The 71,300-nt window shown below is 43.4% G+C and overlaps 5 protein-coding genes across 5 annotated transcripts; 2 read left to right on the top strand and 3 right to left on the bottom strand.

Annotated features, from left to right (window-relative positions):
• Positions 1-2,118: 2,118 nt before the first annotated feature.
• On the top strand, positions 2,119-13,742 carry LOC311099962 (cysteine protease ATG4A-like). Its single transcript, XM_084140683.1, has 13 exons — positions 2,119-2,160; positions 3,043-3,153; positions 3,248-3,319; positions 4,895-4,993; positions 6,758-6,859; positions 8,310-8,382; positions 8,586-8,665; positions 11,492-11,727; positions 11,875-11,953; positions 12,067-12,212; positions 12,411-12,467; positions 12,549-12,660; positions 12,923-13,742. Exons 1-13 carry the CDS (start codon positions 2,151-2,153, stop codon positions 12,985-12,987), a joined length of 1,242 nt encoding a protein of 413 aa, XP_083996809.1. The 5' UTR covers positions 2,119-2,150; the 3' UTR covers positions 12,988-13,742.
• A 7,077-nt stretch (positions 13,743-20,819) lies between these two features.
• On the bottom strand, positions 20,820-32,677 carry LOC311099865 (retinal guanylyl cyclase 2-like; the record flags this gene model as incomplete). The annotated part of the gene is made up of 18 exons (XM_084140591.1): positions 20,820-20,910; positions 22,439-22,524; positions 22,661-22,755; positions 22,884-22,982; positions 23,221-23,395; positions 23,483-23,675; positions 23,796-23,959; positions 24,130-24,278; positions 24,738-24,887; positions 25,150-25,306; positions 25,515-25,691; positions 25,826-25,906; positions 26,252-26,392; positions 27,351-27,447; positions 28,168-28,255; positions 28,578-28,932; positions 29,104-29,405; positions 31,927-32,677. The coding sequence occupies 18 exons, from the start codon at positions 32,675-32,677 to the stop codon at positions 20,820-20,822; spliced, it is 3,351 nt and encodes a 1,116-aa protein (XP_083996717.1).
• Positions 32,678-33,824: 1,147 nt separating this feature from the next.
• On the bottom strand, positions 33,825-44,965 carry LOC311099954 (NHS-like protein 2). Its single transcript, XM_084140674.1, has 5 exons — positions 44,846-44,965; positions 39,516-39,664; positions 35,223-37,523; positions 34,881-35,010; positions 33,825-34,613 (listed from the first exon to the last, which is right to left on the bottom strand). The coding sequence occupies exons 3-5, from the start codon at positions 37,411-37,413 to the stop codon at positions 34,382-34,384; spliced, it is 2,553 nt and encodes an 850-aa protein (XP_083996800.1). The 5' UTR covers positions 37,414-37,523; positions 39,516-39,664; positions 44,846-44,965; the 3' UTR covers positions 33,825-34,381.
• A 1,915-nt stretch (positions 44,966-46,880) lies between these two features.
• On the top strand, positions 46,881-47,882 carry gpr185a (G protein-coupled receptor 185 a; the record flags this gene model as incomplete). Its single annotated transcript, XM_084140705.1, has 1 exon — positions 46,881-47,882. The coding sequence occupies exon 1, from the start codon at positions 46,899-46,901 to the stop codon at positions 47,880-47,882; it is 984 nt and encodes a 327-aa protein (XP_083996831.1). The 5' UTR covers positions 46,881-46,898.
• A 5,482-nt stretch (positions 47,883-53,364) lies between these two features.
• LOC311099960 (actin-binding protein WASF3-like) lies at positions 53,365-63,524 on the bottom strand (the record flags this gene model as incomplete). Its single annotated transcript, XM_084140681.1, has 8 exons — positions 53,365-53,522; positions 53,701-54,080; positions 54,721-54,987; positions 56,623-56,795; positions 59,731-59,860; positions 60,231-60,384; positions 62,454-62,588; positions 63,392-63,524. The coding sequence occupies 8 exons, from the start codon at positions 63,522-63,524 to the stop codon at positions 53,365-53,367; spliced, it is 1,530 nt and encodes a 509-aa protein (XP_083996807.1).
• Between the last annotated feature and the right edge of the window lie 7,776 nt (positions 63,525-71,300).

Raw genomic sequence — 71,300 nt, 5'->3', positions numbered from 1 at the left:
TATACTGTAGCTTCATGAGCCAGACAGCCTGCTAGTTGCCGTGTTCGAGACACTGAGGTATAATAAGAACGAAAGCATCAAAACTGTGATGTATCATGGGTAAATTGTGACTGACTGATCTACAAATAATAATGAGTTGTTATTTATGATGCAAGGTGATTTGTAGATCATGCAGTCTCTTCTTCTTCTTCTTCTTCTTCTTCTGTGGATTTTATATGGCGGTTGGCATATACAAATCCATGGGGAAGATATATCTCTGGCAAGTTATCCTATAATTATTATTTAGCAATGGGTGAAAAAACAGAAACCAGAGTGCCATGTAATGTTTTGATTTCTGGAAACACCAACTTGGTTTCGTAAATGTTTTGGTTGATGTAGTTTATAATGGTTTCAAACGTTATTTGTCATGGATGACAAACACATTTGAACTACATTACCCAAGAGGTAATCCTGTTTGTTTGCATTCTGCCTTTTCACCACCTATGTGACGCTAGCCACTATAAGGATTAGCCACAGTGGAATTAACGGTTCAGTTTAAAAATAAAAATCCCTCATTGTCCCTCATCAATAGTAGAATCATGCCATATTTTGACTAGGTAATGCTAAACAAAGTTGGAATGTTGTTATATAAATTCAACAAAAGACAATAATTCGTTAATTTAACAAAACATTTACAAATCAGTTGAAATCACACTGTGTATTAGACTTCAGAATTGCATTGGGGGCATACTTACAGAGAGCTCCAAAAGTATTGGGACAGTGACAATGTTGTTGTTGTTTTGACTCTGTGCTCCAGCACTTTGGATTTGAAATGATACAATGACTATGAGGTTAAAGTGCAGACTGTCAGCTTTAATTTGAGGTCTGGTGAACTGTTTAGAAATTACAGCACTTTTTGTACATAGTCCCCCCATTTTAGGGGATCAAAAGTATTGGGACAAATTCACTTATACGTGTATTAAAGTAGTCAAAAAAAATGTTTTTGGTCCCATATTCCTAGCACGCAATAATTACATAAAGCGTGTGACTCTACAAACTTGTTCGATGCATTTGCTGTTTGTTTTTGTTGTGTTTCAGATTATTTTGTGCCCAATATAAATAAATGGTAAAAACATGTATTGTGTCATTTTGGAGTCACTTTTATTGTAAATAAGAATATAACATGTTTCTAAACACTTCTACATTAATGTGGATGCTACCATGATTACTGAATGAATTGTGAATAATGATGAGTGACAAAGTTACAGACACACAAATATCATACCGCCAAGCACAGGAGGTTGGTGGGACCTTAATTGGGGAGGACGGGCTTGTGGTAATGGCTGGAGTGGAATTGGTGGAATGGTATCCAATACATCAAACATATGGTTTCCAGGTGTTTGATGCCATTCCATTTGCGCCGTTCCAGCCATTATTATGAGCCGTCCTCCCCTCAGCAGCCTCCTGTGCCCCCAAGACCTGCTAACCTCTCACCATTACAATAACAGGGTATGTTACAATTTTTTGGGTGGTATGATATTTAAGCCTCTGTAACTTTCTCACTCATCATTGTTCACGATTCATTCAGGATTAACTGTAATCATTGTTGACAACTGTCTTCATCTTGATCGTGACTATTGGAGAGAGGCCTCATTGCTTTATCAGGTATGCAACATGGTCTCAATACAGTGCTTTTGTTAAAATATGAATGTCCAATACACATAGTCGGTTAACTGGTAAGCTTAATGTGGCTCATTTCACAGTGGTTTCAGAGTCCCGCAATATGAGCTACGACGCTAATATTTGTGTAATCTCTTCACAGTTGTGTTCTGTGGGTGTCACTGAGTAGACTGATACCACATTTCATTGATCCACTGTACAGTGAAATATATGTATGTCCCCAATGCAATTCTGAGTGCAATTTGGGCTGATTTTGAGTTTTGTTTGTCAAATTAACTAATTATTGTATTTTGTTGATTTTATATAACAACATTCCAACCTTGTTTAGCATGATCTAGTCCAAATATGGCATGATTCTAGTATTTGTATCCATTTGCATCACTTTCAATTATGGACTTTTATTTTGAAGGCAAACCGCAAATTCCACTATTGGGGCTAATCCTTATTGTGGCTAGCTTCACATAGGTATTTTCACCGATGACAACCAGAGGATGGAGGCAGGTAATAGCCACTCAAAAATAATACTTTATTCACTTATTATGTGCCTTTCACTTAGTCCCTTACATGCATTGACAAATCGTGCTGCCATTGGGCCCAAAACATATTGTCTAAAGATGTTGGTCGTTATAAACTTGGCCCTGTAAAAAGCCATGGCTGATGTGCAAGTTTAGCCATTGTTTCTTTGGTGGCCTGTTTCGCTTACTTGTTTACCCGGCGGCTTTCATCACATTTTGAAAGCAGGGCATTATCAGTGGAAAGTACTTCATGCTTTTCTGAAGTGGGATGAGATGTATTTTCCCAGAGTGAGTAAGGATGTTAAAGGTAATTTTGTCACATACGGTATTGTACTGTAGTAGTACAACCTAGCCACCAGATCCTACCCGCTTGCTTACAAATGCACTAGGGTCAGACAGGCTTCTTGTGTAGATTAAGACACCTGCACGAGATATGTCTCGGAAAATGTACCTCAATCCAGGAATGAGAAATGCGTTGTACTTCGAATATTCGGAATACAACTCATTTCTCATCCATGGATTGAGGTACGTTTTCTGAGACATTTTTCGCGCCGCCTCCGCAGTGTCTTAATCTACACAGGAAGCCTGTCGGACCCTAGTGCAGCTGTAAGCAAGCGGGTCGGATCTTCTGGCTATGTACAACGTACACTATTGTGTGTGTGATCAGGCATTTACAAATAGTTTTGGAAACAACAAACCCATTTCTAATAATTTCAGCAAACCGAAATTATAATGTCAAATTGCAGCTAACTATCAACGCATATTAAAAAATAATTGTGTAAAACTTTATTAACTGGTGTATCTCACATCATGTGTGTTTATTGACAAGTCTTTTTTCATGTCTTCCCGTTTCCATGTCTCGTTTCAGTATTAGCCAAGTATGAAAACCAAATAAACGTGTTTTCGGAGTTCCTTGAAGACTTGCCTGACACCGATGAACCAGTATGGGTTTTAGGAGAGTGTTACAATGCTAAAACAGGTAGGCTGGCATCTTCTAGCAGTCATATTGTGATTTATATGTGGAGGAAAAACTGAATGAAGGCATGACAGTCTTTCTTGTTGTGTGTTCACAGAAAAGACTGAGCTACTATCAGACGTCCACTCGCGGTTATGGTTTACCTACAGGAAAAAATTCTCTCCCATTGGTGAGTGAAACAGGCAGAGGTTATGTAAAATCTGATTGTTGGCTACCCAGCTAACAATTCTAGGGAGAGAGAACGTTTTTGTAATGTTATCTGTAATGTTCCCGTAATGTTTTAGTGTCCAGTTTTCCGTTAGTTAGGGGAACATTTATTTATATGTTGGGAAAAACCTTCTGAGAACCTTTTTATAATGTTTTGGTGTTAAAGTTAGGAGAACTTTCCCTTAATGTCAAGCAGAACTTATCTAGAACGTGGTTACAATGTTCTCAGAATATGCAACATTACTGTTCTAGATGTGTTTTATGGGACGTTGGAAGAATATTCCTGTGTCCAGTTTTCTAACGGTTAGGAGAATATTCCATTACCGTCCCACAGAACATGGTTGCATCTTCTCAGAATGTAAGATATTAATGTTCTAGACGTTTCATACACATCATGCCTTGTTACTGTTGCCAAGCCCATCAAGGCCCTGATTGGTGAACCACTGATCTATTCACAGCTCTTTTTGTCTGTTGGCAAGGTTAGGGATACTCACACACACACAGTGCTTTTAACATAGTGTTTTTAACTTGCATATTTGACACCCGTTGCCATACGTGATTACTTTGTGTATGTTCATTTATACAGTAATTATTAAAATATTTTATTGATCATAGTGATTCAGGAGTATCATTAAAACAGGTTAATATGCCCCACCAACATTAGACCTCTATACAGATTGTCATTCAATTGCTGAAATAAGTCAATAAAATCAATGATGAGAATAGTCAGATTAACTGATACCTGACATGGACATATGGTGGCGTAGCAGAAAGATCGGAGTACCGTGAACCAAGAGGTTGTGAGTTCAAATCCCAGGTGAGGACATGTTGAATAATAATAATTGAATAAATGAACATGCACAATGTAATGATGTATGTCAAATATGGAAGTTGAAAACACTGTTAAAAGCACTGTGTGTGTGACTATCCCTAACCTTGCCAACAGCATTAGCGCAATTACTGAAAGTCTATGGGTATCTGCTAGCATGCTTTTTAATACTAGCAGATATCCATAGACTTCCAGTCATTGTGATAACGCTAGTTAGCATTGGCTCACGAAACTATCTCTAACTTCCTTTATACTGGACACAGAGACATAAAAACCGGTATTCATGAGTTCATCTGATTCTGGAGAAGTAGATAAAGGGCCTCATTGCCAAAATCCCAAAGTATCCCTTTAAGGGTGGCAGGTAGCCTAGCGGTTAGAGGCAAGCCGGCAACCGGAGGGTTGCCAGTTCAAATCCCGGAACTAGGGGAAAAATCTGGCGGGAAGTGAGCTAGCATCCGGAGGGTTGCTGGTATCAAATCCTAGATGCCATTACCTGCCGTTGTGCCCTTGAGTAAGGCACTTAACCCCCCACAACAGCTTCCCGGGCGCCAAGCGTGGCCACCAACACCTTTCCTAAACCTCTATATGTACGTGTCTCTTTTTCGGGGGGGTTGGGTTAATAGCGGAAGTCAAATTTCGGTTGGACCTTGTGTGCAATTGACAAATAAAGTAATCTTAATCTTAAGTGTCTATCTTGGTTTGATCCAGGGGGAACAGGCCCCTCTTCGGATGCAGGCTGGGGATGCATGCTACGGTGTGGGCAGATGATCCTGGCACAGGCCCTGGTATGCTCACAGCTGGGACGAGGTGAGGAGGGGACGGGTCATGAACATGTATGGGGTGGGGATGTATGGAACTGCATTAGCAAACGGGGTGTTTATACAGTGCATTTGGAAAGTATTCAGACCCCTTGACTTTTTCCACATTTTGTTAGGTTACAGCCTTATTCTAAAATGGATGAAATTATTTTTTTCCCTCATCAATCTACACACAATACCGCATAATGACAAGCGAAAAACAGGTTGTTTGAAATGTTTGCAAATGTATTAAAAATAAAAGAAGAACCTTTGCTATGAGACTCGAATTTGAGCTCAGGTACATCCTGTTTCCATTGATCATCCTTGAGATGTTTCTACAACTTGATTGGAGTCCACCTGTGGTAAATTCAATTAATTAGACATGATTTGGAAAGGCACACACCTGTCTATATAAGGTCCCACAGTTGACACTGCATGTCAGAGCAAAAACCAAGCCATGAGGTCGAAGGAATTGTCCGTAGAGCGCCGAGACAGGATTGTGTCGAGGCACAGATCTGGGGAAGGGCACCAAAACATTTCTGCAGCATTGAATGTCCCCAAGAACAAAGTGTCCTCCATCATTCTTAAACGGAAGAAGTCTGGAACCACCAAGACTCTTCCCAGAGCTGGCCACCTGGCCAAACTGAGCAATTGGGGGAGAAGGGCCTTGGTCAGGGAGGTGACCAAGAACCCAATGGTCACTCTGACAGAGCTCCAGAGTTCCTCTGTGGAAATGGGAGAACCTCCCAGAAGGACAACCATCTCTGCAGCACTCCACTAATCAGGCCTTTATGGTAGAGTGGCCAGACGGAAGTCACTCCTCAGTAAAAGGCACATGACAGCCCGCTTGGAGTTTGCCAAAAGGCACCTAAAGGACTCTCAGACCATGAGAAACAAGATTCTCTGGTCTGATGAAACCAAGATTGAACTCTTTGGCCTGAAGGCCAAGCGTCACATCTGGAAGAAACCTGGCACCATCGCTACGGTGAAGCATGGTGGTGGCAGCATCATGCTGTGGGGATGTTTTTCAGCGGCAGGGACTGGGAGACCAGTCAGGATCGAGGGAAAGATGAATGGAGCAAAGTACAGAGAGATCCTTGATGAAAACCTGCTCCAGAGCGCTCAGGACCTCAGACTGGGGCGAAGGTTCACATTCCAACAGGACAACAACCCTAAGCACACAGCCAAGACAATGCAGGGGTGGCTTCGGGACAAGTCTCTGAATGTCCTTGAGTGGCCAGCCAGAGCCCGGACTTGAACCCGATCTAACATCTCTGGAGAGACCTGAAAAGAGCTGTGCAGCGACGCTCCCCATCCAACCTGACAGAGCTTGAGAGGATCTGCAGAGAAGAATGGGAGAAACTCCCCAAATACAGGTGTGCCAAGCTTGTAGCGTCATACCCAAGAAGACTCGATGCTGTAATCGCTGCCAAAGGTGCTTCAACAAAGTACTGAGTAAAGGGTCTGAATACTTATGTAAATGTGATATTTCCGTTTTTTATTTTATTTATAAATGTCATTATGGGGTATTGTGTGTAGATTGGTGAGGGAAAAAACAATGTAATCTATTTTAGAATAAGGCTGTAACGTAACAAAATGTGGGAAAAAGTCAAGGGGTCTTAATACTTTCCAAATGCACTGTATGTGAAGGATTCATCTGGTCATGATATGTATTCTACGACATAGTCAATTAAACAGTGAGAAAGAGAAAGGGTTTTTAATCAGACAGGGTATGAGAATGACACAGTGATTGTGGCCTGTTTTCCTGCTGTAGCCTGGCGTTGGAGGGCAGAGGGAGAACAGCCGGAGGAGTACCAGCGTATCCTCCACTGTTTCCTGGATAGGAAAGACAGCTGCTACTCCATACACCAAATGGGTAAGAGAGTGTCCTAGCCTAACCCTGCCTTTACCTTGGCCTGACCATACTTACAGTACCCTGAATTAGCAGATCGAATGGGGTTTTCTATCACATTCCTATATATTTCTGGATGACTGTCCTCAAAGTAAAAATGTGTAACTTGAAGGAACATCAAATAGCCTGATGAATCAATGACCGGCTAGACAGGCTAGAAAGAAGCTAAGACTTAGACCAGAGATGACCGGCTAGACAGGCTAGACAGAAGCTAAGACTTAGACCAGAGATGACCGGCTAGACAGGCTAGACAGAAGCTAAGACTTAGACCAGAGATGACCGGCTAGACAGGTTAGAAAGAAGCTAAGACTTAGACCAGAGATGACCGGCTAGACAGGCTAGAAAGAAGCTAAGACTTAGACCAGAGATGACCGGCTAGACAGGCTAGAAAGAAGCTAAGACTTAGACCAGAGATGACCGGCTAGACAGGTTAGAAAGAAGCTAAGACTTAGACCAGAGATGACCGGCTAGACAGGCTAGACAGAAGCTAAGACTTAGACCAGAGATGACCGGCTAGACAGGCTAGACAGAAGCTAAGACTTAGACCAGAGATGACCGGCTAGACAGGCTAGAAAGAAGCTAAGACTTAGACCAGAGATGACCGGCTAGACAGGCTAGAAAGAAGCTAAGACTTAGACCAGAGATGACCGGCTAGACAGGCTAGAAAGAAGCTAAGACTTAGACCAGAGATGACCGGCTAGACAGGCTAGAAAGAAGCTAAGACTTAGACCAGAGATGACCGGCTAGACAGGCTAGAAAGAAGCTAAGACTTAGACCAGAGATGTAGGCCCGCGGATCAATTTCCCAACAAACAAAAAAATACACAAATATTGTTTGAATAGTAGAATACACAAGGTGCAATATCAACATTTTTGTTGTGCATCATCAGTTTTTCTTTTGTTATGTCAGTCACTAACAGTCACTCAATTAGCCCACCATGTCAGCTAACATTTGTTAGATTGGTAAATTAGTCCAGGGGCCAGCTATCTAAACTTGTAGTAATCATGGTCGAATTACTAGCCTGGGAGCCCCCATTGATTTTGTTAGTCACTCTCATTCAGATATCATTATAAAAACTGCAAACGTTTCTCCCCAACCAATGGTGAAATGTGTAGAATTGCAGGAAATAAGGTGTAAAACTGCAACATTTTCTCTACGGCCCATGGCAAAATGTGTAGAATTGCAGGAAATTAACTCAAAAACGTTTTCTCTCCGCTGTCAAGAGGAGGGCCGCTACAATGTTTTGCTCGCAAGGTGAGGGTATGGATGTGGGTACGCAGACCCGCGAGCCACTGCGGCCCCCCCATGATGAGTTCAGATTTCTTGTGGCCCCCACCCCCATCAAAGTTGCACATCCCTGACTTAGACCATTGGAGTGAACTTGGTTTTCCTTTATTGGTTTTTCTACTTGCAGCTCAGATGGGAGTTGGTGAAGGGAAGTCTGTAGGAGAGTGGTATGGCCCAAACACAGTTGCACAAGTGCTCAAGTAAGTATTTTATATGCGTGTTTTAAGACTGATCTATTCAGATTCACGTGTAAACGGGAAGTAACAACTTTCGAGAATTGTACTTCTGGGTAACCGAGATTAATACATTTCAGAATATTTGATTGTCAGATTGAAAATGTCAGTAGAGTGACCTCTAGCAAAAATATGTTTGTGGCATAAATAAACCTATTATCTCTCGTCAGGAAACTTGCGCTATTTGATGACTGGAATTCTCTTGCTGTGTATGTGTCAATGGACAACACCGTTGTGATCGAGGACATCAGTACGTTTTTTCCCTCACTTGCTAAATATACAGTGCCTTCGGAAAGTATTCAGACCCCTTGACTTTTTCCACATTTTGTAACGTTACAGCCTTATTCTAAAATTGATTTTTAAAAATCCTCAACAATCTACACACACTACCCCATAATGAAAAAGCGAAACAGGTTTTTAGAAATGTTTGCAAATTTATAAAAATAAAAAATAAATTATTTACATAGGTATTCAGCCCCTTTGCTATGAGACCTGAAATTGAGCTCAGGTGCATCCTGTTTCCATGGATCATCCTTGAGATGTTTCTACAACTTGATTGGAGTCCACCTGTGGTAAATTCAATTGATTGGACATGATTTGGAAAATTACACACCTGTCTATATAAGGTCCCACAGTTGACAGTGCATGTCAGAGCAAAAACCAAGCCATGAGGTCAACAGAATTTTCCGTAGAGCTCCGAGAGGATTATGACGAGGCACAGATCTGGGGAAGGGTACCAAAACATGTCTGCAGCATTGAAGGTCCCCAAGAACACAGTGGCCTCCATCATTCTTAAATGGAAGAAGTTTGTAACCACCAAGACTCTTCCAAGAGCTGGCCACCTGGCCAAACTGAGCAATCGGGGGAGAAGGGCCTTGGTCAGGGATGTGACCAAGAACATGATGGTCACTCTGACAGAGCTCTGGAGTTCCTCTGTGGAGATGGGAGAACCTTCCAGAAGGACAACCATCTCTGCAGCACTCCACCAATCAGGCCTTTACGGTAGAGTGGCCATACGGAAGCCACTCCTCAGTAAAAGGCACATGACAGCCCGCTTGGAGTTTGCCAAAAGGCACCTAAAGACTCTCAGACCATGAGAAACAAGATTCTCTGGTCTGATGAAACCAAGATTGAACTCTTTGGCCTGAATGCCAAGCGTCACGTCTGGAGGAAACCTGGCACCATCCCTAAGGTGAAGCATGGTGGTGGCAGCATCAAGCTGTGGGGATGTTTTTCAGCGGCAGGGACTGGGAGACCAGTCAGGATCGAGGGAAAGATGAATGGAGCAAAGTACAGAGAGATCCTTGATGAAAACCTGCTCCAGAGCGCTCAGGACCTCAGACTGGGGTGAAGGTTCACCTTCCAACAGGACAACGACCCTAAGCACACAGCCAAGATGACGCAAGAGTGGCTTCGGGACAAGTCTCTGAATGTCCTTGAGTGGCTCAGCCAGAGCCCGGACTTGAACCCGATTTGAACATCTCTGGTGAGACCTGAAAATAGCTGTGCGGCAACGCTCCCAATCCAACCTGACAGAGCTTGAGAGGATCTGCAGAGAAGAATGTGAGTAACTCCCCAAATACAGGTGTGCCAAGCTTGTAGCGTCATACCCAAGAAGACTCAATGCTGTAATCGCTGCCAAAGGTGCTTCAACAAAGTACTGAGTAAAGGGTCTGAATACTTATGTAAATGTAATATTTCAGTTTTTAATATTTTATAAATTAGCAAACATTTCTAAAAAACTGTTTTTGCTTTGTCATTATGGGGTATTGTGTGTAGCTTGATGAGGGGAATAAAAAAAAATCATTTTTAGAATAAGGCTGTAACGTAACAAAATGTGGAGAGAGTCAAAGGGTCTGAATACTTTCCAATGGCACTGTATATACAGTACCAGTCAAAAGTTTGGACACACCTACTTATTCAAGGGCTTTTCTTTATTTTTACTGTTTTCTACATTGTAGAATAATAGTGAAGACATCAACACTATGAAAAAAGACATATGGAATCATGTAGTAACCACAAAAGTGTTACTCAAATCAAAATATATTTTATATTTGAGATTCTTCAAAGTAACCACCCTTTGCCTTGATGACAGCTTTGCACACTCTTGGCATTCTCTCAACCAGCTTCATGAGGTAGTCACCTGGAATACATTTCAATTAACAGGTGTGCCTTGTTAAAGGTTAATTTGTGGAATTTATTTCCTTCTTAATGCGTTTGAGCCAATCAGTTGTCTTGTGACAAGGTAGGGGTGATGAGTCCAAATGAGAGATTTTTGGTTCCAACTGCTGTGTCTTTGTGAGATGCAGAGTAGGTAAACGGATGATCTCCGCATGTGTGGTTCCCACCGTGAAGCATGGAGGAGGAGGTGTGATGGTGCTTTGCTGGTGACACTGTCAGTGATTTATTTAAAATTAATGGCACACTTAACCAGCATGGCTACCACAGCATTCTGCAGCGATACGCCATCCCATCTGGTTTGCGCTTAGTGGGACTATCATTTGTTTTTCAATAGAACAATGACCCAAAACACACCTCCAGGCTGTGTAAGGGCTATTTGACCAAGAAGGAGAGTGATGGAGTGCTGCATCATATGACCTGGCCTCCACAATCACCCGACCTCAACCCAGTTGAGATGGTTTGGGATGAGTTGGACCGCAGAGTGAAGGAAAATCAGCCAACAAGTGCTCAGCATATGTGGGAACACCTTCAAGACTGTTGGAAAAGCATTCCTCGTTAAGCTGGTTGAGAGAATGCCAAGAGTGTGCAAAGCTGTCATCAAGGCAAAGGGTGACTACTTTGAAGAATCTAAAATGTATTTTTATATTTTTAACACTTTTTTGGTTACTACATGATTCCATATGTGTTATTTCATAGTTTTGATGTCTTCACTATTATTCTACAATGTAGGAAACAGTAAAAATAAAGAAAAACCCTTGAATGAGTAGGTGTGTCCAAACTTGTTACTGGTACTGTATATTTTTTAACTCTTACCTTCTGAGCCTTCTGTATAGGAGGATAGTGGTGATGCTGTGATGCCGAAGACACCAAGGTTTTCTTTCCATGTCCTCTCCAGAGAAGCAGTGTCGCCAGGCAAGCAGAGAGAGCAGATTGCGGCCGAGACCCTGTGGCCGGGAGGAACCCTTCACCTCTGGAGAAACACCAGAACAAGCCTGTTCTCACACGCACGGGAACAGAGTCACGACGTGTCCACATTCCCCGTCCCTTTCTGACTGGAGGCCCCTGCTGCTGGTCATACCGCTCCGCATGGGAATCAACCACATCAACCCTGTCTACATCCAGGCCCTCAAGGTACTGGGCCATCAATGCTTTCTGTGATGGGATTGGGAATGTCTCTGTTCTTATTCAATTGATACTAAACTACTATGTAATAGTCCTGTATTTACTGTTGCCTTTAAATAGTTATACTGTACTGACTCCACGTGCTGTCCCATTCAGGAGTGTTTTAAAATGCCACAATCCTGTGGTGTGCTGGGAGGAAAGCCCAATCTGGCCTATTACTTCATCGGATTTGTAGGTGAGTTTAAGAGGAAACTGGAACTGTAGGTTCTCAAATAGGGAGTAGAAAAATAAGCTAAACCTGTGAGTTGTCTAGCCACTGTGTTCAGCAGGCCTTCCTGTGTCCTCCAGGAGAGGAGCTGATCTACCTGGATCCCCACACCACCCAGTCAGCCGTGGAGGCAGAGGCTGGCAGTGGATTGGACGACCAGAGCTACCACTGTCTGAGGAGTCCACGCCGCATGAAGATCACCAACCTGGACCCCTCTGTGGCCCTGGTGAGAGCTGAACCCACACACCGACTACCACAGCCTGCTATGTCACTGAGCCTCCTATCTCATGGGCCTTGTTTTCATAGTTGAATTTTAAGTGCATGGTAGCGTGTTCTAAAAATTTGCTCTAATGGGAATTTTGTATACTGTGGTGATGATTTTGCCACATAATTGCTGCCCATCAAAATTCGGTCTGTTTTTAAGGGATTTTTTTGTAAGAGTGAAGATGACTTCGACAGTTGGTGTAACCTGGTCCAGCAGGTAAGAGTAATCCACTCAAGTCACAAGTCGATGTAGATGGATATTGTCCGGTGGTTGAGACCTATGTTGTTGTCCTTTAAGGAGATCCAGATGAAGAGGAACCTGCGGATGTTTGAGCTGGTGGAGAATCACCCGCCCCACTGGCCCCCCTTCTTTCCTCCCACCAAACCAGAGGTCCAGACCACAGGGGCAGGTACGAGCTTAGCCACCGGACAGATCCAATAATATTACACCAATAACAAGCAACCCTGGCTGCAAATAACTATAAGGATATCAAGCTTCCACTCTCTTGTATTTCCCTATATTGTTTTGAAGTGACAGTATAGGTCTATACATTAAGTATATTTATTTATTGAACTTTATTGAAACTCCTGTGTTTAATCTCAACTGAAACATACAAACCAAAATTAAGTGTGTTGTGTCGAACTGCTTACTTTTGTTCTCTTTTTGAACAGAGTTAATCGAATCGACCGACAAGCTGTTTGAGTCTGAAGAGGAGTTTGAGATCCTCAACGTGTGACCAGCCTCCCCTCCCCTCCCCTCCCCTCCCCTCCGCCCAGTCCAGTGGATGATGGTGATTGGGTGGATTCCCTTGGCTCCCATGTTCCATACTGTGCTGTAGAAGTGCCTCAGAACAACACCAAGCACAAACTGCTTACCACTTTGCAAAAAACACTAACAACCCAGCAAGAGACAAATACTAGATAAGGAAAGATCCTGGACAACAACTCAAGACCGTGACCAAAGGAAGGCAGGAACATGGTGTATACAGTAAATGCAAGCTTGCACTGTCTCATTTTGATGTTGTAACCAGGAAACAAAGCCAGGGACCATGGTTGTCTTTATATGAAACAGGCTTTCTTTGGAAGTCTGTGTTAGAGTTGTTTAATGAACAAGAGAGACGAAGACCGTTCAGATGTATGAACCGCATTGTACTGCAAGAGGTACAGTGAGACTACACCTCTGCTGTGGCAGGGAGAGGACCTAGGTGAAGACAGGCACGAGGATGATACGTCTGAAGAAGCCATTTCCTCAGCACACACTACCTCCTGACGCCAGGAGACAAATATATGCAGACATCTGGGGGGTTTTCAGTGTTAAAATACAAACATACAACCAATAACTTGTTTATTAAGAAAAGTGCCTCTTAACTATATGTGTTCAATGGTTGGGGAGGGAAAGGGTTTTCCCAAGGTATTGGACAGGGGGATGTGGAACACCCACCCTCTGCACACTCTTGTAAATATGCCTGACAATAAAGATATTTAAAGACTGCTCAGCCTCAGGGTTGATATTGCCTCTTAGCGCCATCTTCCTCACGTTTCATTTGTGAGAAGACGCTAGTGTTGTGGAAATGGAATGTGTAGACTAGAGCCTGGAGTGATCATTAGCAAAACTGCCTCTTTCCATCGTTATTAACCTAACCCTCCAGCTTTTTCCAGCTAACCCTTGTCCACTGATTTGATTAGGATCTCTTTGTTGTCCTCATTCGGACTAATCTTCCAGAAGTCCTTAATGATGAATTGTACTATGGCGGGCCTCTGTAGCTCAACTGGTAGAGCACGGCGCTTGTAACGCCAAGGTAGTGGGTTCGATCCCCGGGACCACCCATACACAAAAATGTATGCACGCATGACTGTAAGTCGCTTTGGATAAAAGCGTCTGCTAAATGGCATATTAATTTAATTGTCCCTGCAGCCCCACTGTAAAAGTACTGATGATGGTAATGTGAGGAACATTAACTGTCCCTCTGTGTGGTGGAAACTGCATTATGATGGTTATAGTATCACCTGTTGTACATCCAGCCCAGTAAATGAAGACAAGCTATGAATAACTGCATTATCTTTATTTTAGTGGTATAATTACATCCATTAATGGTATAAATGCATTAAAGGGTGACATCAACAGGGCCTAGATTCACAAAACCTTAAGAATAAATGTTTTAAATGTATAGTTCTTAAATGTATAGTTAAGTAAAAAATGGCAGTTAAGAAGAAAGTTAAGCAAAGTTGCTATTCCTCAATCTTAAGATATTGTTGAGGAATTGCACTTACTATCTTATGAACTAGTTTTTTTTCTTAAGACTTTTTGCGTAATAAGTATTTTGTGAATATGGGCCCAGGGCATGGTAATCCAATACAAAATAAGGCAAGAAAATTATATTTTCATAACCCAAAGGTGCTGACTTCCATCCAGGTACAGAGCAAACTATCCTCTCTTGATTCATGAAAAATACAAATAAGTTAGGCCTACACAACAAAAAGTATATTCTTCCAGTTGACAACCAATACATTGCCTGGAGACTCACAACTTTCACTTTACTTAACAAAAAAAAATAATATTGATTTCAAAGTTGAACAAACCATACAACTCTATGCACAAGGACTACATTTAACAAATGACACATTTACTTGATGAACAGTGGAGATGCAAAGTTCTGTTACCGAACTTCGCACTTCACTGTTTGTTCTTCAAGTACATTTGTATAATTTTCTGTGTAAATTGTTAAATGTAGTCCTTGTGCATACAGTTGTATGGTTTGTTCAACTTTGAAATCAATTGATTTTGTTTGGCATACATTTCAAAGATCTGCGTCATTCCGTTTCCATGGAATTGCCCAAAACAAACGTATTTACAAGGAGCTATAAGAACATGTTCTCCAAGTGTAAAAAAACAACCTAGTCTGGGTACCAGTCTTTTTAGCTAACATCCCACTTGTTGTACTCTGTGCCATATGCCAGGGAGTACAAGGAAGGTACCCAGTCTAGCAACAACCACCAAAAGTACAGAAACATGACATATTTATTATATGAACAATCCCACTGAGAACAAATAACTCATTTATTTTATAATTATCATCCTATACACAACAAGGCTGAGTATTCACAATCTGGTTGATTCAATAATTAATTGATTCAAAAGCAGCACAGACAGTTTTTAAACTGCACTCTTACTCACTGTCATCAGTATTGATACACAAGGGGAGACAGGAACACAGCCAACGTCTGGTGGCAGCAGTCTGTCTTGCTGATGTGGAGAGGTCTATGCCAGTGTAGAGCCCGGGTCCAGACCCACTCTCTCTTGGACTGGTACGTGCAGGAAGTGGAGAAGGGACCTCATCAGTATGCAAAGGGACATCACAGGTGGCACACTGATCATCCCTCAGGTAGAGAGCAATGTAGTTGAGACGATCTGTTGAAATCTGGATAGACTCAGTTTGAGTGGGCAGGTCACGTTCATCTTCAACCCCATGCTGGTCCAAGGATAAACCAGTGACATTCAACACAGGCACATCGGATAGGTTCAGCAGCACATCACTGTTTGGATGAGAAGAGTGACGAGGCGAGCTACAGAGAGGATTTCTACTGTTCCATTCAACTGCAGAGCAGTGGTGAGCTGCAGGATGACACATGGAGACATAGTCATCATGTTCACAGTTCCTCTGTGAGGGAGGCTGGTTAGAACTTGGTAGAGAGGAATAGCTGTAGGACTTAAGAGCCTCAGGTGAGCCCTGTGTATGGCCTTCCATGTGGCTCCCGAGAGACATGTTCATGTATTCATCACACAGTGAACGATCGACATCACTGAGGCTGTCCTTTGCTGGTGAACAGCTATGTGGAAGCATCATCATGTAGCCCTGGGGCCCCACCTGGTCTGAGGGGAACATGGTAACACTAGGTGTTTGAGGAGGAGTGGGGGGTACATTGACATCTGAAGGGATGTCATCTGAATAATGAGGCCCTGGGCCAGGAGCCATTGGCATATAACTGTCCTCCACTGTGAGTTTACTCTGATTATAGATATGGAGGAAGGGGGGCTTGGATGAGAGACATTCTTCACATTTTGGAGTGCATGAGGTGGTTAGGTGGTATTGTCTGGAATGTTCATGGGTAGACATTTCCACATCACAGCTATCTCCTTGATTGGTCCTGGCCACAGCCTTTACCTGCAAATCCATGGCCACGTAGTCAGTCAGGCTGTTCTCTTCAATGAGAGTGGTGTTGCACAGTGAGTCTGGGGTGTTACTGCTGGAGAACTGCAAGACACATGGGTTGGAGCACAAATCCTCAGCCCAGACAGAGCCTCTGTCACTGGGAGAACCAAAGACTGAAGTGTCAGAGGGCCAGGGGTGTGTATCAGAGCCATTGCCACTGCTGCTGGATACACTGATGGTGGTGGAGATGCATGCACAGTGACTGAGGCTCTCTTCAAGGCTTTTATTGATGCAGACATTACGGAGAGCCAAGGTGCCAGTCCCTGGGCTGATCGGTTGGTTCATTGTCCCCTCTCCTTGGTTAGAAGTTTGATTGGGGCTGTGGCCTCCATCTCCTTTATTGTTCTGTGGGGGCGTTTTGCTCACAACAGTTTCGGTCCTTGTAGAGCGCTGTAACCCATTCTGGCTGGGTGGGAGGTTGCCATGGTGTTGACGTCGCGTGTTGACTACGGCACAGGGGTTTGATGGGAATGACTGACTCTTGCTCCGAGGCCTGAAATCAGGGATGGCCCTCAGGGCTCTCATGGCCTCCAGGATTGTCTCGTGCATGTTCTGAGCCACCACAGGGTCACCTGATTCTACCTGCATCCAGATCTCCCCCGGCCCAGTGGAGGATGAGCGGCCCACCTCTATAAAGAAGAAGCTCTCGGAGTGACCACAGCGACGGACATTCATCAGAGGCAGGTTCACAGACGTCATCTCCGAGCACAGCTTCACTAGGTGAATGGTCTTGGCAGAGACACACAGCCGGCACACTCCTGTCAGGTCCTTGGTTTGTCCTAAACCTTTGGGCTTTACGATCACCTGCCACACCTCCTTGAAGATGGCTCCAGGAGAGATGGTCCAGTATCCATCATCCAACTCCTCAACGTCCTGGTACTCCTTTTTCTCCTGGATCATCAGGTCACTCAGAGCCAGGTACCAATTCTCTTGCTCTTCATCATTCTCCGCTATCATGACAAAGTATTCATCCTTAGTGTACAGGGCTATCAGGTGCTTGTGTTTAGAATCTGCCCTCTTACTAACAGTGAAACATTGATACAGATAAATCACCTTCTTAGGAGAACCCACAGCACTTGGAGATTTAGAAATGGATTTCATTCCATTTCTAAATTTCTTCTCACTATCATAGTACTCCAAGCGGCTGGGGCCTGTGTTGCTTGGCCCTCTCAAGACAAAAAATCTCTTGTGACTGTGTTTCAGCTTTCTCAGGTATCCAGCTTTCCATACATCTCTAGCCTCAACACCAGAGCAAACAGAGGTAGTCACAGCTAAGGCTATGGCAGATGCAGAGCAGGCAGTCCGGTCATGGGAAACACCACCAGAGTCAGGTACCTCATAGACACAGGATGATGAAAAGTCTCTCACCGTAATATCCAGAGGATTCTTCTTAGGTAACAGATTATGGCCATGGCTATAGTACTGCTTATGATGCCTCTTCAACTGGAGAACTTGGAGGGGCGGTGGTGATGCTGCCTCTAGCTGAAGGTGAGCACTGCTGCTGAAGGAAGATGATGATGGTGATGATGTCGATGATTTAAGTTTCGGAGCTGGTGAATCGCAGCTATGAGAAACATCTCCTCCTAGGTCCATACCGCTGCACTCAGGTGTTTTCGGCATTGTCAACGCGCCTTTCCTGGGAAAACAAAAAACTATTACTGCTCAGTAGTTTGTGCACGCTTCATACATGTTTCATGTTTAGATTTTTTAAATACATTTCCTTACTTGTTTGGGTAATCACCAGGTACTTCACGAATAAAAGCAACACTTGATGTGCAATTGCAGTAAAAACGAATAAATCCCTAAGTTCTCCTGAAGGCAGGCTGCACTTCGGTAAAATGAAAACAACTCTGTCTGCGTTTCGATTGGGTCCGTGCTATCCGGGATCCTTGGGAAGTCCGGACCCTCCCAATTGAAGTTGACGTTTAAAATTGTATTTAGGTTAGGGTTAGGGGTTAAGGTTAGGGTTAGGATTTAGGGTATGGACGTCCCAAGGAGCCCAGATAGCAATGGCCGTTTTGATTGGTCAGGCTGTATGATTTACTACAGTCACAGACAACACCACCAGCCAATAAGATCGAGTGGTTCCGAACATTTAAAAAAGTTAATTGATCAATTAATTTTGGCCTCTGGCCTCGACGATACTTGGGTTATCTTTGAACACTATAAAAAGCTATGCAACGTAAAATTATTTTTTAAACAAAGTTGCCAGCGTTTCATATAATTGACTCGAAGGTGGTTGGCAATGGACCTGTTCTGATACATCATCTCTCTATTTCAGTGTTTTGGAGCTATTATTATTAGCTGTTATATTTTGCAACAAATCTGCTTTATAAACTCAAGGGACAGTGCTAGATACCTGAGTAGAGTTTACACTATATTCTGTCTCACTCCCTGATGAAAGGATTTAATGCAAATGTTAATCCATTATGCCCTTCTTAATGAGGATAGCCTATGTGTAGGATTATCTGTATGCCTAATGGCCTCATTCCTGTCTCCATATGGTGTACCTATACATTCAGCCTTAGAGGGGTAACATAGAGCCTGCTGGAGTTCAGATGAAAAACACTGGGATCTTTAAATGCCCCAGTTTCTGATACTGTAGAATGTCACTTTGTCCACTGGACAATTGATGCAAAACAAAGATGTATGTTTGATGCACGTTTTATTTATTCCTCTACACAGCCTTTTATTGCATAGTTGAATCACAAGATATTGTACTTGGGGAGGTCCCACCATCTCAAGCACTGTGTGACAAAACAAACCATTTGCAATTGAAATTCCATTTATTTTGAGATGCGGATGATAATGACAGGGAAAACAACTGTTTTATCATCTCAAGTGAACGACTATAGAGATTAGGGAAACATTTCAGATGGCTCAGCTAGATGGCTACAACTGCATAGCAGGATAAATTCACATTTAAGTCATTTAGCAGACGCTCTTATCCAGAGCGACTTACATGAGCAATTAGGGTTAAGTGCCTTGCTTAAGGGCACATCGACATATTTTTCACCTAGTCGGCTCAGGGATTAGAACCAGCGACCTTTCGGTTACTGGCACAACGCTCATACCCACTACGCTACCTGCCGCCCCTCTGAACATAGATTCAGTTTCACGTTGCAATACACTATCATATTTACAGGTAAATAAATACTATATACATGTACAACCCTTATATAACTCTTGTATGTTATTACATACTTGCCCCATGTTCGTTTGTTTATTTGAGCACAGGAGAAGAACACATGCTCCCGAGATGAATAATAGATTGTAGGCTACATCATGCACCAACGCAACTGGGTCAAAACACTCTTTTTCTTTTCACTGAGAACCACTGTAGAGAGTGTTTTCTTCCTCCTATACCAGTGACTAATCTTCTACTTGCTGTCTGCTTCAAGAAAGGGACAACTGTGGTGAGGGACAGGTGAGAAATGCGATCCCTCTACGACTCAGTGACGAAATCCCATATGCTATTTATAGCTCCTTCCCCAGAGACAAATTCCTCTCCGAAGGGCTTCTTATGAAGATTGCAGAATAACCTCTCCAGTATATTGTACTGTAATATTATGTCCACTGATGCCAACTGTATGGTGTACAGTAATGGCAACTCACCATGTCCTAATTAGGCATTGTCTATTTCTAAAAACGTCCATTGATTAGTAGCAGCTCATAGCTTTACCTAAAACGTTGTCCCTTTTCCTGCTCAAGCAAAATATGCTATGGTCTGTGGCAGTGACTTTTCAAACTCCCATTTCTATAGGAAGAGTATCGAGCCATGGTTGGAAAAAAAAGTCATTGAGTGTCAAAATGGCAAACACAAGTGCAGAGAGGGTATCCAGGTTTCATCAGGTTTCAGAGAGGGTATCCAGGTTTCACCAGGTTTCACTTGATGTTTCCTCCTCATCCACTAGAGGGATTTCTTGCAAATAACCATTTCAGTGATGATGCATCATCACATTGTCCTCCTCATCCAAACCTGCTGCCAGAGTCAGAGTCACTGTCCGCACAGTCAAGAGCCTCCTCACCGCTTTCTGCAGGAGATGCTTTAAGTCCTTCGCTGTCTTCGTTCTGAAAGACAGCAAGAAGGATGTGGGACATCAGTTCATAAAGCCTGTGGCCTTTTTTTTCCCCCTTTGAACTGTCATTGCTGAAGAGAGAGTCCCACTTGCGCTCCGTTTAAGTTTGAAAGAACACAACGTTAGTCAGCTGTTAGCAAGATCTTCAGAGATCTTCAGCAGAACAACATCCAGGAAGAGTAAAAAGGTAGTCAGTGTACATAATGAGTATCCCACTGAGATACTACTCTAGTCATGAACACCTTGTAATGCTATACATTTTTCATGCATAACACTACTTCATTTATTATTCTTGGCAAGTTGTTGTTGTTCCGCTTTCTTCCGCTTGTATCGGCTGATCTCCTCCATCTGCAAGCCATGAGCCATTTGCCTGAAACATACATTGGAGAGGTAAAGGAAATGCCCCACATAGGAACTCAAGACCAAAGCTGGCCAACCCTACTCATGATGCGCTGCATGTGTCCACTGTAAGTTGTCAGAGGCTGCATTTACACAGGCGGCCCAATTCTGATATTTTTTCCACTAATTGGTCTTTTGACCAGTCACATCAGATCTTTTTCAGAACTGATTTGATTGGTCAAAAGACCAATTAGTGAAAAAAAAATCAGAATTGGGCTGCCTTTTTAAACACAGCCTTTGTAACTCTTTATGATCTGCTGGTAAAGTGCAGTTTGTATAGAAATCAGTTCATGATACATGCACTATATACAAAAGTATGAGGACATCCCTTCAAATTAGTAGATTAGGCTATTTAAGCCACACCCGTTGCTGACAGGTGTATAAAATCAAGCACACAGCCATGCGATCTCCATGGACAAACACTGGCAGTAGAATGGCCTTACTGAAGAGCTCAGTGACTTTCAACATGGCACCGTCATAGGATGCCACCTTTCTAACAAGTCAGTTCGTCAAATTTCTTCCCTGCTAGAGCTGTCCCGGTCAACTTTAAGTGCTGTTATTGTGAAGTGGAAACGTCTGTCCTCGGTTGCAACACTCACTACAGAGTTCCAAACTGCCTCTCGAAGCAACGTCAGCACAATAACTGTTCATCGGGAGCTTCATGAAATGGGTTTCCATGGCCGAGCAGCCGCATACAAGCCTCAGATCACAATGCGCAATGCCAAGTGTCGGCTGGAGTGGTGTAAAGCTCGCCGCCATTGGACTCTGGAGCAGTGGAAATGCGTTCTCTGGAGTAATGAATCACGCTTCACCATCTGGCAGTCCGACGGATGACTCTGGGTTTGATGGTTGCCAGGAGAACGCTACATGATCGAATGCATAGTGCCAACTTTAAGGTTTGGTGGAGGAGGAATAATGGTCTGGGGCTGTTTTCATGGTTCGGGCTAGGCTCCTTAGTCCCAGTAAAGGGGAATCTTAACGCTACAGCATACAATGACATTCTAGACGATTCTGCGCTTCCAACTTTGTGGAAACAGTTTGGAGAAGGCCCTTTCCTGTTTCAGCATTACAATGCCCCTGTGCACAAAGCGAGGACCAAACAGAAATGGTTTGTCGAGATCGGTGTGGAAGAACTTGACTGGCCTGCACAGAGCCCTGACCTCAACCCCATCAAACACCTTTGGGATAAATTGGAACGCCGACAGGCCTAATCGCCCAACATCAGTGCCCGACCTCACTAATGCTCTTGTGGCTGAATGGAAGCAAGTCCCCGCAGCAATGTTCCAACATCTAGTGGAAAGTCTTCCCAGAAAAGTGCTGTTATAGCAGCAAAGGGGGAACAATTCCATATTAATGCCCATGATTTTGGAATGAGATGTTCGACGAGCAGGTGTCCACATACTTTTGGTCATTTAGTGTAGTTTGATACCTGCAGAATCACAGTCACTTGGACCAAAGATAAGCATCTCGTTAAAGGACTTTGCCTTGACACTCCTTACCCTGACTTGAGCTCAGGTGGCACAGGCAGGGGTTTGGTGAAACTGTCTCTTCCAACCAGCCAGTAGGTCTCCTCCATGCCTTTCCCCTGTAGAGACATGAGATGTCCAAGGTCATTATTATCACAGATAAGTCACTAAAACAGTGTTCAGTTGTTCATTTGATGTTTTACTTTGAGGGTAATAGAAATGCCAGAGAGTGAGAGTACAAAGCTCTCAACTGACCTTGAGCTCTGTCTTTCCACGAAGTTGAACCTGGTAGCCTTCTCTCAGATCCACCAGGATCTTTGCTGTGCTATGGCTCAAATGGATTCGGTATGCTGCAAACAACATGGTAGGAAAAATCTTATTTTGGGACTCTGGGATAAAGCGCTTCCTTAAACAACGCCTAGAATTGCTTCATCTTTTAGCCATATTTGGCTCTCTGGTGGCAGTTGAGAGGTCTTACGCATTCCTGTGGATTCCATCCTGGAGGCAGTGTTGACTGTGTCACCAAACAGACAGTACCTGGGCATGGTGAGGCCTACCACCCCAGCAACACACGGGCCTACAAACAAACACACACACACACACACACACACACATCACTGGTGTCATGCTTATTCCTACGAGACACACCGTGAGAAAAAGTGAAACACACTGGATACCTATGAAAGTTCGTGGCACTTTGACTATGTTTATGATGGTGATGAATGTTTAATATCAGTATGGTATGTGGCGTTAATGTCAAAATTATTTGTACTTTTTGTTCATATGTTTATTTTTATTTTTTATGGAGCCCTGACCTGAGTGCAGTCCAATGCGTATGCGGACAGGCACATCTGGCATGTGTCTCATCTTGAAGGTGCCAACAGAACTCAGGATGTCCAGAGCCATGCTGGATATCTCTGCAGCATGACGGTTGCCATTGGGAACAGGTAGGCCGGACGCCACCATGTATGCATCTCCTATTGTCTCCACCTACCATCGAAGAGGAAATATCTTCAGTAGGTTACAAAGGTGGACAAGAAGACACGCTAAGTGATTCATTCTAAGCAAAAGGCTTACCTTGTATACATCGTGATTGCCAATGATGGCGTCAAATAGGGTATAGAGGTCATTGAGGAGGTCTACCACTTCAATAGGCTCGCTGTTGGCAGAGATTGTGGTAAAACCTACTATGTCGCTGAAGTAAAGTGTTACATTTTCAAAATGCTCCGGTTCCACAGTACCGCCAACCTTCAGGACGTCTGCAACAGATCTGCAAACAGAGAAGAAACACCATTTAGGGCCATAGTCTTTGGAAACTGGATACTTCGTTTGAGGAGAAAAATGTGTACATCCTAGTCAGTAACTTTGAGTGTATGCATCTGTTACTCACGGAGGCAGCATCTGAGTGAGTAGTTTCTCCGTCTTCTGTTTCTCTATCTCCAGCTCCTCGGTCCTCTCTCTGATCAGCTCCTCCAGGTTAGAGGAGTACTGCTCCAGCATCCTCAACATGGAGTCTATGATGTTGGTCTTCCTCCCCTTGTTGATGTTCTTAAACTGGGATTGATGGGGGATGGGAGGGGGTTAAAGGTCAAATCGATTGATACATTTATATCCTCCAGTCAAACTTTTACTGACAAAAAGGTTCCCTCATATTAGTCAAATTTCTTTTTTAAAAATACATTGATCGTGGAGTAAGTGATCAACTTGTTTGATGTCTCAGGTACCTGGTCAAAGATGTCATTGAAGTACGGACGCCTATCTGCCTGTTCGTTCCAGCACTGTTTCATCAGCTGGATACACTCCAGGGGGGCGTGGTCTGGTGACACCACAGGGCGGCACAGTGGTGGAGGATTCCTCACCTTCTGAATGACATCTGGCAGACAGGAGCAGACGCTCTGAGCCGCCAAGACCAAGCTACAGTATCTACTAGTACTGACTTTTTTGTTTTTACATTTTTGTAATTTAGCAGACATTGAGTGACAGTAGTGAGAGCATAATTTTTTTACTTTTTCCCCTGTGGGAATTGAACCCACAACCTTGGCGTTGCAAGCACCACGCTCTACCAACTGAGTCACACGGGAGAACAGACAGACAGCACTGGGACTATGCATGCAACAGACGGCATATATGTATACGCATTCAAATGAAGCCTGACTCACCCACGCATCCCCTATTAAACCACACCCCTATAAACCACACCCCTATTAAACCACACACCCTATTAAACAACATCCTTATTAAACCACAACCCGTATTAAACCACACCCCTAAGACTGTCTCTTCTACTTTGTTGTTTTGTGTCTGGGGTTGTGATTGGATGAGTGATCCCCACCTTCAGCAGACAGGTCCAGCATACAGAAGGGAGGTCCCCGCAGCACCACCTCCTGCATGATGATGGCGAAGCTGTAGACGTCCCCCAGCTGGGTGCCGCACAGCCCTGGGTGAGAGCCCCGCAGGATCTCAGGGGCCGTCCACAGCAGCTCTGCACAACCACACAGGCAAGTACGCATGCACACACATGCACACACATGCACACAGACACACACACACAACACACAGACATATACACAGAAAGGAAATGTAATAATATTAATATAAAGCATTTTGTTGTACAGGCGCACACTCCCATCTAACAACAACCTTAATGCTTGCTTATGATAGTTTTATTATGATGCTAGATTGTACTGTATGTTATCTTAGTTACAAATTAACTAGTAACAAAGCTTAGTGGTCTTAACACCCACCTTCTGCGGAAGGATCTTCGTATGGGAACCTTTGTGCCATCAAAATCTCATTGTAGCCGTAGTCTGTGAGCTTGAGCACAAAGCGGCCGTCCACTACGCAGTTCCGAGACTTGAGTCGTCCATGACAAACACCTCGGTGGTGGAGGTACTTCATGCCCTATGGAAGACAGAAAAAATGTAGTGTTGGTGTCATGTCAGAGAGAAAGGTAGCCTGCTGTAGGTATACAGTGAGTTGGGCATTTGAACTTTGGAACCCTAAACTCTAACAAATCTGTAATGTGAAATGGTTTAAAGCACATTGTGGCCTCGGTATGTTTCTGTTAGGATTTTGCCCACACCCCACTACTTTTCCTACTAGTGGTTACCTTGATAAGGTCTAATAACAGGGAGGTCTTGAACATCCAGTCAAGCTTAACGTCAGTATTGCTTAGCAAGTCCTGCAAGCTGCTACGTGAGCAATACTCTGTCACGATGCCAAAAACACCACAGTCAAGGAAAAACCCCAGGAAGAGGTTGACGTTCTCGTGGCGTATGTCCTTCATCTGAAAGAACAGAGCAGTGACAATGGGCTCATTTTAATGGACAATATAGAAACGTCAGTTATAATCAACTGGATTTCTCATCATCAAATCTTCTTACATCGTAACTGACAGTATATTTGACAGTAGAAACTCACCAACTCAAAGACGTCACTTGTCTGGGGAGTTATGGCTTTAAAGTTTCCAGACGGGAGTCTTTTCATCCAAGCCCAGTCTCCCTGTAAAAAGGTACGCGTTTGATAGTTCTGAATCAACTTTCAGACAAGCCTCAGAACTCCCTGTAAAAAGGTACGCGTTTGATAGTTCTGAATCAATTTTCAGACAAGCCTCAGAACTCCCTGTAAAAAGGTACGCGTTTGATAGTTCTGAATCAACTTTCAGACAAGCCTCAGAACTCCCTGTAAAAAGGTACGCGTTTGATAGTTCTGAATCAATTTTCAGACAAGCCTCAGAACTCCCTGTAAAAAGGTATGTGTTTGATAGTTCTGAATCAACTTTCAGACAAGCCTCAGAACTCCCTGAAAGTTCTTAGAAGAAAAAAAGGAAGCAGAGCACCCTGTTACCTCAAAGATGGCTATGTTGGAGTTTTCATAGGTTGCCGGGGTGACGGTGGAGTCAGAGAAGGGCGTAGAGAGGCTCTGACGATCCGTACCTGAGGGTTTCCTACTCATATCACCCGCTTTGCTCTCATCTAAACTTAGCTTCTGACACATGGAGAGAAAAACATAGGTTATTGACAAAAGCACTCGTCATGCTGCAAAGATATCAAACAAAATATATATTTTTCAATTCCATGTGTTGTCCAACACATACACTACATGACTAAAAGTATGTGGACGCCTGCTCGTTGAACATCTCATTCCAAAAGCATGGGCATTAATATGGAGTTGGTCCCCCCTTTGCCGCTATAACAGCCTCAAATCTTCTGGGAAGGCTTTCCACTAGATGTTGGAACATTGCTGCGGGGACTTAGTGAGGTCGGGTACTGATGTTGGGCAATTAGGCCTGGCTCGCAGTCGGCGTTCCAATTCATCCCAAAGAAGGGTTTCGATGGGGTTGAGGTCCAGCCGATGCTTGGCATTGTGTATGGTGATCTTAGGCTTGTGTGTGGCTGCACGCCATGGAAACCCATTTCATGAAGCTCCAGACGAACGGTTATTTTGCTGACGTTGCTTCCAGAGGCAGTTTGGAACTCGGTAGTGAGTGTTGCAACCGAGGACAGACGAGTTTTACGCACTACGGGCTTCAGCACTCGCCGGTCCCGTTCTGTGAGCTTGTGTGGCCTGCCACTTCGCGGCTGAGCCGTTGTTGCTTCTAGGCGTTTCCACTTCACAATAACAGCACTTACAGTTGACCGGGGCAGCTCTAGCAGGGCAGAAATTTGAAGAACTGACTTGTTGGAAAGGTGGCATCCTATGACGGTGCCACGTTGAAAGTCACTGAGCTCTTCAGTACGGGCCATTCTACTGCCAATGTTTGTCTATGGAGATTGCATGGCGGTGTGCTCAATTTTATACACCTGTTAGCAACAGGTGTGGCTGAAATAGCAGGATCCACTAATTTGAACATACTTTTGGTCATGTAGTGTATATCAATCATTATGTGGGAACTTAAATATGACCCCATTGGATCTTCCAGATACAGTCAGTTAGGGGATCTTACCTTATTACTGAGTGAGGGGTTGATGAAGATCACGTCTGCCAGGGTTAGCATGATCTTGTCAGGACCTCTGACTAGACGAATCTGGTTGATACGCCTCCTAAAGGTGAAAGGTGGAAGGAGGGGTGTGGAGGGAGGGGTGAGGAGGGGTGAAGAGGGGTAAGGAGAGAGGGGTGAGGAGTGGTGAAAAGTGGAGGGAGGGGTGAGGAAGGGGTGAGGAGGGGTGAAAAGTGGAGGGAGGGGTGAAGAGGGGTGAGGGAGGAGTGACATCAGTAGTAGTTCAGAAAGTACCTAAAGGTCTGTGAAGACATATTGAGAAATGTTGCTGCTATTACCAGCTGTTATAAACTTTAGTCATACAAATGTAGAAAATAGCAAACAAGAATATGTAGAAAGTTCTGTACCTTACACAGTATTATAAATTGGGTGGTTTGAGCCCTGAATGCTGATTGGCTGAAAGCTGTGGTATACCACAGGGATGACAAAACATTTATTTTTACTGCTCTAATTACGTTGGTAACCAGTTTAGCAATAAGGCACCTCAGGGGTTTGTGGTATATGGCCAATATACCACGGCTAAGGGCTGAATCCAGGCGTCGTGCATAAGAACAGCCCTTAGCCGTGGTACATTGGGCATTTACCACAAACCCACAAGGTGCCTTATTGCTAAACTGGTTACCACACCACCTCGGGCCTTATTGCTAAACTGGTTACCACACCACCTCGGGCCTTATTGCTAAACTGGTTACCACACCACCTCGGGCCTTATTGCTAAACTGGTTACCACACCACCTTGGGCCTTATTGCTTAAATAGAATACCTTATACAGTAATAGAGTCCAATTGAGAAGAGAATGGTCGAAAGGATGCACAGGAAGATTATGATAAGATGGAATGGATCCACTCCTCCTGAAACAAAAGCATATCATAGTAGAACATCATATAATGAATATCAAGTGCCTGGTTTAAAAAGATCTCTAGCTTCCTGAAGTTACCACAAACTATGTCAACATACCACCACACCCTGTTCTAATTCTCTGTTCTACTTTCCTCTAGAGAAAGATGTCCTCTTTATGAACAGATGGTAACTGTTCCCCTCCTGTTTGCTGGTGTGTGTGTGTGTGTGCGTGCATGCCTGCGTGTGAGTGTGCGTAAGTGCAGTGTGTTCATCTGTCTCCGTTTAGCCCCCTCACCTTCATTTGTCATTTAGTATAATTTGCTGTATTCTCACCTCCTGTACATAAGGTGCCTGGAATGAACCAGCAGCTGGAGTCTGGGCTGGGCTGGACCCCACCTGGGAAGTGGATGCTGCGGCCCAGAGACCTGACCATCCCAGCCTCCAGGTCCACACAGTGGGTGGGCAGCAGAGGCCAGGACTGCCCATCTGTGTCCAGCACCACATACTCCAACAGGCTGGCCCCGGAGCCATTGGTGCGGACACGCTGGCTGAAACCATAGAAAGCCATGTTCCTGGAGTGGCGCACCAGGTTGGCTCCAGACCTCCACTCCCCAGCATCACGCACATTCTGCAGAGCGTTAGCCATGAAGAGGATTGAGCTGTAGATGGTACCAAACAGAGGAGAAATCTGGAAAAAATTAAATAAGAACATACCTATATTTAGTCAGATATGTTTACGTAGTCTGTCCATGAGAGATTGTTACACAAATGCAAATATACAAAATCATGGACACTCTAATGGCCCAAAACTATGCCTATGCATGAACACCCCAGTTGTCCTCAGCCCATTCAGCTGTACTTGGTGGAGCTTGATGTGTCTGGGCACCGCCCCAACATTCACAGCCTTCTGGTAGGCCTTGTAGAAGGAGTTCTCCTCTGAGTCCATGGTGACGGTCAGGACAGCGTCGTAAGCTCTCCGCAGCTTGCCGTTGTTGATGAGGGCGGGGTAGCGGACGTCCCTGTAGGGCAGGCTGTAGAGCAGGGTGTCGTAGGGGATGAACACCAGGGAACCGTCCGTCAGGTGCATGTCCAGAGCCGTCTCCAACAGCAACCTCTGGGTGTGCCCTCCAATCAGCACAGAGTGCATGCAGAGGATCACCACTGATGACACAAATGACAATATAATATAAATATAATATGCCATTTAGCAGACGCTTTTATCCAAAGCGACTTACAGTCATGCGTGCATACATTTTTGTGTATGGGTGGTCCCGGGGATCGAACCCACTACCTTGGCGTTACAAGCGCCGTGCTCTACCAGCTGAGCTACAGAGGACCACCTACTACACAATGAGACATGAGGTTAGTAGTAGTAGTGGTAGTAGTAGGAGGAGGAGGAGTAATAGTAGTAGTAGTAGTAGTAGGAGGAGGTGGAGTAGCAGTAATAGTAGTAGTAGTAGTAGCAGTAATAGTAGTAGTAGTAGTAGTAGCAGTAATAGTAGTAGTAGTAGTAGTAGTACCAGTAGTAGTAGCAGTAGTAGTAGTAGGAAGAGTAGTAGTAGTTGTTGTAGTACCAGTAGTAGTAGTAGTAGTAGTAGCAGTAGCAGTAGTAGTAGAAGTAGTAGTAGCAGTAATAGTAGTAACAGTAATAGTAGTATTAGTATTAGTATTAGTATTATTATTAGTAGTAGTAGTAGTAGTAATAGTAGCAGTAGTAGTAGTAGTAGTAGTAGCAGTAGTAGCAGTAGTAATGCTAGTAGTAGCAGCAGTAGTAGGAGTAGTAGTAGCAGTAGTAGTATTAATAGTAGTAACAGTAATAGTAGTAGTAGTAGGAGTAGTAGTAGCAGTAGTAATGCTAGTAGTAGTAGTAGTAGTAGTAGTAGTAGCAATGCTAGTAGTAGTAGTAGCAGTAGCAACGCTAGTAGTAGTAGTAGTAGCAGCAGTAGTAGTAGTAGTAGTAGTAGTAGTAGTAGTAGTAGTAGTAGTAGTAGTAGTAGTAATGCTAGTAGTAGCAGTAGCAATGCTAGTAGTAGTAGTATCAGTAGTAGTAGTAGTAGTAGTAGTAGTAATGCTAGTAGTAGTTGTAGCAGTAGCAATGCTAGTAGTAGTAGTAGCAGTAGTAGTAGTAACAGTAGTAACAGTAGTAATAGTAGTAGTAGCAGCAGCAGTAGTAGTAGTAGTAGTAGTAGTAGTAGCTGTAGTAGTAGTAGTAGTAGTAGTAGTAGTAGTAGTAGTAGTAGTAGTAATGCTAGTAGTAGTAGTAGCAGTAGCAATGCTAGTAGTAGTAGTAGCAGTAGTAGTAGTAACAGTAGTAGTAGTAGTAGTAGTAGTAATGCTAGTAGTAGTAGTAGCAGTAGCAATGCTAGTAGTAGTAGTAGCAGTAGTAGTAGTAACAGTAGTAGTAGTAGCAGTAGAAGTAGCAGTAGTAGTATTAGCAGTAGTAGTAGTAACAGTAGTAGTAGTAGTAGCAGTAGAAGTAGCAGTAGTAGTAGTAGTAGTAGTAGTAGTAGGAGTAGCAGTAGTAGCAGTAGTAGTAGTAGTAGCAGTAGTAGTAGTAGTAGCAGCAGCAGCAGTAGTAGTAGTAGTAGCAGTAATAGTAGTAGTAGTAGTAGTAGTAGTTGTAGCAGTAATAGTAGTAGTAATAGTAGTAGTAGTAGTACCAGTAGTAGTAATAGTAGTAGTAATAGTAGTAGTGGTAGTAGTAGTAGTAGTTGTTGTAGTACCAGTAGTAGTAGCAGCAGCAGTAGTAGTAGTACCAGTAGTAGTAGTAGTGATAGTAGTAGTAGCAGCAGTAATAGTAGTAGTAGTAGTAGTAGTAGTAGTAGTAGTAGCAGTAGTAGTACCAGTAGTAGTAGTAGCAGCAGTAATAGTAGTAGTAGTACCAGTAGTAGTAGCGGTAATAGTAGTAGTAGCAGCGGTAATAGTAGTAGTAGTAGTAGTAGTAGTAGTAGTACCAGTAGTAGTAGTAGTAGTGATAGTAGTAGTAGTAATAGTAGTAGCAGTAATAGTAGTAGTAGTAGTAGTAGCAGTAGCAGTAGTAGTACCAGTAGTAGTAGTAGCAGCAGTAATAGTAGTAGTAGTACCAGTAGTAGTAGCGGTAATAGTAGTAGTAGCAGCAGTAATAGTAGTAGTAGTAGTAGTAGCAGTAGTAGTACCAGTAGTAATAGTAGTAGTTGTACCAGTAGTAGTAATAGTAGTAGTAGTAGTAGATTTAAGTCATTTAGCAGACGCTCTTATCCAGAGCGACTTACAGTTAGTGCATACATTATTTTTTTATTATATATACATTCTTTTTTGTATACCCTCCATGGGAAACACCATGCTCTACAAACTGAGCTACATCCCCTGCCGGCCATTCCCTCCCCTACCCTAGACGACGCTGGGCCAATTGTGCGCCGCCCCATGGGTCTCCCGGTCGCGGCCGGCTACGACAGAGCCTGGATTCGAACCAGGATCTCTAGTGGCACAGCTAGGACTGCGATGCTGTGCCTTAGACCACTGCGCCACTCGGGAGACTAGCAACTACTAGTAGAAGTAGTTCTACAACTACTAGTAGAAGTAGTTGTGATACGTTAGTAATGAATGAAACTGCCTCTGGTACTGACAGCACTGTAATAGTAGTTAGTGGTAGACAGACAATAGATGTATTGAAAGAAAACCCCCAATGATAAACAGTACTCACTGCGGATGTTTTCTGCCCTCTTGACCCTAGTCAGAGCCAGTCGTATGCTGGCAGGGTCCTTGTCTGTGGAGACCACAGTGGTGACGGGGAGGCCGTAGCTCCGCAGGGCGTCAGCGACCTTGCTGCCTGTGTCCACCCACAAATCCTCAGCCGAGGAGATGATCCCTATGTGTGCCCAGCGGAAGTGTCTCACCAGGCTGAGCAGCACCCAGGTGGGCGAGGGCACCGTGCGGGCGAAGGTAAGGTGCCTACTTCGGTCGTCCAGCTCATAGTTCACACAGGTCCAAGAGAACAGGGCCTTGTTCCAGTTGTTGGCCAGTAAAGACGCTGCATCACAGTAGCCAGGGTTGACAGGGCCCAGGAAGGCATTAGCCTGTGCGTAGTGACCTAGGAAACCCTTGAGTGCCATGGATGTCTGGCAGTCCTCGTCAATGATGACATACTCAAAGGTGGTGCCCAGGGACAGTGAGGGGTCATTGTTGATCCTCTCCACAGCTAGCTGCGCTGCTGTCTGGGGCAGTGCCTTAGCAAACAGAGGGTCACATTTCCACGGTCCTACCACCCCTACCTTGAACGCAGTAGAAGAAGATCGTGCCACACAGGGCAGACTTAGGGATGCCAGCAGGAACCACAGCAGCCAGGCTCCATGGGGAGGGGAGGGGAACTTATCTTCTGTGAGGACTGGGGTTGTCAGATAGGTTGATGCCCACTCATGCAGTGAACTCTGAAGCTGGTAAAGCTGCCGGAGCATTGCAAGATGCCTCCTCCAGCAGATCCCACAATCCACTATCCCTCAAACGCTGTCCTTCCCCCAAAAGGCCCAACGTCCTGTGAAATAAAAAGGTATGATGACAGATACTGTATGTCTGGGTTTATTTTCTCCAATGGGATGATCATTCATCATGTGTGGTGATAATCCAATCATGGCAGACAGGGAGTGGAGATAGAAATAACCCTCTGTCTGTCCCCATCGGTACCTGCCTAATAACACCGTCACATAACAATCACCTGTCTAATCCTCAACAGAACCATACTTGTTGTTCAAGTTAAATGTGTAAGAATTGTGATTAGAGACAGAAACAAACTAAATTCACATTTTAAACCTGGCTCGTTTAATCATGCAGTTGACCTTATGATAGTTTATTTGACATAAAAATGAACACGACTCCTTATTACATAGCTATCCTATTGAAAGCCATTGGAAGATCTCATTGAATCCAACGCAGTCACACATATTAGTTGTGGTTGGAATTACTGTGTAACAATCTTTTCAACAAAGTTATAATTCTTTAGGAGAGACATCGGAGGAACAGAAAGAAGATTCATCTTGTGTTATATCTGCTTCAGCCTTTCCCACCAAATGTGTGTGTGTGTGTATATGTGTGTGTACACTAACTCTAAAAAGAAAGCAGCCCTTCTATCCCACAACATAGCAGCTAGTCGACATTGTTATACAAACTTGTATTTGGCAGGTGCACCATCATCCTTACCATTTTAGCACAACTTCTCCCCTTCTGGAACACTAAGGTCTCTTAAATCCAGCGATGAGACGATCCATAACACTGAACTGGAAAATCATGTTGAATGTGAAACTCAGAGTGGACCTTAGTAGTGAGAGTGAAGTAGTGAACACTAATAATCCACTCAGGCATAGTATCAGAAGGAGTGACGCATTACAGACCTAGGGCAGCTGAGCTGTGGATTATATGAAAACCCTTCTATCTATCTCCAACACTCTCAGTAACACCCCTCATGCTCAGAGTCCCCATGCTTGGCTTGAATGTTTAACGACCCCCCCACTTAAGTGCCTAAGAACTGCTCTTTCACAAACCTATGTACAGTAAGTAAGGTACCAATTTTGAATGTAATTTAATTGTGATAGGGAATTGTTTCAGGGGAAAACATTGGTTCTTGAACATACATTATCTTGGATTTATATCAATTCAATAATCATGACACTGGAGGAACTTGCATAAGGTGAACAACCAGTCAATAAAACAGCAATCATGCTCATCCATTACTTTGTCAGAGTGAATAAGGTTTGGGCAGCAGTGGGTTAGGTCAGACGCATACTAATGATCTGTCACAGACACACAAGCAGCTTTGTTTTATTTCTGAGCGACACATGACCAAAAGCACAAACGTTATCAGCTCAAAAACAGATGTTGTAGGCATCACAAGTCAAGGCAAGAAAAATGTATTGACATGATAGATTGTCTTAGCTCATAAGCAAAAAACAGCTGGCCAACACTGTCGTATTTACAGTTAGACATGACCTCTATAAGCTGTATTTCCGTCACAGAAACAAGTTGCCGTTGTACTGTAGCACGTAAAGCAATATAAACAATAGCCTTTCCTTCAGTCCCTGATTGTCCACAATACTCGCATGCCCCATATTGAGTGAAAAGTGTTTGTAACACATTGAGAAACATAAACGTTGGAGTTGTTTGACGCTCTACAGTTGGCCGGCCAATGGTTTGGTATTCTTCAGTAGTTCAGAGGCTGACAGTCTCTCCCCAGAGCTTGGTTTATTGCTCCTCCTCCTCTGCAGAAAAGCCATGAAGTTGTCATTTTTGGAGGTTGACTTCTGGACATCCCTCTGGATGCCTTTACTGGGGGATCCGTAACCCTGCCTGCTCCCCGCGCTGTCAGCTGTTTCTTTACCACCCAGGAGTTTCTTCTTTGACCTTTACAAAACCAGGGAGTCCAGAAAGTAGGCATATTTAATACACTTGTGATGAAGACAAGACCTTTGAGAAACAACTTAAAGATGAAATATTTCTGACAATATACTTTTTTGGAAAGTGTGTTAATGCTTGTTTATTTGTTGGATGGAATTATTTAACTAATTTAGTGTGCATGAAAATGGACAGGTCCCGTTACTTACGTAACGCGGGTAGTTTGTTTTGTGTGTCGGTGACTATTCTATTTTGGGGGAAAGTAAGTCCCATTACCTGTGTATGATGGTGAATAGGTCCTCAGTAGTTGGTTGTGAGGAGTTGTGGTCAAACACTTCCTCCTCCTGCTCGCTGAGGCATAGTGTTCTCATCTGAGGCATTGTCTTCCTCTCTTCACTGTTCTCATCTAGGAAAAAATAGAACACTATCATTTCCATTTGGGATGAAAATACTTTAGTTCAAGAGCTAACTCGTGCCATCTACATAGTATGCGTACACGTTGATTCAATTTTAACAACATACAATAAAGAATGTTACAGATGATGGTTACAGATGTTACAGACTGCATGCAGAGAGTTCAAAACAGTGTGAGTGAGTTCTTATAAAATTGAAGAATACCGTCTCTTATCCTGTGATGGTTGCAATCTTGTCCAGTAAAGTCTCTGTCTCTGTAAACACTGGCAGGAGGCTGGTAAGCACTGGCAGGAGGCTGGTAAGCACTGGCAGGAGGCTGGTAAGCACTGGCAGGAGGCTGGTAAGCACTGGCAGGAGGCTGGTAAGCACTGGCAGGAGGCTGGTAAGCGCTGGCAGGAAACTGATAACCACTGGCAGGAACCTGGTAACCAGTGGTAGGAGGCTGGTATGAACTGGCAGGAACCTGGTAACCAGTGGTAGGAGGCTGGTATGCACTGGCAGGAACCTGGTAAGCACCACTGAGCCCAGACCAGACATGGCTCCTGGTGCTCTCCTGTCCCAGTGAGCTGATAGATGGCATGAAGAGGACATCAGGTTTCTTTGCGACTGGAGGGGGAACCAACTTCTTCTTCCTATCTAATTCAGCTTGACGAGATGTGGTGCTGGTGGGAGAGGTCCTTCTCACGTCCCTGGTCTCTGAATGGTAGGAGGCGGGTGGTGGGTGTGAGTCAGTCACTTCATACTGTTGCCTGTCTACAGCTTGCTGCCTCTGAAACATAACCCCATCACTGGCAACACAAGGAGGCTGGTGCGACCTCTTAGGCTTCGCTCTTCTTTCCACCATAAACATATTCCCTTGGCTCTCTCTTGGTGAGGCTGGAAGGGTCTCTGAGAACTGTGTAGAGACTGAGGAGGACTTTACCATATGTATCGGTGGCCATTTATGTGCAGGTGGCTTAGCAGCAACAGGTGGTTTAGCTTTAGGACTGTGGTGGACCAGTGGGCAGCTCTCCAGCTCCTGTTCCTGTTCCTGCTCCTCCTCCCTGATGACTTCAGGTGAGCCCTCCAGGCCTTTGTCAGAGTCTGAGCTGCTGACGGAACGTAAACGCACATTGCTGAGATCCTCCTGGGTCACCACAGGCATCACCATCATGCTGGAGCTCAGCCTCTGTCTGGGTCTGGTAGTGCCAGAGGACTCGGAGTGACGCCGGGTGGCTTTGGATTTGACCGACGTCGGGTCAGGGAGAGGGACGACCCCTGGCAACTCCAGGGACAGCCGCAGCCTGCTGGTCCTGGCTCTGGGGGAGGTGGGTGAGGTGGAGGACTTGGGCCGCATCCTGCAGCCCAGGGGGGAGGGTCCAGTGATGGAAGACATGAGGATAGGAGGGGGAGAAGTCTCACACTGAGAGTTGGACTGGTCACTGGAAGGGGAGTCTGGGGCAGGTGGTTGGAAGGGGGACTGTTTACAAATTAGAGACGGAGGGTGTCGCAAGGGGGGAGGGGGTCTGACTGATTCTGACCTGCTGGGGGCTTTTTTGTCCTCATTTCCAGTAATACCCATAGCAGGACCTGAGCTTGACATGGAAGAACAGCGGTCAGTAGATCTTACTTCACCTAGCTGCCCATTGTTGTTGACTGGTGGCCCAACCAGAGCCTGTACAGGCTGAGCAGGGGACTGCTCCAGGCCCAGCTCCTCCTCTGTCCTGGGTGTGGAGATGAGGATGAGGTCAGGCAGGAAGGAGTCCTGGGTAGCTGTGTCCCTGTCCATGTAGAGGCTCTTGGTCCTGTTGTCTCTGAGCTGGGAGGCGGAGTCTCTCCTGAGGGACACGCTACGGGTTGGTGGCGCCGGCCTCCTCTTCGTCTTCCTCAGGATGATGCTGCGGGACCGCGACCGTGGACCACCGTGATCAGGGGAGACGTCTGGGCTCAACGGAGAGGCGTCGCCTCTGCTAATGTCCTCTGAGCTGTTGTCAGGGCATCGGTGGTCGTAGCTGTCACATCTGTTTCTGGAAGGGATTGAGTTTGAGGCAGTGGCTGCGGAGAAGGAGCGTCTGCGAAACTCAGGGTTGTGTGCTGGCAGGGCCGTCTCCTCATTTTTAATGGGGTTGACTATATAACACTCCCTTTCACCTCTTCTACTGGCAGTGTTAGCCATGGCAGACAACCCAGTTGAGGTTGAGGCGTGGGGGCCAACCTGCTGGAACTGGGAGGTCACAGAGGCTTCTGGGGGGTGGCATATCTTGGCAGCATGCTGGCATGGGGACTTGACCACGTCAGGACAAGGGGACATCATGATGGTTGGTTGGTATGATGTGTTGTCCCAGTTGGGGGAGAAGGTGGAGCCTTTGGGCCCCTTCCAGGCCTGACTGGTACACATCAGGGCCCTGTGCTCCATGACATCAGAGACAGGCCTGAGACACCAAGCAGATCTCTGGCGGTTTGGCTGAGTAGAGATGGGTCCTCTTTAGAGAACAGAGTTTCACAATTCATTCAGCTAGATGTTACCTAAGGGGATGAGAAGAGAGTAGAAGCAAGTTGTGTGAGTGACAGCACAGTGGGGTGTTTGTCTAGTTTTCAGAAATAAAACCAATATAGGCAATTCTGTCTTTTGTTCATTTCCCTTTTTAATCAAACCATAGTCCTTTGAGTATGTGGATACTGTATGTAAAGAGAGAAAGAGAGTGAGAGTGGGAGAGGGCGAGAGGGACGTGGCTAGAGAGAAGGAAGAACTTCAGAATATATCTCTGCCTATCTTGGTCTTGTGCTTGATAAAGGAAGAGTGGGTGTTTACCATGGCAACTGCTACCTGGTCATCCAGATACAGATCACAAAAACACTTATTTTAACCCCAGATTAGATCAACACTGCATGATGCCTGGTTTGTCGCCATCTACACTGAATGGGATGAACAAACTATTGAAGAATAATTGACAGATTGGAAAAGCTATTCCAGTGATCATGCCAAAAACATCCATGGCCATTGATAAAAGGGAAAGGTTGTGTCCAGGAAGAAATGAACATTTTGATGTTAGATTGACATAAAAAATTAGATCAATTAAGAGGAATAAAGAGATGGTAAATGCATCATTTTTGTATTGTAGTAATAGTTTCAGGGCTAGTATGATGAATGTGGCTTTGAGATCTACACATCCAATGATGGAAGACTTGCTTAAGTCTCAACACAGTCAGAGAGAGTGTCAATGAAATTAGCCAATGAAGACGGTCAATGCTGTTTCTTGGGAAAATGCTCCTCTTTCATTGTTGGAGAGGGCACCTGCTATTGGGATAATTAGTGGGATGCAGACTGTTGCATACAGCTGCTCATGGAATCCTCCCTCTTTCATTCCTGGACTAAACCTGTAGTTGTTATGAATTTCCTTCATTCCTTTCATTCCAAAATCCCTTTTTCCTTCCATTTTCATTTCCGCTCTATCACCTGCTTTCTCTCTTGACAACTCTCTGAACAACATATTCTGCCTTAAAGAATACCATTTTTAACACTTCTTCTAAATGGTGTGTGTGGGTTATGATGTCGTCAAAGAGTGTGTTTTTGCATGGGTCAAGTTGCCATTTAGATATGCTGCACACTCCACCACTGACAGTCAAAGGAGAGTTTTCTCTGCATTCATCAGCATAACAAACACCACAGCCTTTGGGTTCCCTGGATGAAGAAATGATCAGTCCTATTCCCTTTCCTTTAACAAAACAGATGTTATATACATACACACACACAAAAAGAACATACACTTCGCTTGCACTCACACACATGCATGCACACATTCATACACACACATGCTTGCACACACAGATGCACGCACCCACATATGCATGCATGCATGCAGACACACACCCTCTCACAACGCACACACACACATATATATATACACACACACACACACACACACACACACACACACAATAACAATAATGCTTAAAATAGAGGGCTTGCTGACATAGTCATGTCCATGTTCTACCTTTCCAGATAGATGGCTAGAGACAGAGAGATAGAGAGAGAGAGAGACAGATAGACAGAGATAGAGATAGAGAGAGACAGATAGACAGAGATAGAGAGAGAGAGACAGAGAGAGACAGAGATAGAGAGAGAGAGACAGAGAGATAGAGAGAGAGAGAGACAGATAGACAGAGATAGAGAGAGAGAGAGAGAGAGAGAGAGAGAGAGAGAGAGATAGAGAGAGAGACAGAGATAGAGAGAGAGAGACAGAGATAGACAGAGAGAGAGACGTGCACATACTGTAGCGTGACAGAGACCCTCGACTTACTTGAATAAATAGATACTAATTTGAACAATAAAAATGAAAACATTTCACATAAACCACACAACCATATCTGCATGACTACATACATGAAGTCAAAATGAATACATGACAGAATGAAGAGACATCAATGGCATACTGTCATCTCAACCTTCCTGTAAAACAGAGCCTGATTAATGAGTCCATAAACCCCATCCAAAGCCCTGTGTTGTCCCCCTCCTACCTCACAGCTGGCTCAGGAGATAGAGCTGTGGCTTCCAATGCAGCACTCCTACATCCACTCTACAGTCTGCTCCTACGGCCCAATACATTCACATGCTGTTGCCATGACAATGGGAAGTGGGCTGCTACTTGCTCTGAGTTTGTTGGATGCTGAGAGAGAGAGAGAGAGAGAGAGAGAGAGAGAGAGAGAGAGAGAGAGAGAGAGAGAGAGAGAGAGAGAGAGAGAGAGAGAGAGAGAGAGAGAGAGAGAGAGAGAGAGAGAGAGAGAGAGAGAGAGAGAGAGAGAGAGAGAGGGGAGAACAGAGGATGGACATCAAAATAGTTTTCTGATGGCGTGTGGAGCATATTTGCCTCTAAGGGACAACGAGAGTATTGAATAGTTTCAAAGAGACTGGAACATCAAAATAGTTCCATAGCCCCTACAGTTGCATCATGACAAGAGCTGACTTGATATTCCTGGCATGCCTTGGATGGTTTACATTAAGGAGTATAGATATATCTGGGCTAGACAATCTGGACCCTTTCTTTCTAAAACTAGCCGCCGAAATTGTCGCAACCCCTATTACTAGCCTGTTCAACCTCTCTTTCGTAACGTCTGAGATCCCCAGAGATTGGAAAGCTGCCGCGGTCATCCCCCTCTTCAAAGGGGGTGACACTCTAGATCCAAACTGTTACAGACCCATATCCATCCTGCCCTGCCTTTCAAAAGTTTTTGAAAGCCAAGTCAACAAACAGATCACCGACCATTTCGAATCCCACCGTACCTTCTCCGCTATGCAATCCGGTTTCCGAGCTGGTCATGGGTGCACTTCAGCCACGCTCAAGGTCCTAAACGATATTATAACCGCGATCGATAATAGACAGTACTGTGCAGCCGTTTTCATTGACCTGGCCAAGGCTTTCGACTCTGTCAACCACCGCATTCTTATTGGCAGACTAAATAGCCTTGGTTTCTCAAATGACTGCCTCGCCTGGTTCACCAACTACTTCTCAGATAGAGTTCAATGTGTCAAATCGGAGGGCCTGTTGTCTGGACCTATGACAGTCTCTATGGGGGTGCCACAGGGTTCAATTCTTGGGCCGACTCTTTTCTCTGTGTATATCAATGACGTCGCTCTTGCTGCTGGTGACTCTCAGATCCACCTCTATGCAGACGACACCATTTTGTATACATCTGGCCCTTCATTGGACACTGTGTTAACAAACCTCCAAACGAGCTTCAATGCCATACAACACTCCTTCAGTAGCCTCCAACTGCTCTTAAACACTAGTAAAACTAAATGCATGCTCTCCAACCGAACGCTGCTTGCACCCGCCCACCCGACTAGAATCACTACTCTCGACGGGTCTGACCTAGAGTATGTGGACAACTACAAATATCTAGGTGTCTGGTTAGACTGTAAACTCTCCTTCCAGACTCACATTAAGAATCTCCAATCCAAAGTTAAATCTATAATCGGTTTCCTATTTCGCAACAAAGCCTCCTTCACTCATGCTGCCAAACATGCCCTCGTAAAACTGACTATCCTACCGATCCTTGACTTCGGCGATGTCATTTACAAAATAGCCTCCAACACTCTACTCAGCAAATTGGATGTAGTCTATCACAGTGCCATCCGTTTTGTCTCCAAAGCCCCATATACTACCCACCACTGTGACCTGTACGCTCTTGTTGGCTGGTCCTCACTACATATTCGTCGCCAAACCCACTGGCTCCAGGCCATCTATAAATCACTGCTAGGCAAATCCCCGCCTTATCTTAGCTCATTGGTCACCTTAGCAACACCCACCCGTAGTCTGCGCTCCAGCAGGTATATCTCACTGGTCATCCCCAAAGCCAACACCTCCTTTGGCCGCCATTCCTTCCAGTTCTCTGCTGCCAATGACTGGAACAAATTGCAAAAATCTCTGAAGCTGGAGACTCTTATCTCCCTCACTAAATTTAAGCATCAGTTGTCAGAGCACCTTACCGATCACTGCACCTGTACACAGCCCATCTGAAATTAGCCCGCCCAACTACCTCATCCCTATATTGTTATTTATTTTGCTCATTTGTACCCCAGTATCTCTATTTGCACATCATCTCTTGCACATCTATCATTCCAGTGTTAATACTAATTGTAATTATTTTGCACTATAGCCTATTTATTGCCTTACCTCCATAACTTGCTACATTTGCACACACTGTATATATATTTATTTCTGTTGTATTTTTGACTTTGTTTTGTTTTACCCCATATGTAACTCTGTGTTGTTGTTTTTATCGCACTGCTTTGCTTTATCTTGGCCAGGTCGCAGTTGTAAATGAGAACTTGTTCTCAACTGGTTTACCTGGTTAAATAAAGGTGAAATAAAATACAAATATATCAATTTCTACTTTACAACCAAGTCATTCACAGCTGTTTTGCTACATTGGCTTTTCCAGATGGACGTGTTCAACTCCATCAACTTCTTTGTAAATAAAAGCATGAACTTGAGACAATTTGAGTAAATGTCTTACAATCACCTCAATACCGTTTATCTCAATGGGTGTGTTCACAAGATCATACCAGAGGTGGCTGCTTGCTCGGAACATCCCTTTAGATGCTTTAGAAAGATACAGTGCCTCCTGAAATAATTCAGACCTCTTGACTTTTTCTACATTTTGTTACAGCCTTATTCTAAAATTGATTTTTTTTAAAAATAATTTCAGCAATCTACACACAATACCCCATAATGACAAAGAAAAAACAGTTTTTTAGAAATATTTGCAAATGTATAAAAAATAAAAAAGAGAAATACCTTATTTACATAAGTATTCAGACCCTTTGCTATGAGACTCGAAATTGAGGTCAGGTGCATCCTGTTTCCATTCATCATCCTTGAGATGTTTCTACAACTTGATTGGAGTCCACCTCTGGTATATTCAATTGATTGGACATGATTTGAAAAGGCACACTCCTGTCTACATAAGGTCCCACAGTTGACAGTGCATGTCAGAGCAAAAACCAAGCCATGAGGTCGAAGGAATTGTCCGTAGAGCTCCGAGACAGGATTGTGTCCAGGCACAGATCTGGGGAGGGTACCAAAACATTTCTGGAGCATTGAAGGTCCCCAAGAACACAGTGGCCTCCATCATTCTTAAATGGAAGGAGTTTGGAACCACCAAGACTCTTCCTAGAGCTGGCCGCCCGGCCAAACTGATCAATCGGGGGAGAAGGGCCTTGGTCAGGGAGGTGACCAAGAACCCGATGGTCACTCTGACAGAGCACTAGAGTTCCTCTGTGGAGATGGGAGAACCTTCCAGAAGGACAATCATCTCTGCAGCACTCCACCAATCAGGCCTTTATGGTAGAGTGGCCAGACAGAAGCAACTCCTCAGTAAAAGGCACATGACAGCTCGCTTTGAGTTTGCCAAAAGGCACCTAAAGACTCTCAGACCATGAGAAATAAGATTCTCTGGTCTGATGAAACCAAGATTGAACTCTTTGGCCTGAATGCCGCCAAGCATCACGTCTGGAGGAAACCTGGCACCACCCCTACGGTGAAGCATGGTGGTGGCAGCATCATGCGGTGGGGATGTTTTTCAGTGGCAGAGACTGTCAGGATCGAGGCAAAGATGAACGGCGCAAAGTACAGAGAGATCCTTGACTTAGGACCTCAGACTGGGGTGAAGGTTTACCTTCCAACAGGACAACGACCCTAAGCACAAAGCCAAGACAACGCAGGAATGGCTTCGGGACAAGTCTCTGAATGTCCTTGAGTGGCCCAGCCAGTGCCCGGACTTGAACCCGATCTAACATGTCTGGAGAGACCTGAAAATAGCTATGCGGCGACACTCCCCATCCAACCTGACAGAGCTTGAGAGGATCTGCAGAGAAGAATGGGAGAAACTCCCCAAATACAGGTGTGCCACGCTTGTAGCGTCATACCCAAGAAGACTCATTTTTTAATTTTTTATAAATTAGCAAACATTTCTAAAAAAACGGTTATTGCTTTGTCATTATGGGGTATGAGGTTGATGAGGGGAAAAAACAATTGAATCAATTTTATAATAAGGCTGTAACGTATCAAAATGTGGGAAAAGTTAATTTTAATTTAATTTAAAAAGTCAAGGGGTCTGAATACTTTCCGAAGTATGTCTAAATAAATAATCCTGAAACTAACAATCAAAAAGCGTCTAGCCATACAGTCAAAACAAAATGTCTGATGCACGGTGTAGCAGATGTTGACAGTAACAACTGAGACGAAAGATGACAGAGCTGAGAAAGAGAAATTGGCTCCACCCTCTTCTTCTAATGTTGAGACAGAGCTGTGGACCAATGTTTCACAACTTCTGGGAAACATTGTCTGCACATGATGGGGATAGAAGCACATTCATTTATGTAACCTGAGTTTTTCTGCTAACTGCAACAGTTCAACACGTACTGTACGTTGCTATAGATAGACTACTGTGTGGTTCACTTAAGCAATAGTGCATGAGGAGGTGTGGTATATGGCCAATATACCACGGCTAAGGGCTGTTCTTATGCACGACACATCGCGGAGTGCCTGGATACAGCCCTTAGCTGTGGTATATTGGCCATATACCACAAACCTCCGAGATGCCTTATTGCTATTATAAACTAGTTACCAATGTAATTAGAGCAGTAAAAATACATGTTTTGTCATACCCGTGGTATACGGTCTGATATACCACGGCTGTCAGCCAATCAGCATTCAGTCCTCGAACCACCCAGTTTATAAATCTGAATAGAGCTTTGTTACATGTAGGCCTTCATGACTTTGGTGGGACTACTGAAGGTGAATAAAATACAACATACAGTTCACGAACTGTACCAAGACGGCTTTGCTGTGCCAATTGTGTCAGAGTCAATGTGAACCCTTCAGAATAAAAGGCTGTGGTTTATTCAAGCAAGCTTGGATTCTTTCCCCAGAGTAAACTCAGATGAAGAATGTATTTCTAATACCATGCAGACATGACCTAATACATTTGATCTTTATCTTTATCTTTATTGATTTACTGAATTATGTTACGAAAAGTAAATGTAGCAAAGGAATCATTGTACTTGCCAGTATGAAAATGTATGCACTCACTAACTGTAAGTCGCTCTGGATAAGAGCGTCTGCTAAATGACTAAAATGTAAATGTACTTTTGGAAATACTGGACACTTAACTTGTTACATGTCATCTTCATGCCATATTAGTGGCCCTTAGTTGATAGATTGTAAAGAGCTCAAAACTGAGACTTTATTGATAGGTCATTAATTCACCATTCCATACTAATGTTATCCACAGAACCCTCTCAACCTGATAGCCCAAGACCTACATATAGAAACTAAATCACTTACCTCTTTACCTGCAAGGAAGGAGCTCATGAATTAATAATAATAATTTGGGAATATTTCAATTTAACTGATAATAACCAGCCTCCTCCAAGCTACTCAATAAAATGGTGAGTTGTCTCTCTAGACCTGACTCTTGTCACCCACGTCCCAATATGACCCAATGTTCTGCAAATGTAACTTCTAAATCAGCCCCTCCCTTAGAACACAGGAAGTGGCTGTGTACCAGGCGTTGGGACAGGAAACATGGGGAGGGGAGTGATTAGGGCTGGGGCTGCTTCCATCGGGGTCAAGTGTTCAGTGAAGGGTGAGAACCATCTAATATACGTTACTATTTCCACACCCTTTGCTTCCTTATAGGCAGACCATGCTCACACGCCCTCCTCTCTGTAGTGGAACTCATACTAGAAGGCCATTCCTGAAGTTGATCAGACTTCTTACATGATCATGGGGATATATGGAGGGAGGGTGTAAAACATTACTGGTGAAAGTTAATTGGTCTTAATAATCCCAGTAAAAGAAACAAACTCTGCATAGTCAAAACTAAATTTAGGGTCAATTTGTTTTTGACAGGCAGGTCAGCAAGTTTACGTGTATTGTAACCAGCTAGCAAGTTACTTTAATCACCAGTGGCAGGGTGAAACTTCCAAAAGATTTCACAGCTGCCTTACTGATCACATTTGTCCCCCCCCCCCCCCCCTTTAAAGTCTTATACTGCCTCCTGCAGGTTCCAGGAGAAAACAGTTGTCTACTCATACTGGTATCACTTTGTGCCGACGTCAAGGGAGGAATGTGCTTTGAACTTAAAATAAGCTCAATCAGATGCTGGAACCATTCTCATCAACGGAGGTCAGTAAAATGCAAGGTAACTCTTAGGATCCTTGTGTGAATATATTATCTGCCACGCAATTAAAATCTAGTTGGAAATAATACCAGTTCTTAGCTTACAAAAACATACATAAAATACATAAACGCGAAACACCTAATGGGATTGAGTATTTTTTTCTGAAATTCTATGCTGTGTCACCCTCTTCTACAAGCTCTGAATCACACATCGAATGAAGAATGGAGTGGGAGCACTTGACGTCAGTTGGAGAATCATCCACAGGACCAATAGGATAGTAACAAGCAAGAGTCAATGCCAGCGAATTGCCAACATCATTAGCGGTGTGTCAACCAAGTCTTAACGTCCTCCTGCGATAAATCGATTTGTTACAATAACGGTAAAAGAAAACAGAGGGGTTATATTATACATCGGCGCCGGCGGTTACCGGTTATAGTCTTCACCCGCGCGCCCAATGTCTCCATCTTCCCTGTGAACAGCTGTCAAGGAATGCATATGGGTAGACCTCAACAAGCCATCTCAACATCACTTGACTGAGGCATAGTGACACGCATGGATGCACTGGTTAGTGATCAGTTTATATATCTATATATTATGTCCGTGTTTAAATTATAGACAAGAGAGAAACCTTTTCTCACAAAAATGACATCATTTGGTTTTTGACCTTAGAAGTCCTTTATAATCACGCGAGGGGGTAAGACTACATGTGTGGATTAATAATATGAACTTGCCCTGAGTGGAACAACCCATATCTAATGTATTACTAATCGAAATGACATGATCTAAAATTAGATCAAAGACAACCCATTCATTAACATTTTTACCCTTTCTATAAATTCCTGCTCAAACAGCCAATCCGTGATGTCAATAGTCCCGACAGAGGGGCTCTCATTTGAATTTAACTCTTTGTTGTATGTGCTGGGAGTCAACGGAGGAAATCATAAGTACACTTAACAGCACAGTTTCACTGTTATGATTAGACTAGTCAGTGATACTCCGCTAATATATTTTATGCATAAAAGGCGGCATTTTGGCCATGCATTCACGCCGCAATTTGACGTGCATCTGTCTAATGAGCCAAATCTTTTATTTGGAAATATGTAAGATACACTCTTGAACACAAGTGTCTTTACACTGTACCACTCTGAAATTCTCTATCTGCGCCCCCTCCCCTTCTCTGTCTTTCTCAGTGATGATTCACTCTCTGCCGCAGCTATGAGTAACCAATTCCAGAACACCTCATCCCCAATCTGGAGTGTTCAAGAAGGAGGGAATTCCACGCCACCTCCAACATTCGAGCTGGAGCCGGTGCCTGTCAGCGTGAATCCCTGGGATATAGTATTGTGTGTCACAGGGACCCTCATGTCCTGTGAAAATGCAATCGTGATTGCCTTAATTATTTACACGCCCACCCTGAAAGCGCCCATGTTCGTGTTGATAGGGAGCCTGGCTTTCGCGGACCTACTGGCGGGGCTTGGTTTGATAGTGAATTTCACCATCACCTACATCTTTGATACGGGATTCGCGACGCTGCTATCAGCTGGACTGCTCATCACTGCCTTTTCGGCCTCCGTTCTCAATATCCTGGCAATCACTGTGGATAGATACCTCTCCCTCTACAACGCACTCACTTACCACACGGAACGAACAGTGATTTTTACCATCATCACACTGGTTCTCATTTGGGTGACTAGCATCACTCTGGGCGCGTTACCGATCATGGGTTGGAACTGCCTTAAGGATGAGACTACTTGCAGTATTTGCGCCCCCATTGATAAAAATCACGCCGCCGCACTGGCGGTGACTCTTCTTTTTGTATTCGCACTAATTTTGCAACTATACCTCCAGATTTGCAAGATTGCTTTTCGTCACGCGCAGCAAATCGCCGTGCAGCACCAGTTCATGACTACCTCCCACTCCTCCTCCACCACTAAAGGGGTCTCCACCCTCTCCATTATCCTTGGCACCTTTGCATTGTGCTGGATCCCATTCGCCATGTACTCTCTGGTGGCGGACATCAGATACCCCTCCATCTATACTTACGTCACCGCTCTCCCGGCCATTTGTCACTCTATGATAAACCCCATCATTTATGCTTTCAGAAATCCCGACATACAGAAATCTATGAGACTCGCTTGTTGTTGTGGATGTGCATCTTCCAACTTCCCTCTGCGACCAAGGACACCAAGTGATGTCTAGGCTGTTGTATGTTGGCCTATTGCCTCTAGTGAAGTAGTTACAAGCGCGTCCCAATCTTACTGACTAATCCGAAAACATTTGTGGGTGTTTTGTTTTGCATTTCATGTGTATTGAAAAACGAAGTCTGATGTCCTCTTGTATATTTTACTGAGGATAGCATTAGGATGTCTGCTCTCAAAATATAGCCGTTCAATCTCTCGAAAGTGTATTGGCGGAAGTGTATTGGCCCAGAGCTACCTGTGCAGTATTGATGCGCTTATATGGAGGTAGTAGCCTTCACTGTACGAGCGAGGCATCATATTACAACCTTTAGATTATAATTGATGCATCTGTACATGTCATGTGCAGTGACTCGGTGTTGCTCATAAAGTATTCAAAGAAGCCCCTGACTCAATAGGTAAATACCTGTTCTGTGTCAGTACAATAGGAGTAAGGAAAGTACTCCTAATGTCACAATATTGATTCAATTCATTGGGAATAATGTTCATCAAAGGTTGTTGAATATTTATTAGAATGATGCCAAAACGTGGTACTCACTTACTGCGTCTCTGCACCTTCAGTATGTTTAAACTGTCCCCTCAGTCTGTCAAATAGTGGGGCAAGTAAAAGTGAGCCAATGTGTGATTTACGCATGGTTTATTGCGAGGGGGAAATGCTGGAGTGAGTGGACAGCTCTATGTACACAAGCGTCATCCGCACAGCCGTTTCAGCACGAAACGTGAGCTATCGCCCCTAATGCACGCAAGAGCTATGTAGCTAATACTGTAAGAGTGGAGAATAACCCTCATTTGTGTGCATTTTGAATTCAAGACAAAAGCAGCAAAATAGTGTCGGCCAAGGTTTTCCAAATGAACGCGCACAGACAGTATCACATATTCCCTGTGTGACGGGGAACTCTACATTTTAAAGTGGGAAACCCCGTACATTCGACACGCGCAACACTACTTCATTATAATGACAATAGCCTACTTGCAATATTTGTATGCATTTAGCCTACCTACACCCTCGGTAGACCTTCCACATCGACATCTGATTGATTTCTGATGTCATAACATATTTTTGTTGCTTGCCCACTAAAAACAAATGGTTCTATATAGTGCCAAATAAGGGGTATTTGGCTTGTAACCATAGCGGATCCTTTTTTTGTGTGTTTTTTAAAATTATTAATGGAACCTGTATGGTGCTATAAAGAATCTGTTCTTACGGTTCTATAAAGAACCATTAAAAAAGGTTATATAGCACCAAAAAAATGGTTCCGCTATGGTTACAACCCTTTTTGGGGCTATATAGAACCCTTTTTATGGTTCTTCATAGAACCTTTATGGAGAATGGTTCTATAAAGAACCTTTCCCAATCTAAACAGTTCTTTGTAGATCTATTTGAAGAACCATACAGGTTTTTTTTAAATTCTGGTTAGCCATATTGTTAAAATTCCTTAGGTGTTATAATAATAATAATAATAATAATAATATGCCATTTAGCAAACATTTATTATTGTGTTAATTGACCAGTTGAATCAGGTGTGCTAGCTGTGGAACTGCTGGTGTACCTGAGGAAAGAATTGAGAACAACTGAGTTAGACAACAGTTCTCAGTTGACACAAGGCCATAAGTGAGTCTTTCACAAGACACTGTTTCTGGCCATAGTCATATGTAACATGTAATGGCATAACACAACAGATTAGATCAACTAGAATGACGACCACGCCCCAAAATATTCGAATGAGCCGCTGGCCCTACATTTTTATTATCACTAAAAGAGCAATGAACCCTTTTGTGAACTGCAAAGTACCATTGAAGGGCTCAAAGAGTTCTTTGGGTCATTATGGTTCCACATAGAACCATCACCCTTCCCAAAGAACCCTTGAGGAACCCTCTTTTCTCATGTTTTCACAACAAATCAATATTTAGGCCTTGTACACATAGATGTCTGTAGGGTAGTTGTATAGAATGGTTGCAGTGCATCATTTAAGAAAAATATAAATTATGCAAATTGTAGGCTACGGTTTTGTTCTGCTGTAATGGCACTCATTCCAATAGTTGGTAAACACACATTTTCTAATGTCTTAATTGTTTTGCCTTACTTTGTCTCACTGGCAATAATGTATAACTTGTGTGTATAGTGATAAACTGAATGACATGACATGTTGTTTCTCAATAGGATGTGAGCACTATACATAACTAATAGCCCCTTGTCAGTTTATGTAGTACAGTAGCTGCATCTCTATGACTTCCGTAATGTATGGTGGACAGTTCAGTACTCGAATGATAATGCAATGTCTGTTGTTTGAGATGTGTGTGGAGAGCCCTTACAGAATGTAGGCTCCTCTACTGCCTATTCACTAGTAGTTCAGCCAAAGAGCTGCTATAAACAATACACAATAATTGGAACTCTCAATTTGATATGCTATGATTTCAGTCAAAGTTGGAGGGAACTCTGCAACTAGAGTCATCACTATTGAATTGAAGGCTGTTTCCTGTGTGCCGCAAAGCTTTGCTTGTGGTAATACTGAATGGAATGTTTGTGTTCAAATGATTGTCCCAAACACTGATCCCCTTGGTCATCAACCTCCACTGTCAGCATTATTTGATTTAGCTATGTCAAGATATAGTATTCTCACAGGGTTTAGAAGTCCATAATGTCTTATCATATTGATATAAAGCTATATTTTTATATATTTATTGAAATAAATGTATGTAGTTTGTATCTCTCGTTTGTTTTAATCATCAATTATGATTTTGTCTTAAGGAAAACCACTTCAATGTGTCTTGTTCAACTGGTTTAGAAATGTATTCAAGGACTGATTGTTTTCATACCAAAACGATTGCAAAGCTACTGTCAAAGTTGTTTGCTTTCTTAAGATGCTGGGGCACTCTGTGTTGCATGGTTCATTTCTGTTCGAAACACCTCACCATATTGTCACGAGACAGGATTTTAGTTTTGGTTTTTGTAACAAAGGCAATCAACCAAATCTGTAGCAAGGAGACATCCAAACCAGGTGTCTGTGGAAGAGGCCAATAAATGTTTTTGTTTACCACGTGTCTGTTTGGTGTGGGTCACTCAGTGGGGTCCTGGCTCTATGCTCCCTGGGACAGATGGCGGCTCAGTGACCGCTGCCTAGTGTGATGCCACTGCCTTTGAGGGGAGCAGGAAAACAAACAGGATCTAACAACAGCTATCTGTATCTGTCTGGTGTGAAATCTGTCTCGTGGTCCTCTGTAGCTCAGTAGAGCATGGCACTTGCAACGTCAGGATAGTGGGTTTGATTCCCGGGACAAAGCATATGTAAAATGTATGCATGCATGACTGTAAGTACCTTTAGATAAAAGCATCTGCTAAATGGCATTACTATTATTATTATTACTATTATTGTTATTATTATTATTATTAGAATAATAAACACTCCACTAATCTCAGTGCTGCTTCACATGGGACCAGAAAGAGATACAGAGTCATTTCCAAAATACATTTTACATTTGAGTCATTTAGCAGACGCTCTTATCCAGAGCGACTTACAGTTAGTGAGTGCATACATTTCTCATACTGGCCCCCCGTGGGAATCGAACCCACAACCCTGGCGTTGCAAGCACCATGCTCTACCAACTGAGCTACAGGAGGCCTATACTTTACCACTGGAAGGTTCCGGTACCATCCACAAACGTTGGAAAGAAACAATACGCATTAAAAAACAGACAACACAGACTCCTCTATAAATACATTAGCTAGTTTATCATTATACATAGGGTACCACATCCAGTGGGGATTTACTTGTTCTTATTAAAATACCATCCTTAGGATGTGGCTCTACACAATAAATACTGTCATCTCCCTGGCTCACAATGAGCTGTTCCCTCCCATGTTGCGGATCTCATGAGTTCATTTGTCTCTATGACCTTTTGTCATCTCAGATGGCCAGATGGCCTGCGAGGTGGGTGGGGGTCATACTGTACATGCAAAAATAACAACGTACAAATGTCTCTCAGAACCAGTGCATAAATTGGTTATTCATATTCTAGTGATACGGTACAATAGGGTAGTTATATCAGTGCAATAGGTTTGTGATAAACAGTCACAAGAGGATCCAAGACAACAGTAAGGCGTCATAACACTTATTTCATTTTATTAGCTACTCATACGTGCACTATTTTCACTAGGTTTGATCAATGTGATAGATAGATAGTCATTTCATATCTAGATACCCAAATTCATTTTACAAGCAGTGCTACAAAAATCTATACAACAATGAATTGTAAAACACATTAGTAGTTATATAAACATATGACTTAACAGAACATAGGATCAGTATGTATGAAACATTGCTCTCTCGTCTGCTCCAGTAAAAAATTAGTCAAACTGGACGACAAGCCCACCAGCAATCAACCACTTTCTCTTCAGGCCTTGTGAGTCAGAAAATAAAGAAATGAACAGCAAGGCATTGAGATTTCCCTGACACACACACACACACACACACGCACGCACGCACGTACGCACGCACGCACGCACGCACGCACGCACGCACGCACACACACGCACGCACACACAAGTACAATAGGGAAAATAACCCCCTAAAATAATTGCATGTTAGGGTCTGTCTTACACAGTAGTCATTAGTCAACAAGCAAATCTTCAGCAAATTATGTTCACCAAAAACGACAAGTGATGTTACACTCTGCCAGTTAGGGTATCAATACTGAACCACAACACTGTAGACAAGTAAATCAAAGGGACGTCCCTCAGATAACAAGAAGTTGTGTTGATGACACAGTTTTGGCTACACTAACATATGTCCAAAAAGTATCAACCAACCTGATATACACTTGATGTGGCATCTTCTTCATATGCACAGTAGAACCAGAGCAGAAGACTAAATAATACTTTTCAATAAATACATATTTAAGTGCATTAAGTTAGAGATGAGACTAGTTGAAAGAACGCCCTAGCATCTTACTGTCTGGCTCATTTACAGGTGGAGGATATGCAACTGAAACCACACATGATATTCAAACTACAATATCATGACTCATGAAAGAAACACTTTTATACTGTACCTTAAGTAATATATTATAATCATACAGTATATATATGTATAAGCTTGCTGTGCTTGATCCACCTAGCCCCACTGTGGCTTCCTCTGAACCCTCTCCTCTCCTCTCCTCTCCTCTCCTCTCCTCTCCTCTCCTCTCCTCTCCTCTCCTCTCCTCTCCTCTCCTCTCCTCTCCTCTCCTCTCCTCTCTTCTCCTCTCCTCTCCTCTCCTCTCCTCTCCTCTCCTCTCCTCTCCTTTCCTTTCAGCCCATACAGTATCTGACTAGGTAATGGATATTGTCATACTGTGTAAGCACCTCATCTACAGTACTTTCCCTAACAAGCGGTCTATCGAGACGTAGTATGCGAGGACTGTGTGTGTGAGTGTGTATCCTGGTATTGGAATAGCAGCAGTATGTAGTTGAGTACAGCAAGCCTAAGCTCCTCTCTTCCTCCGCCTCAGTCTGACCACTCATTCTCCTCAGGCTCCGAGTCCTCGTCTGATTCGCTGTAGTCCACTGCGATGCGTCGGGACAGGATGGTGGCCACGTCGTTCCCCACCGGTTCCTTCTTTGCTTCCTGCTCACGCTGCTCTTGAACCTTCCTGAGCTGGATCCCTGAGGACACAACACAACGGTCATCTACTGATTACACTACAACCGTCAAAAGATACTTTCTCTACTGTAATTATATGTTACTAGTATAGTAGCTGGGCTATCTTTCCATGTACAGTAATGTAGACATATCATGCTGTATAATCCTGGCCCTTCCACCTAGTGAACCATAGGGTCTCACCTCTGCGGATGGCTGACAGGAGGTCGCTGCGTGCGTCGCTTATCGGGATGCCTAGCACCTTGCCCTTCCTTGGCAGTGTGCCCCCAGAGGGGTGCATGGCATGGGCTGGGGAAGGAGCGAATGTTGGCGGGCCACCAGGTGGGGGTGGAGGAGGGGCAACAGGGGGTCCCCCAGTGACAGGGTGGGATGGAGAGGGGAAGTAGCCGGCGGGTGGGGGTGGAGGGGGTGAGGGGCTGTAGGGGCGGGACAGGGCGGCCACATTGCCAGGGGCCAGGGTGGGGGGCCCTGCTGTGCTGTCGAAGGCCGTCTGGGCTGAGGGGATGAGGGGAGGAGGTGGGGGCGGGGCCGGAGGGATAAAGTGCTCTGGCATCTGGTGACCACTGTGGAACAATGACAGAAAACCAACCAAGTCAGACAGGGCCTGTCCAGCACTACATCATTTACATTAGAATCAAATATATGCCTGTGGCATTTACTGTAGATAGAATGGGCTTTCAGACTTTAATTCAACTTAGATACAGTAGCAGAAACGTACTCAGAGAAGGAGAGATGAGAGGGGATATGAGACAAGAGACAAGAGGGGATATGAGAGGGGATATGAGACGAGAGACGAGAGGGGATATGAGAGGGGATATGAGAGGAGAGACAAGACGAGAGACGAGACGAGAGACAAGAGACGAGAGGGGATATGAGAGGAGAGACGAGACGAGAGATGACAGGAGATATGAGAGGAGAGACGAGAGGGGATATGAGACGAGAGATGAGACGAGAGACGAGAGGGGATATGAGAGGAGAGACAAGAGGAGATATGAGAGGAGAGACGAAATATGAGAGGGGAGACAAGACGAAAGATGAGAGGGGAGACGAGACGAGAGATGAGAGGGGAGACGAGACGAAAGATGAGAGGGGAGACGAGACGAAAGATGAGAGGGGAGACGAGACGAAAGATGAGAGGGGAGACAAGACGAAAGATGAGAGGGGAGACGAGACGAGAGATGAGAGGGGTAGCCAGTTACACACCTAGCCTCTTTGGCAGCTGCAGGCCGGGGTCCGTTCAAGGAGGGGTCTGTGGGTGTGGGTCCGTGGTGGGACTGCACGCGGCCCAGGGAGTGCTGGCGGCCTTGGGCTGCAGCGGTGCCGGCGGCAGGGGGTCGGTAGGCCCGGTCCAGAGACTGGGTCTGGTTGGGGCCTGTCAGGTGCTCCTTCCCATCAGGACCCAAGACAGCTCCCTCTTGGGGTGGGTGGTTAGGGCTGGCAGGGTAGGACAGCTCATCAGACATACCAGACCTGGAACATTTAAACCACAGATAGAGGTTGATGAGGAGCAAGGGATCATCAAAGACTTTTAACATACACTTAAGTCTCATGCCAATGGAGGTCTTAAAGAATCGATGTGTCATCTAAAACCAAGGCGCCTAGTATTAAAACATCATAGTATTGCTGGAGTACAATTTACAATATTACATGGTAGTTCTTTAAAATTGCAGATTTGGGCACTTATAAGCAGCTAAATTGGAAAGCAGTGGCTGCACAGTAAATGACGTCAGAGCTCAGGCTCTATGCTTCACAGCGCTGTATGGATTTTGACTGACAGCTGTTCTGAACAAAAGAAGTTGACCCCATCCCTCCTGCTAATTGGGCAACTTTTGCAACATCTTTTGTTGTTTGAGTGAGGGAAATGCTGTAAATTAAGAGGACTCGATGTATTTTGAAAGATGAGACTAATAAATACCGTTTTGATGTCATACAAGCAAGCCAAACACCCATGAGTCCAAATGTGCACTTCACATTTCCATATCATAAAACACATGTCATATACAGTGTCAAAGTTTATGATCACTATGATTGATGTACAGTTCCAAGATGACATGGTGTCATACCCTGGGTTGTTCTGAACAGAATGAGCCTGTTTGTCTATTGTGAAGGAAATTCGCTGTGGAACACGCACCTGAATGCACGCATGACTCCTTTCTATGCGCACCCAAATTACGCTCTGTTTCTCTGAATTGCCCTGTGAAAGCCTAGCACTGTAAGATTGTACTTATAACTTATCTAGACATGTTGGTAATAGAACAAGCTTGTCTCACTGCTTGATGTTCTCTAAATCAGACCCAGATTGCAATTTATAATGGGCCGTTTTTGGATTGCGTAAACAACAACAGTAATTGTGTGATGGCGGGGATGCAGGGATGTGTTCCAAAGAGAACTACAGGTGTTCTTGCTCTAGTTCCTCAACGGCACAGCTAGGAGAGCAACAAAAAGTACCTTATAGTTGAAGACCTTTTTCTTTGAGTCATAAAAGTGCATTGAAATGACTTAAGCACTGTCCACACTTTGGAGAGGTGTGTGGCCACTTGGAGACACCAGTTAGTCCTCTCACTCAAACCCTTGTCATTCTTTTCTCTTATGTTGCACCTACCCCACATTTTCCAGGAATAGTCTTATCATGTTACTGAATGTATCCAGATCATTTTCAGATTTCGTTATCAACAAATGCGGCGAAAAGTACAGTAAATGTAAAATGCACATAAAATCAACAGTGTAATGTTTGGATTCAGTCCTGTGTCAGGCGAACTGTTGTGTCCTCAACTTTGGTCATTGTTTTCCTCCATAATCTCCAAACTGTTCTCTTTCAATTGCTACCATGGTTATGCATTTCATATTTATTCTGTAAGAAACATTTCAATTTAGCCCTATCCATATAGGCCAATTCCCATCAGCGTAAAGGGTTAAGGAGCATGCAGGCTTTCAAACTTTTAGGTAGATGGCAGCAGAGAGCAGATTCCTTTGGTACATTTACATTTAGTGATGCACATATCACCATATTATACATCATAAAAAGTTCCTTGATTGATTGATTGGTTGATTGATTGATTGATTGGTTGGTTGATTGATTGATTGTTTCGGTGCATCCCTACTGACCTGTCTGGAGAGAGGGATCCCTCAGAGGACATGCCATGGTAGGGTGAAGGCGTGAGGCGGGTGTCTGGGCGGAACTCCTTGTCGTATGCCATCATGTTCCACTCCTGACGACGGTTCCGGGCCTTCCTCACCTTCTTCACCTCCCGGCTGGGGTCCTCCACCTGTTTCTGCTCCTAGAAGAGACAAACCTATAAGACTGGGGTCCTCCACCTGTTTCTGCTCCTAGAAGAGACAAACCTATACATTTATTTGATTTAACTTTGATTTAGTCAGGAGAAACCCATTGAGACCAAGGTCTCATTTTCAAAGGTGACCCGAGCACAGCAATACAACAATACAAAATGATCACTCAAAAAACTAGAAGTTACAACTTTCAACATTACAACCACAACAATCTCTTCATTCAATCAAAACAACTGCAACTATCATTCAACACATCTAATAATAGTCTTAAAGTGTTGTGGCGGTACCAGGGAACCTGCATTCTCAAAACAGGGCGTTCTGCAGGCTATTCCAAGAATGCGGGGCATTAAAACTGAAAGCGGATCTACCTAGATTGGTACGGACTAGTACGGACTAAAAGTATGTGGACACCTGCTCGTCGAACATCTCATTCCAAAAACATGGCCATTAAAATGGAGTTGGTACCCCCTTTGCTGCTATAACAGTCTCCACTCTTCTGGGAAGACTTTCCACTAGATATTGGAACATTGCTGCGGGGACTTGCTTCCATTCAACCACAAGAGCATTAGTGAGGTCAGGCACTGATGTTGGGCGATTAGGCCTGACTCGCAGTCGGCATTCCAATTCATCCCAAAGGTGTTTGATGAGGTTGAGGTCATGGCTCTGTGCAGGCCAGTCATGTTCTTCCACACCGATCTCGACTAACCATTTCTGTATGGACCTTGCTTTGTGCATGGGGGCATTGTCATGCTGAAACAGAAAAGAGCCTTCCCCAAACTGTTGCCACAAAGTTGGAAGCACAAAATCATCTAGAATGTCATTGTATGCTGTAGCATTAAGATTTCCCTTCACTGGAACTAAGGGGCCTAGCCCGAACCATGAAAACAGCCCCAGACCATTATTCCTCCTCATTTTACATTTTAGTCATTTAGTAGACGCTCTTATCCAGAGCGACTTACAGTTAAGTGACTGCATACATTTTTTCATACTGGTCCCCGTGGGAATCGAACCCACAACCCTGGCGTGTAATTAATAACTTCACCATGCTCAAAGGGATATTCAATGACTGCTTTTTTTTTAAACCCATCTACCAATAGGTGCCCTTCTTTGCAAGGCATTGGAAAACCTCCCTGGTCTTTAGGGTTGAATTTGTGTTTGAAATTCACTGCTCGACTAAGGGACCTTACAGATAATTGTATGTGCAGGGTACAGAGACGAGGTAGTCATGCAAAAATCATGTTAGGCACTATTATTACACACAGAGTGAGTCGATGCAAATTATTATGTGACTTGTTGAGCAAAACGTATTGACTCAAGACATTTCAGCTTTTCATTTTTTATTAATGTGTAAAAAATTTGAAAAATACATCATTCCACTTTGATATTATGGGGTATTGTGTGTAGGCCAGTGACGCAAAATCTAAATGTAATCCATTTTAAAGTCAGGCTCTAACACAACAGAATGTGTAAAAAGTATAAGGGTGGGAATACTTTCTGAAGGCGCTGTAGAACATGTAAGGGCTTATTTATTAATGTAATACATTTCAGTTCTGCCACAGCTCCTTCCACTGGTGGAGGAGTCACATCTTAGTTCTTAGTAAATAAATAGTAATGCTTCCTCTAATTAAGGGTGCTATTCAATCTGTATCGCGGAAATTCAGCGTTCCAGTTTGATTGAAATGTAAAGGCAAGTTTCCTGCGTTAGCGGAGACTGCATTCATGGTAAACGCTGCAGATGACGGCTCAATAGGAAATTATCTTTACATTTCTAGCACGCTAGTCGTAACGCTTTAGCGTTACAGATCGAATAGAGCCCCTTGTCAATTTAAGATATATATCTTAGTAGCGTTAGTAAGAGGTTTTGTTCATCTTGCTAAACACATAAGACAAGGCTATTCACTAACCATGTTTCCTCTCTTGCTCACTCCCTTAGCCCTCTTTCTCTCTTTCTCTCTTTCTATCTTTCTCTGATTCGATCTTTCTCTCTCTCTTTCTCTCTTTCTCTCTTTCTCTCTTTCTCTCTTTCCTTCCCCTGCTCTACGTCTGTCTAAACACACGTCCACATCACCAGGCTTAGGAGGCTTTTGCACAGACAGTCTAAAAAGAGCAATGAGCTAATCCTGACAGGCCTGATGTCAAATGGTGGTGGGAAGGAGAGAGTGTCTGAGAGGGAAAAAACTGCCAACAGTCATAACAAGAGAGAGAGAGACAGAGACAGAGAGATACATAGAGAGAGAGAGGCTATGTGCACACTGCTCACAAAATGAGGTGGAAACTGAGCAGCACTTCCTAACCTCCTGCCAAATGTATGACCATATTAGAAACACATATTTCCCTCAGATTACAGAGATCCACAAAGAATTAGAAAACAAACCCAATTTTGATAAACTCCCTTATCTACTGAGTGAAATACCACAGTGTGCCATCACAGCAGCAAGATTTGTGACCTGTTGCCACAAGAAATGGGCAACCAGTGAAGAACATACACCATTTTAAATACAACCCATATTTATGTTTATTTATTTTGCCATTTGTACTTTAACTATTTGCACATTGTTACAACACTATATATAGACATAATATGACATTTGTATGTATTTATTCTTTTGGAACTTCTGAGTGTAATGTTTACTGTTAATATTTATTGTTTATTTCACTTTTGTTTACTATCTACTTCACTTGCTTTGGCAATGTTAACATATGTTTCCCATGCCAATAAAGCTCTTAAATTGAATTAGACTGAGAGAGAGAGAGAGAGAGTCAGAGAGAGAGAGAGAGAGAGAGAGAGAGAGAGAGAGAGAGAGAGAGAGAGAGAGAGAGAGAGAGAGAGAGAGAGAGAGAGAGAGAAAATGTGAGAGAGTAGTGATTCATCACAGACACACATAAAACACATGTGCACGCACACATACACACAAACTCACTCACCTTGTCACCCGCCTTCTGCCGCCTCTTCTCCTTCCGCTTGTTTTCTGTTGCTTGGATCATCTTCTCCTTCCACAGATTAAAGAAATAGGACGGGTCTGTGTAGAACTTCAGGCCATCCTTTTTGTCATCCCTGTATGACAACAACACATCCTGACCTGAGACACTGGCCTCGGCAATGCAATTGACACCTATACTTTACATTTTACATTTTAGTCATTTAGCAGACGCTCTTATCCAGAGCGACTTACAGTTAGTGAGTGCATACATTTTCATACTGGCCCCCCATGGGAAACGAACCCACAACCCTGGCGTTGCAAGCGCCATGCTCTACCAACTGAGCTACACAGGACTTTATATACTTTATAACTCTTATGTTATAATACACATAAATTGCACATCCCCAATGCTTAATTATGTACCTTGTACCTCAACGTAAAAGGATAAGTGCAATGACTAAAGTGGGGTTCAGTAAGTCGTAATGTGATTGGCTGAGGGCTGACCTGTAGGGGCTGAGGATGTTGAGGGGTGGAGGTTTGTCACAGCGATGGTACATCTCCATGACAGGGTTGAGGATGGAGTTCCTGGACACCACCTGCTGGTCTTGGATGGTGGAGCTCTTGAAGGCCTTCCTCATGTTGATGTCCTGCAGCGAAACTGGGACCAGAATGCCAAGGATCAACACAATGAATGAACACTACAACACTGACTCATTGGCAGCTATGAATGAAGTGCCATGGCAACCCAGGAAGTTTACAAGTGTGGAATGTTCAATAACATGAAAACAAACCACATTTATTAGTGGTGTACAGTGGCTTGCGAAAGTATTCACCCCCCTTGGCATTTCTTCAATTTTTTTGCCTTACAACCTAGAATTAAAATGGATTTTTGGGGAGTTTGTATCATTTGATTTACACAACATGCCTACCACTTTGAAGACGTGAAACAAACAAGAAATAAGACAAAAAACAGAAAACAGAAAACTTGAGCGTGCATAACTATTCACCCCCCCAGAGTCAAAATATTTGTAGAGCAATTACAGCTGCAAGTCTCTTGGGGTATGTCTCTATAAACTTGGCACATCTAGCCACTGGGATTTTTGCCCATTCTTCAAGGCAAAACTGCTCCAGCTCCTTCAAGTTGGATGGGTTCCGCTGGTGTACAGCAATCTTAAAGTCATACCACAGATTCTCAATTGGAGTGTTGCTTTAGCAGTATGCTTAGGGTCATTGTCCTGCTGGAAGATGAACCTCCGTCCCAGTCTCAAATCTCTGGAAGACTGAAACAGGTTAATCTCAAGAATTTCCCTGTATTTAGCGCCATCCATCATTCCTTCAATTCTGACCAGTTTCCCAGTCCTTGCAGATGAAAAACATCCCCACAGCCTGATGCTGCCACCACCATGGGGATGGTGTTCTCGGGGTGATGAAAGGTGTTGGGTTTGCACCAGACATAGCGTTTTCCTTGATGGCCAAAAAGCTCAATTTTAGTCTCATCTGACCAGAGTACCTTCTTCCATATGTTTGGGGAGTCTCCCACATGGCTTTTGGCGAACACCAAACGTGTTTGCTTATTTTTTTCTTTAAGCAATGGCTTTTTTCTGGCCACTCTTCCGTAAAGCCCAGCTCTGTGGAGTGTACGGCTTAAAGTGGTCCTATGGACAGATACTCCAATCTCCGCTGTGGAGCTTTGCAGCTCCTTCAGGGTTATCTTTTGTCTCTTTGTTGCCTCTTTGATTAATGCCCTCCTTGCCTGGTCCGTGAGTTTTGGTGGGCGGCCCTCTCTTGGCAGGTTTGTTGTGGTGCCATATTTGAATAATGGATTTAATGGTGCTCCGTGGGATGTTCAAAGTTTCAGATATTTTTTTATAACCCAACCCTGATCTGTACTTCTCCACAACTTTGCCCCTGACCTGTTTGGAGAGCTCCTTGGTCTTCATGGTGCCGCTTGCTTGGTGGTGCCCCTTGCTTAGTGGTGTTGCAGACTCTGGGGCCTTTCAGAACAGGTGTGTATATACTGACAGATGATGTGACACTTAGATTGCACACAGGTGGACTTTATTTAACTCATTATGTGACTTCTGAAGGTAATTGGTTGCACCAGATCTTATTTAGGAGCTTCATAGCAAAGTGGGTGAATACATATGCACGCACCACTTTTCCGTTATTTATTTTGTAGAATTTTTTGAACCAAGTTATTTTTTTCATTCCACTTTACCAATTTGGACTATTTTGTGTATGTCCATTACATGAAATACAAATAGAAATCCATTTAAATTACAGGTTGTAATGCAACAAAATAGGAAAAAACATCAAGGGGGATGAATACTTTTGCAAGGCACTGTATCAATGCTTCCTCTGAAATATAGGGTCAGGATTATAGTGAGCAGACTCTTCAGGATGCACATACAGTCTCCAGTGTATCCCAGCCTGTATAATGACAACCAGTGTATTGGTGATTGGAGCAGCAGGGAGTCTGGGACTCAGCTGTTGGGCCCTCAGCCCTGGTGAAGCCCAAGCATTAAGCGTTATGCAACCGTGTGTTTTACTGCGCTAATTACCATGGTGCTCTTCATTTGATGCTCATTCACGCTCTCATACCATATGCTGTGCTGTACGTTGTCCTGGGAATGATCATGCTATAGCATGTCCTGTATGATGCTCAGCAGATAAATTACCCCTCTTACCCCCCAGATGTGAACCCTTCCCCCCGCTGCCACCACCTACCCTCCTCCACAGTGGAGTCCAGCTGGGTGACTTTGACAGCCAGCAGGTCCACTCTTTCCTGGAGGCTGTTCATTCTCATGTAGAAGCTGTTGGCCTCGTTGAAAAGCTCTCCAAAGATGTCCTCTGCATGTCGACCTGCATTCACAAATCACACACACCATGCATAGACATAGGGGACAGAGCAGGGCAGTGAGAATGTACCTTTAAAATAACCCATACAGTACATGTTAAAAAATACTGTCTGAAATAGTTTGGTTAAGATTTAATCTACAGTAAGAGGAGCCCCTATCCCATTTCCCTTCAGCAGTCAGTCAGTCAGTCAGCTAGTCAGTCAGTCAGTCAGTCAGCTAGTCAGTCAGTCAGCAGCCAGTTAGTCAGTCAGTCAGCTAGTCAGGTAGTCAGTCAGGTAGTCCGTCAGCCAGTTAGTCAGTCAGTCTGCTAGTCAGTCAGTCAGTCAGTTAGTCAATCTGTTAGTCAATCAGTCAGCAGTCAGCCAGCAGTCAGTTAGTCAGTCAGTCAGAAGTCAGTCAGAAGTCAGCCAGTCACAGTCAGAAGTCAGCCAGTCAGTCAGTCAGCCAGTCAGCAGTCAGTATGTCAGTCAGTCAGCTAGTCAGTCAGTTAGTCAGGTAGTCAATCAGTCAGCCAGCCAGTCAGTCAATCAGCAGCCAGTCAGCAGTCAGTATGTCAGTTAGTCAGTCAGCAGTAAGTCAGTCAGTTAGTCAGTCAGCAGTCAGTCAGTCAGTCAGCAGTCAGCCAATCAGTCAACCAGTCAGTCAGCAGCCAGTCAGCAGTCAGTCAGTTAGTCAGCCAGTCAGTTAGCAGTCAGTCGTGTAAGCAGATAGTCAGTCAGCAGTCACTCAGTCAGTCAGCAGTCAGTCAGTCATTTAGTCAGTCAGTCAGTCAGTCAGTCAGTCAGTCAGTCAGGTGTGTAGACTTACTCAGGCCCCCCAGCTGTTTGATGATGGCTGCCAGGGTGCTGTTAGTGACACACTCCAGCTCGCTGGTGACCCCGTCCGGCACGGCTCCACGGCACAGGTGCCTGGGCGCGATGCATCTTTTAACCAGCGGCATGGCGACTGCGCCCTACACACACTCACACACTCACCTACAGAGAGCCAGGGAGGAAGGGTTAAAAAACACTCCAATTAGCACATTCATTACAGCTATAAAACAATACAACGTAGTCTTCAGTGGAGCAATCTATAATGAACAAAAATATAAACGCAACATGTAAAGTGTTGGTCCCAAGTTTCATGAGCTGAAATATAAGATCCCTGAAATTTTCCATACACACAAAAATATCATTTCTCTTAAATTTTGTGCACAAAGTTGTTTACATCCCTGATAGTGAGCATTTCTCCTTTGCCAAGATAATCCATCCACATGACAGGTGTGGCATATCAAGAAGCTGATTAAACAGCATGATAATTACACAGGTGCACCCTGTGCTGGGGACAACAAAAGGCCACTCTAAAATGTGCAGTTTTGTCACACAACACAATGCCACAGATGTCTCAAGTTTTGAGGGTGCGTGAAATTGGCATGCTGACTGCAGGAATGTCCACCAGAGCTGTTGCCAGATACATTTCTCTACCATAAGCCCCCTCCAACGTCGTTTTAGAGAATTTGGCAGTACGTCCAACCGGCCTCACAACCGCAGACCACGTGTAACCATGCCAACCCAGTACCTCCACATTCGGCTTCTTCACCTGCGGGATCGTCTAAAACCAGCCACCCGGACAGCTGATGAAACTGAGGAGTATTTCTGTCTGTAATAAAGCCCTTTTGTGGGGAAAAACTCATTCTGATTAGCTGGGCCTGCCTCCCCAGTGGTTGGGCCTATGGCTGCACCCCTGCCCAGTCATGTGAAATCCATAGATTAGGGCCTAATTTATTTATTTCCATTGGCTGATTTCCTTCTATGAACTGTAACTCAGCAAAATTGTTGAAATTGTTGCATGTTGCCTTTATATCTTTGTTCAGTATATATTGATGTTGTGTGACACGTCAATTAGAGGCACTGAATAAAGAAAGAGTCAATAGACGGAGAGACGCAATAGTGACCATGTAATCAACCAACAGAGAGAAATCACAACATCTACAGCATTTAACAGTTGTTGTTTTTTTACATAAAATGGTGCTCATAATATGAACTCATAATAGAAGGTATGCAGGACAAAGACCTAGTACTGTCCAAGACAAGAGGTTGAGGTTAAAACGCATTGATAAAAGGTAAAACTACATTATTGTGATTATAATAGTAGCGTTTGAAAGTAAGGCAAAGACAATCAGAGGACACCTTGAAATGAGGATTGAAAGGTCGGGTGGTACAGACTAGAGAACCAATGAAATGTGAGGACAGTATCATGGCCTATTGCACCATGGGTGGGTGTCTATGACAGTGTGTGTCTGTGGGTAGGAACTCTTTGCTCAACCTATCAGGCTAATGGGTAGTGACCATCTACGTCACATGTGTCAAACTCATTCCACGGAGGGCCGAGTGTCTGCGGGTTTTCGCTCCACCCTTGTACTTGATTGATGAATTAAGGTCACTAATTAGTAAGGAACTCCCCTCACCTGGTTGTCTAGGTCTTAATTGAAAGGAAAAACCAAAAACCTGCAGACACTCGGCCCTCTGTGGAATGAGTTTGACACCCCTGATCTACGTTAACCGGACTCTCTCCCCACACAGACCTAATGCAGGCTGGCATGTCTTTACACAACCGCCTGCCATTCTTTTATACAGTACGACCCACTGCCTACTGCTCAGCATGTCCCTATAGTGGAGAGACAATAGAGGAGAGCTTTCTTCCTCTGGCCCTCTTCCCTCTCTCAGAATGTTCTCCCTCCTACACTCTTTAAAAAAAAAGGTGCTATCTAGAACCTAAAAGGGTTCTTTGGCTGTCCCCATAGGATAACACTCGCGGCCATTCTCATGATGTGTCAATACTGTCACAATGTATAAAATCAACATTTAAAGCATAGTTATTGGACAATTGCTCTTTTGGATGGCAATTTATGAGAATTCAGTGTTGGAAAATTACACTTTTTAATTTCCCTGCTGTAACACAGTATATCGGGAGATATATCGGTAAGTTTTGTCCTTCCCAAAAAATATTGGTTGGGCTTAGAGTACCTCTGTACTCTAAATATATACAGTATATACTTAGAGGAAGGCCCTCAAAATTGTCAAAGTCTCCAGCCACCCTAGTCATAGACTGTTCTCTCTGCTACCGCACGGCAAGCGGTACCGGAGTGCCAAGTCTAGGTCCAAAATACTTCTCAACAGCTTCTACCCCCAAGCCATAAGACTCCTGAACAGCTAATCATGGCTACCCGGACTATTTGCACCCCACCCCCTCTTTTACACTGCTGCTACTCTGTTTATTATCTATGCATAGTCACTTTAACTCTACCCACAAGTACATATTACCTCAATTACCTCAACTATCCGGTGCCCCCGCACATTGACTCTGCACCGGTACCCCCCTGTATATATAGCCTCCCTACTGTTACTTTATTTTACTTCTGCTCTTTTTTTCTCAACACTTTTTTGTTGTTTTATTCTACTTTTTTATTAAAAAGAAATGCACTGTTGGTTAAGGGCTGTAAGTAAGCATTTCACTGTAATGTCTGCACCTGTTGTATTCAGCGCATGTGGCCAATACAATTTGATTTGATTTGATTTGATTTATAGAAATAAGGCTATTCTGTTCAATGTCAATGGAAGACTGATTATGAAATTCTTAGTTGATCCATATTGAGCTTCAAAATCTTGTCTATTCTGTGATCATATTCAAATGTCTTGCATTGGGCCTGGGGGGCGTTGTGAGTAGTGGAGATGAGAACAAACAGCAAGGAGCTCTATTACATCAGAGCTACAGTCTAGGGCCATCACCATGGCAACCTCGCAGGGCCTTCCCTTATGCTCTGCTGGCCATTGCAATGTGATGAGGAACAGGAAGTACAGTTAAGGGGAAATAGAACAACGCAATTGTACACATACCGTATATATTGAAACATAGGACCAGAATAACAAAGAACATTATCATTCTTCCTACATCAGCATATCATAAAATGTCAGGCTTTGGAAAACTAAATGCACAGAAACTGTAAATGACTTGGTAACAGGAAATACATTTATTTCCATGACATAATCAAAAAGTAATTTTCAACTGACCAATGTAGATAGTTTCAAATAAATGCAACTTAAAAGTTACAGATCACAGAATTTTGATTTGAAATCTTTTGGCCACCTTACCTTGAGGGAATATTATTTGAGTAAAAAAATGATGTTCCTATGATAGAGAAGATAAACAAAACCTTGCAGAGAGCATATGCAACTGACAATCTCTTAGAAAAAAATATAAACTATTGGAATAAAGACTTAAAAAGAATTGATGTTGGCACAAGATGGAGGGAAAGTTGAAGCATAACTAACGAAATTACAGTTAACGAAAATGTCCAGTATAAGCTTATGTATAGCATTTATTATACAAGAGACAAAATTCACAAATTCTACAGCAGACATGTGTAAAACGCATAATAACTCAATAATCCCTGCTTTCTGGGATTGCTATAAAGTCCGGAAGTTGTGGGCGGAGCTAGAAAGTTGGCTGTCAGAAGTATTACAATGGAAACTTACTTTTAATCCGTCTGTCTGCGTATTTCAAGACATGGCATAAGAGAGTGTAGTGAGATACCCAATGGGCTGGACGATTCTCTTCTCATCACACATGTTGAAAAAACGTATACTAAAAACTTGGAAATCAATCAATCCGCCATCATTAACACAATGGATAAATCTATAGATTTATTATTGAAATATTGAAATTGCGTGGGCTACGGAGAGAAACAAAATGGTGCAGTTTCAGGCCATGTGGCGGAGAGTGATGCAGGAGCTGGAGATGGGGGTGTGTGCTAGTGGGACTTGGCAGGTGTGATGTTGTTGATTTTTGAATGATGTTGTCTTTTGTATGTGCATATTTTGTATTGTTTATAAAAGAAAAAGAACATCTTAAGAAAAAAAAGAAATATCAGGCTTTAAGTCAATGTATCCTATTTAAAAGAAATGAGACGAGATGTTCCCCAAGGCTACAGAGTCCTTTTTGCAGCTGTCAGAATTCCTATGAATTGGCACAGTGAAATAACTAAACATGCGTAAACAACCTCAAGGGGAACCTCTAGCTGGGAAGCTGGGGCAGTGCACGTGACTGTGCAGCCTCTCACACTGAGAAAGGCCCATACTCTGGGCCTTATAACATGTCTGCCCTGCAGCTCCACTCTGCGTAAATCTTGAGTAGTTGAATAGTCGAAAGTGCAGTTGATTTTGAGAATGCATTCTTTTTCATTTTTTATTTAACCTTTATTTAACTAGGCAAGTCAGTTATATAGTTAAATAGTATTATCCCAGTTTACCTATTTGCTTATGGTCTTGCCTACGCCTAGCGAACAGTTTTTGAAATTATATGAGAAAAAAATATTCAATTTTATTTGGAACGGCAAGCCAGACAAAATTAAAAGGGCATATTTATATAATGAATATGAATTTGGAGGACAGAAATTATTAAATATTAAAGCATTAGACCTATCACTAAAAGCTTCAGTCATACAAAAGTTATACTTAAACCCGAACTGGTTCTCAAGCAAATTAGTAAGATTGTCTCACCCAATGTTCAAGAAAGGCCTTTTTCCCTTTATTCAGATTACAACAACTCATTTGCAGTTATTTGAAAAGGAAATAATCTCCCAAATATCACTATTTCTAAAACAAGCCATAGAAAGTTGGTTGCAATTTCAATTTAATCCTCCAGAAACGACAGAACAAATAATGTAACAAATATTGTGGTTAAATTCAAATATACTAATTGACAAAAAACCTTTATTTTTTGACAGAATGTTTAAAAAAGGTATAATCTTCGTAAATGATATCATCGGTAGGACTGGTGGAGTTATGTCGCACATGCAGCTAACAAAAACATATGGAAATGTCTGCTCTACCCAAAATTAGAACCAAATAATTGCAGCCTTACCGCAAAAGTGGAAGAGGAAAGTGGAAGGGGGAGAAAGTAAGGAACTTGTCTGTCGGCCTTGCATTAAAGAACATAATTGGTTAAGTAAAACTGTGATAAATAAAAAAGTATATCAGTTTCACTTAAGGACCAAAGGATTGACAGCCGTCCCATATAGATCGCAAAATAGTTGGGAAGAGATCTTTGACGTACCGATCCCATGGCATAGTGTTTATGAACTGACACGCAAAACGACACCGGATTCAAAAATTAGAATCTTTCTATTTAAATTATTATATAAAATTCTTGCTACCAATAGAATGTTATTTATATGGGGGATACAATCTTCCCAGCTCTGCAGATGTTGCTGCGAAGAGACAGAATCATTAGATCATTTGTTTTGGTTCTGTCCATTTGTAGCTTGTTTTTGGACACAGGTCCGGGAATGGCTAAAGGATTGCAATATTTACCTGGAGCTAACCTTGCAGATAGCATTACTGGGTGATCTGAAAAGTCATAGTCAATCAATCAATAATATAATAATACTTTTAGCAAAAATGTTTATTTTTAATTCACAATCTGTAGAAGCAATGAGAATAGAAAGGTTCAGAACTTTTGTAAAACATCACAGTACGGTTGAAATATATATGGCAAATAGAAATCCTATATGGATGGTGTTAAGAGATAGATGGGAGGTATTGAATAGGATGGGACTAATAACAAATAACAACAAATAATAACAAAGATAGCTAATAATGTAAGCATACTGTGTCCATAATAAGTATATAGGTTGTATGTTGGGAGCTTTTGGGAAAGAGCACAGTTAGAAAGATATGGCATATAGAAGCAAACCGGATGGACATCATGAAAATGATCGGAGAGGTTGAGAGTAGAAGAAGTTCAGGAGCAAAAAAAAAAAAAAAAAAAAAGTATATATATATAATAGAATTATTGTAAAATTAACTCTGTCCATAAGGTGTAGATAGTAGGTATAGATCGGAAGTAGAGGCCTGGGCATTGTTGTTCACTAATTTACTCCAAGTAGGGAAAGGATGGCGGGGTTGAAAAGTAATAAAGGGGAGTATATATATAAAAAACATGGGGGATTGGAAGTGATGCAGACAATTACATTGATAGAAGATACAATCTATCTGCAATATTAAGCTGATCCACCCCCCCCCCCAAAAAAAAAAAAAAATATGTTTTTTTTTTTTTTTTTTGACTAAAATATAATAAAAATATTAAAATAAACAAATAAAATAGCCAAGTCAGTTAAGGACTAATTCTTATTTACAATGATGGCCTCCCCCCAGCCAAACCCTCCCCTAACCTGGACGATGCTGGGCCAATTGTGCGCCGCCCTATGGGACTCCCGATCATAGCCGGTTGTGATACAGCCCGGGATTGAACCTGGGTCTGTAGTGACGCCTCTAGCACTGCGATGCAGTGCCTTAGACCGCTGCGCCACTCGGTCCCCTGAGTGGTGAATGCTTTCAGCTTCAGAAGGGTTCAGACAGGAGCATAAAACATTTCATACTTCTTCACTATTATGGAGAAAACTAATGTCAGATACTCACAGATGCAACTTGTGAGAGGATCAACTTGATTTGAAGCCTACTTTGTAATTAGGGCTTGCATTTAGAGCAAGCTAACAGGAATCCTGCCGCTCACTATTTTGCACTACAACAATGAGCATGCTAAGTAGCAGCTGAGTAAACAAATCCAAAGCTATGGGTTACAGAGTCTCTGCAGCCATAGTCATCTTTCTGTATCCTTAAGAAGAATGATACATTTACTATCGGGGTGAACTATCCCGTTAAATCACTTATACAGTTGAAGTCGGAGGTTTACATACACCTTAGCCAAATACATTTAAACTCAGTTTTTCAAAATTCCCTCTCTTAGGTCAGTTAGGATCACCACTTTATTTTAAGAATGTGAAATGTCAGAATAATAGTAGAGAGAATGATTTATTTCAGCTTTTATTTCTTTCATCACATTCCCAGTGGGTCAGTTGTGGGTCAGAAGTTTACATACCCTCAATTAGTATTTGATAGTGTTGCCTTTAAATTGTTTAACTTGGGTCAAACGTTTCGGGTAGCCTTCCACAAGCTTCCCACAATAAGTTGGGTGAATTTGGGCCCATTCCTCCTGACAGAGCTGGTGTAACTGAATCAGATTTGTAGGCCTCCTTGCTCGCACACGCTTTTTCAGTTCTGCCCACAAATGTTCTATAGGATTGAGGTCAGGGCTTTGTGATGGCCACTCCAATACCTTGACTTTGTTGTCCTTAAGCCATTTTGCCACAACTTTGGAAGTATGCTTGGGGTCATTGTCCATTTGGAAGACCCATTTGCGACCAAGCTTTAACTTCCTGACTGATGTCTTGAGATGTTGCTTCAATATATCCACATAAATGTCCTTCCTCATGATGCCATCTATTTTGTGAAGTGCACCAGTTCCTCCTGCAGCAAAGCACCCCCACAGCATGATGCTGCAACCCCTGTGCTTCATGGTTGGGATGGTGTTCTTTGGCTTGCAAGACACCCCCTTTTTCCTCCAAACATTACGACGGTCATTATGGCCAAACAGTTCTATTTTTGTTTCATCAGACCAGAGGACATTTCTCCAGAAAATATGTTATTTGTCCCCATGTGCAGTTGCAAACCGTAGTCTGGCTTTTTATGGCGGTTTTGGAGCAGTGGCTTCTTCCTTGCTGAGCAGCCTTTCAGGTTATGTTGATATAGGACTCGTTTTACTGTGGATATAGATACTTTTGTACCTATTTCCTCCAGCATCTTCACAAGGTCCTTTGCTGTTGTCCTGGGATTGATTT

This window comes from Coregonus lavaretus (assembly GCF_964263955.1).
Source record: "Coregonus lavaretus genome assembly, chromosome: 24".
Lineage (NCBI taxonomy): Eukaryota > Metazoa > Chordata > Actinopteri > Salmoniformes > Salmonidae > Coregonus > Coregonus lavaretus.
Note: the sequence above shows the minus strand (reverse complement) of the source record. Positions and strands in the feature narration are given on the sequence as shown.

Excerpts from the sequence above, each read along its gene's own strand:
- LOC311099954 (XM_084140674.1), bottom strand. The coding sequence starts at position 37,413 with ATGGAGCACAGGGCCCTGATGTGTACCAGTCAGGCCTGGAAGGGGCCC. Across the intron at positions 35,011-35,222 it reads CCATCACAGGATAAGAGACG|ATGAGAACAGTGAAGAGAGG; the intron begins GTATTCTTCAAT and ends ATTTTTTCCTAG. Across the intron at positions 34,614-34,880 it reads CTATTCACCATCATACACAG|GTCAAAGAAGAAACTCCTGG; the intron begins GTAATGGGACTT and ends GGTTTTGTAAAG.
- LOC311099962 (XM_084140683.1), top strand. Across the intron at positions 6,860-8,309 it reads CTACTCCATACACCAAATGG|CTCAGATGGGAGTTGGTGAA; the intron begins GTAAGAGAGTGT and ends TTCTACTTGCAG. Across the intron at positions 12,468-12,548 it reads GGTGTAACCTGGTCCAGCAG|GAGATCCAGATGAAGAGGAA; the intron begins GTAAGAGTAATC and ends TTGTCCTTTAAG.